General features: G+C 39.0%; 1 protein-coding gene, 1 long non-coding RNA gene and 2 pseudogenes across 5 annotated transcripts in view; 2 read left to right on the top strand and 2 right to left on the bottom strand.

Annotated features, from left to right (window-relative positions):
- The window catches only part of RAB28 (RAB28, member RAS oncogene family), a 126,962-nt gene extending 96,086 nt beyond the window's left edge, over positions 1-30,876 (top strand). The window contains exons 5-8 of one of the 3 annotated variants that reach the window (XM_017892785.1): positions 16,804-16,907; positions 21,757-21,834; positions 28,616-28,710; positions 29,941-30,876. In XM_017892785.1, coding sequence (XP_017748274.1) covers positions 16,804-16,907; positions 21,757-21,834; positions 28,616-28,705 — 272 coding nt within the window. In that variant the 3' untranslated portion in view covers positions 28,706-28,710; positions 29,941-30,876. The other 2 variants (XM_017892784.1, XM_017892786.1) reach the window with 2 other exon arrangements.
- LOC108542690 (proteasome subunit alpha type-1 pseudogene) lies at positions 7,831-8,720 on the bottom strand (annotated as a pseudogene). The gene has a single exon (XR_001889346.1). The product of XR_001889346.1 is annotated as a proteasome subunit alpha type-1 pseudogene (transcript).
- Positions 30,877-34,429: 3,553 nt separating the features above from the next.
- LOC108542688 (uncharacterized) lies at positions 34,430-57,510 on the top strand. The gene is made up of 2 exons (XR_001889345.1): positions 34,430-37,203; positions 56,713-57,510. It is a non-coding gene; the product is annotated as an uncharacterized LOC108542688 (long non-coding RNA).
- A 2,911-nt stretch (positions 57,511-60,421) lies between these two features.
- On the bottom strand, positions 60,422-62,586 carry LOC108542687 (heat shock protein HSP 90-beta pseudogene; annotated as a pseudogene).
- Positions 62,587-72,089: the final 9,503 nt, after the last annotated feature.

Genomic DNA, 72,089 nt, shown 5'->3' with positions numbered 1-72,089 from the left:
TTTTTCTCTATTACTTATCTTTTTCTTGCTTTTCTATTTTCATAATACGTGTGTCATGAGATAATGTTGTTTTGCCATTTAAAATTTTTATATAAATGCAGTTATTTATTCCTTTGTATGTTGCCCTCACCACCTATGTGAGATTCATTCCTATTGTGGTGTGAAACTCTAGTTCATTAATTTTTAGCCCTGTGTAGTATTCCTGTAAAATGCAGGTATACATATTATTTTAGACACCATTGATCATTTGTACTTAAGAGCCTAAAAATATTTCTCTTCACTCAACACTTTGTGAGTGGTTGTTTTATGATGTACTTTGTTAATTTGTTTGTTTTTGTTTTTAGCTGCATGTTACAAAACAACCAAATACGTGTAGGCCAAAAGTAGCAACCTTATTATCTCAGAATATTTGACTTCATAAAGTCTTAATTTCTATGTCTGAAAACCCTCATGAAATATTTAGAAGGAGAATCCCAACCTAAGGTGAATGTTTGGAATGAATATGGCAGATGTCCTTAATATACAAAGTACTTACCCAAATTGATAAGGTAAACACTTAAAACCCAGTTTAGAAAGTGGGAAAAAAGAGGCATCTTATAAAGAAATATAACAACTGGTATACAGGAAAATTGTTAAACTGCATTGAGGTCTTTAAATTTATAATAGAAACAAAAGTAGTTTCTTTGATGACACCTTTTTTCTTCATCTGTTTGTGGAACATGTGGATTTTCCAGGCAGTTATATTTGTAAGAAGGTTGGTTTAAGAATCTACACAGTCAAAGTCAAATTCTGCTAATTTTTTATTTTCTTGCATTAGCAGTTCTTCTAATACGGCATGATTTACTGTGTCATCATAGAAAGACAGCATTAGAGAGTGTACATGGCAGGGTAAAATTAAACACATGCTCACAATCAAATTAATGTATTTCATCTGTCTTCAACTAATAACAATCTGTCATGTTATCTATCTGAGTAGGGGCATAAACAGTTTATTTTGTGTTTGGAGTAACTTCCTGGAGGTAGTTAATGTGACAAGTAGTTTGTTTGAATTGAGTATAACCAGATCAACACTCAAGATGTTTCCTTGATAACCTAAAAATTACTGTGAAATCTGTACAAGTGCTATATTTATATTTTGCTTTTACTTCTTTTAGGTTAGACAGTGACATTTTTTACAATCATTTCACTGAGAATACTCTGTTCCTGCCATATGTATGGACTGAAGAACAAAAATAGTTTATAATTTTAATGTTTTTTCCATTGACAGCAAGTAGACATTAGTAATATAATTAATTGATAATATATTCCCTCTTTAAAATACATGGAATGACATTCTGGTTTGAATGAAAAAGTCTTGTTCATTATAGAACATGTTCTTACAGCATGTTGAAAAATAAATACTTGGGAAACTAGGAACATTGTAAAAGCCTCAGGCCAGTGTAATATAGATACTCTTATAAAGTGCTTCAGAATTTTAAAATTGTACTTAAAACTTTACAACATTTAGTCTGATCAGTAGCTCTGATCTGTGAAATGTACAGAGCTGATACAAATCTATCAGTAGCTCTGATACATTTGATATGTCTAGTTTTAAAATATTTATTACATTTAATACTGTATCTTTTAAGACTGTTCTCTCCCTTGTTACCAGTAATCGTATAGGTGGATGCAGTGGAGATCCTGAGTAAGGAATCTTGAATGCCAGTAAACAAATAGTACCTAAAAAGAAAAGTAATTGTATATTTGGCTATTTGTATTAGCTTGTATGTTTTAGAAGTCAAAGTGTATACATAATTTTAACCACATGTGAATCAAATTGAATACATTATTAAGGGAATTTTGCTTGTTATGTTTGGGCTAATCATGGATCATTTTTAAACTTTATGTAATTTCATGTAAAGTTTCACAACTTGTATGCACAGCTGCAAGTTCTTTGTAATTAACTATATAATCAAGTGATAAGGCAAAGTATATCTTATGTTCTGTGATGCTTAAGGGGTGGTTTTTGTGATTTGTTACTAATTAATACTTTTAATGTATTAACAAATATAAAACCAGCCATATCGTAGTGCGTATTTTTAAAGTAGTGATTATTTGAAGTTTGTCTTTGTTATTTTAATTAAAAATCTAAATAAAATGTAGACTGTTAAGTGATTGTTAATTCATCCCTAAAGTTGATGTTCAAGAAGAAACTTTGAGAACCTCCAGCCGGATTTGAATTAGATAGCATAGTTGTAATTCTGGTGCTACTGATGACTAGATTTGAGACTTTGGTTCAGTCATTCTGAACCTCAGTTTTTGTGTCTGTGTGAAATTAGAATAATGCTTACCTGTTCCCCAAGTTTGTTATGAGGCCCCAAAGGGTTTTGTAAATTTTTAAACAGGGTTAGGTTGTTTCTGAAGTCTCTTAAAGTGGTTTCTCTGCTTGTTTTTTTGTCCTCAGGCATCCTTTCTCCTCATGGTAGCTAGAGTAATTTTTTCAAAATCCAAAATCATATTGTGCTGTTGGTTGCAATCTTACAATGGTTTTCCGTTACTGTATTTGAGTAATATCCTCATTATGCTGTAGGTACCACTCTTGCTTATTATGCTTCTTTGTTTTCCTCAATTGTACTCCATCTTTTTCCTCTTCCAGGTTTTCATCCCTGTCCCAATGACTAAAACAGTGTTTTCCTCCAACTACCTCTTAATTTGTTTGGTTTATTCTTACCCTTTAGATCAGGGGTTCCCAACCCTTAGGCCATGGACTGCTACTGTTCAATGGCCTGTTAGGAACCCAGCCACACAGCAGGAGGTGAGCAGTGTGCGGTGAGCATTACTGCCTGAGCTCCGCCTCCTGTCAGATCAGCAGCAGCATTAGATTCTCATAGGAGCATGAACCCTATTATGAACAGCACATGCGAGGGATCTAGGTTATGTGTTCCTTATGAGAATCTAATACCTGATGATCTGAGATGAAACAGTTTTATCCCAAAATTATGCCCTCCTACTACCCCCATCTGTGGAAAAATTGTCTTCCATGAAACTAGTCCCTTGTGCCAAAAAGGTGGGGTCCACTGCTTTAGATCTCAGATCAAAGAGATCTTCCATGGCTATCCTATGTAAAATTGTCATTGCTATCCTGATTCCTACTCCTGTCTTTGACTCTCGTATTCTCTCGTCTGGTCACCTCCTCCACTTTCAGATTATGATACTTGTAGTAATTGACTCATTTATTTACATGCTTCCTCACTTATTATTCTTTCTACCTCATTAGTGTTAGGATAAAGATAATGTCTATATTGCTCGCTAATTTATCCCTTGTGCTTACTAGCATAGTACTTGACATGTAATAGGTGATCATATTTATTTAATACATTTGAAGTATTGTTTTACCTCTTTTAAAGAAGTGCATGTACTTTTTTTTTTGTAGCCTGTGATTTTATAGCTCTACAGTTAATCTGAATAAACTTTAGGTCGATTTATGTGCAGAACTGTAGTGACTTTCAGGAGGAAAAATAATCAGCTGCATGTATATAATATAAAACCATCTTCTGATTTTAAAGTTATGATATAGTTAATTATGCGTACAGGATGGGTAAACAGAAGAAAATGTCTAATCAGAAAACCTATAGGAGGGTAACATTTTTTATCATTTAAAATTTTCTTTTGAATAGATTCTAAATTTAGAATAAAGAGTTTTCAGTCCATGTAGTCAATGAAAGTAATTTAAATCCAACAAGGGAAAATGTAAGGTTTGCTGATATATGTCACCTGCAAGAATTCCCTTTCTGTGCTTATATATATATTTTTCTTGGGTAGGCTGGAGTATGTGAGTAACTGTGTAGATGATCACCTATTCACACATAAACTTTTTAACACATACAAAACCCTTAGGCCTAGGCCCTGCTGATTTCACTAGCTCTTGGAAGCCAGGTTCTTTCACACGCTTTTGTAAATATTCCTTTTGAAAAGGAGATTTTGGGCTGGGATGATGGGGTTTTCTAAATATACAGTCATGTTATCTACAAACAGGGACAATTTGACTTCCTCTTTTCCAAATTGAATACCCTTTATTTCTTTCTCCTGCTCTGGGTATATACCCAACGGATTATAAATCATGCTGCTATAAAGATACATGCACACGTATGTTTATTGCGGCACTATTCACAATAGCAAAGACTTGGAACCAACCCAAATGTCCATCAGTGATAGACTGGATTAAGAAAATGTGGCATATATACACCATAGAATACTATGCAGCCATAAAAAAGGATGAGTTCATGTCCTTTGTAGGGACACGGATGCAGCTGGAAGCCATCATTCTCAGCAAACTATCTCAAGAACAGAAAAGCAAACACCGCATGTTCTCACTCGTAGGTGGGAATTGAACAATGAGATCACTTGGACTTGGGAAGGGGAACATCACACACTGGGGCCTGTCGTGGGGAGGGGGAACGGGGAGGGACAGCATTAGGAGATATACCTAATGTAAATGATGAGTTAATGGGTGCAGCACACCAACATGGCACATGTATACATATGTAACAAACCTGCACATGATGCACATGTACCCTAGAACTTAAAGTATAATAATAAAAATAAATAAATAAATAAAAGTAAAGAATGTACATCCTCTCTATCCTTAAGGCTATCTGACNTTAAAGTATAATAATAAAAATAAATAAATAAATAAAAGTAAAGAATGTACATCCTCTCTATCCTTAAGGCTATCTGACTATTTTTTTCTCCTCCTTCAGTATGTAACTGAAGCATCACTTTCTCTGTGACATGGCTCCTGTCATCCCTAAGCAGTTGTAGAAGTTTCCTATCTCTGTATTCCTATTATAGATTGTCTTATACAGATCTTTATTAGTCTCATGATTTCAGAATTTCATTATATAGCATCTTTTTATTTGTGTCCTTCTTAGCCTTCCCAGCATTTAGCACTACATAAGTAGTTGGTGAGTAAATGAATGCCTGGAAAAACCACAGTGACACTAGCTAATACTTATTGAGTATATGCCAGTCACATACAAAATGTCTTGCTATATGCTAGTCATTGCTTTTGTGTATTTATTCATCTTATCCATTGTAGCAACCTTAGGAGATAGGTACTATTATTATTCTCATTTTATAGATGAGGAAACTTACTATATTTATTGTTTACAACATTATGTTTTTAACTATGTATACATTGTATAATGGCTAAATCAAGCTAATTAACATATGTATTACCTCACATACTTACCATTTTTTTGTGGTGAGAACACTTAAAATCTATTCTCTTAGCAACTTTCAAGAATACAATACCTTATTATTAACAAGAGATTGCAAATGCTGGCCAGGATGTGGAGGAAAGGGAACCCTTGCACACTGTTGGAGAGTGCGTTCTTTATCACTATACACTACTTTCTTTCCAGATGAATCTGTAAATAACTGAAGAACTATAACTGTATTCAGCCCAAATTTCTTCTGTATTTACCTTAATGCAAAGTCGAGAAAAGTTATTTCTTGTGTAGGACAAGTTCTTGTATATAATCTGTCATCTCTGGATAACAGAGATCATCTCTTGGGATATGAAAATATTTTACTGTTAGGACATTTTCTTTATAAAGATATTTGATATGATGTAATTTTAATCAGAATTGTTTACTATTTAATATAATAAACTTTCTGTTACTCATCAAAATCTGTCTCTATATCCTAATATACAGGCCATTTTATCCTGGAAGTTCTCCAAGTGAATAAATTCTGAACCATCGCATACATTTAGAGAGTTAGTGTTCCACTAGAATCAGCAGGGACAAATGAAGGATAAAAGTGACAGCTTTAGATTCAGAATTTTTTAAAAAATTATACTTTAAGTTCTAGGGTACATGTGCACAACGTGTAGGTTTGTTACATAGGTATACATGTGCCAGGTTGGTTTGCTGAACCCATCTCATCGTTTACGTTAGGAATTTCTCCTAATGCTCTCCCTCCCCCAGGCTCCCACCCCTTGACAGGCCCCGGTGTGTGATGTTCCCCACCCTGTGTCCAAGTGTTCTCATTGTTCAGTTCCCACCTATGAGTGAGAACGTGCGCTGTTTCGTTTTCTGTCCTTGTGATACTTTGCTGAGAATGATGGTGTCCGTGTCCCTGCAAAGGACAAGAACTCATCCTTTTATATGGCTGCATAGTGTTCCATGTTGTATATGTGCCACATTTTCTTAATCTGATCTATCATTGATGAACATTTGGGTTGGTTCCAAGTCTTTGCTATTGTGAATAGTGCCACAGTAAACATATGTGTGCCTATGTCTTTATAGCGGCATGATTATAATCCTTCGGGTATATACCCAGTAATGGGATGGCTGGGTCAAATGGTAATTCTAGTTCTAGATCCTTGAGGAATTGCCACACTGTCTTCCACAATGATTGAACTAATTTACATTCCCACCAACAGCGTAAAAGTGTTCCTATTTCTCCACATCGTTTCCAGCATCTGTTGTTTCCTGACTTTTTAATGATCACCATTCTAACTGACGTGAGATGGTATCTCATTGTGGTTTTGATTTGCATTTCTCTGATGACCAGTGATGATGAGCATTTTTTCATGTGTCTGTTGGCTGCATAAATGTCTTCTTTTGAGAGGTGTCTGTTCATATCCTTTCCCCACTTTTTGATGGGGTTGTTTTTTTCTCGTAAATTTGTTTAAGTTCTTTGCAGATTCTGGATATTAGCCCTTTGTCAAATGGGTAGGTTGCAAAAATTTTCTCCCATTCTGTAGGTTGCCTGTTCACTCTGATGATAGTTTCTTTTGCTGTGCAGAAGCTCTTTAATTAGATCCCATTTGTCCATTTTGGCTTTTGTTGCTACTGCTTTTGGTGTTTTAGTCACGAAGTCCTTGCCCATGCCTATGTCCTGAATGGTGTTGCATAGGTTTTCTTCTAGGGTTTTATGGTTTTAGGTCTAATATTTAAGTCTTTAATCTATCTTGAATTAATTTTTGTATAAAGTGTAAGGGAGGTATCCAATTTCAGCTTTCTACATATGGCTAGCCAGTTTTCCGAGCACCATTTTATTAAATAGGGGATCCTTTCCCCATTTCTTGTTTTCGTCAGATATGTCAAAGATCAGATGGTTTTGATTTCATATGAACTTTAAAGTAGTGTTTTCCAATTCTGTGAAGAAAGTCCTTGGTAGCTTGATGGTGAGGGCATTGAATCTATAAATTACCTTGGGCAGTATGGCCATTTTTCACGATATTGATTCTTCCTATCCATGAGCATGGAATGTTCTTCCATTTGTTTGTGTCCTCTTTTATTTTGTTGAGCAGTGGTTTGTAGTTCTCCTTGAAGAGGTCCTTCACATCCCTTGTAAGTTGGATTCCTAGGCATTTTATTCTTTGTATCAATTGTGAATGGGAGTTCACTCATGATTTGGCACTCTATTTGTCTGTTACTGGTGTATAGGAATGCTTGTGATTTTTGCACACTGATTTTTGTATACTGAGACTTTGCTGAAGTTGCTTATCAGCTTAAGCAGATTTTGGGCTGAGATGATGGGGTTTTGTAGATATACAATCATGTCATCTGCAAACAGGGGCAATTTGACTTCCTCTTTTCCTAATTGAATACCCTTTATTTCTTTCTCTTGTCTGATTGCTCTGGCCAGAACTTCCAACACTATTTTGAATAGAAGTGGTGAGAGAGGGCATCCTTGTCTTGTGCTAGTTTTCAAAGGGAATGCTTCCAGTTTTTGCCCATTCAGTATGATATTGGCTGTGGGTTTGTCATAAATAGCTCTTATTATTTCGAGATACGTTCCATCAATACCTAGTTTAGTGAGAGTTTTTTTTTTTTTTTAACCAGGCAGTGAAACAATTTTATTTCGCAGTTGTCTTTAAAACCTCAAAGACACCTATTTTCTCCATATAAAAACATTAGTATAGATACCCATACTTTCTAGAAAATGATTATACAGACCCTCTCAAAGAAAAATGTATTCCATTATATAGGTTTCAGTGAGGTTGCTTGGAAAAAACTCACATCTGGACTGATTCCTAAAACATAGCATTCCACCACTCTGCAACTTTTGTTCAAAGTATAGATTATTGTCATCAGTATGTGGTGCCTGTATTCTTACATATTTGATAATACATATATAGACTGGCTTATCACTTAATGTTCCATTGGTTCATCATTCTTTTCTGCAGGTTCATCAGCAGGTTGAGCAGGCTGTACCTTTCTCTGTGGCCTTTCTTCAAGACCTTCGAGGAATAGAGACACATTATCATCATCATCATAGATTGTAAACTCCAAGTCTTTACCAATAATTCCAATGGAAACATTCTTTGTAGTTAGGTCCTGCTCTGCAGGAAGTGTCGCTCTTAAGGCACACAGACCGTGTTTAACTAGTTCATTTAAATTGCAGTCCATAAATTCAGACATATGTCTCTCCAAGTAAGTATGAGCTGATTGGGAACGGGCTCCAATGGACATGGCTCTGCAGTCAAAATAGTGAGCAGATGGACAGGTTTGGAAAATGTGAGGGCCCATATCATCATAACCGGCAATAAGCAACCCAACACCATATGGTCTCCGGCCATATCGTTGTGTTTGTATCTGGGTCTTGTTTCCAATTAGAGATACAAGACGAGACACAGGCAGTGGTCTATCAAATACAAATCTGGAATCCAAACACTCCTGACGCATAAAATTACGTAACAGTCTAACATCAGCAGTAAGCCCCGCAATTGAGGTTTACAGCTTTTTTTTTTTTTTTTTTTTTTTTTTAGAGCATGAAGGGCTGTTGAATTTTGTCAAAGGCCTTTTCTGCATCTGTTGAGATAATCATGTGGTTTTTGTCTTTGGATCTGTTTATGTGAAGGTAGGTTCAGAATTTTAATTTGTTGCTTCTGAATCAAAGCTGTAAACCTCAATGAAATAAAAACAGAATGTGGTACTAAAATAGCTATGCGTGTAGTGATATATGTGTTCAGTTTCCCTTCAAATCTGAGAGTGGTGGTATGGATGAAATGGATTGGTCATGACTTGACAGTTGTTGAGGCTAAGTGATGGGTACTTCAAGAGTCATTATACTATTTACTTTTTTATAAATTTGAAATTTTCCATTAAAGTATTTCAGAGTAGTGGATTGTCAATAACTGTAGCTTTGGAAAGCTATATTTTTTAAAGTGTGGTTTAAAAAACCCACAAAATTTACCATCTTAACCATTTTAAGTGTACAATTCAGTAGTGTTAATGTGGTCATATTGTTGTGAAACAAATCTTCAAAACTTTTTCATCTGCAAATCTGGAGTTCTATAGCCATTAAACAATAACTTCCCTTTTTCCTCTCCCTACATCCCCTGGTAACCACCATTCTACTTTCTGTCTCTGAATCTGACTACTTTAGTTACCTCATAAGAGTGGAATCATATGATATTTGCATTTGGTGACTTGCTTATTTCACTTAATGTATTGCGCTCAAGGTTCATCCATGTTGTAGCATGTGACAAGATTTCCTTTCTTTTTAAGGCTGAATAATATTCCATTGTATATATACACTGCATCTTGTTTATCTAGTCATTCATCAATGAACATGTGGATTACTTCCACCTCTTAGCTATTATGACTAGTGCTGTTGTAAACTTGGGTGTGCAAATATCTCTTCAAGACCCTGCATTCAATTCTTTGGGATATATACCCAGAAGTTGGATTACTGGATCATACAATAGTTCTATGTCTAACTTTCTCAGAAACCCCATACAGTTTTCTGTAGCAGTTGCACCACTTTGCAGTCCTACCAACAAACAGTAGTGTTCCAATTTCTCCACATCTTTTTCATCCTTGTTTTTTTTAAATTTAGCCACTTTAATGGTGCAGTGATATTTCTTTTTGGTTTTGATTTGCATTTCTCTGATGATGTATTAGCTTTGAAGAAATATCTATTCAAGCCTTTTGCTTGTTTGTAAATTGTGTTTTTTGTTGTTGTTGAGTTGTAGGTGTTCTCTATATATTCTACATATTAACCTTTTGTCAAATACATGGTTTGCAAATGTCTTCTCCCATTTTGTAGGTTGTCTCTTCACTCTGTTGATTATGTGCTTTGATACAGGAAGTTTTTAAGTTTGATGTGGCCCTGTTAGTCTGTTTTTTCTTTTGTTTCTCTGCATTTGGTGTCATGTCCAAGAAATCACCACCAAGTTCAATGACCTGAAGCTTTTTCCCTGTGTTTTCTTCCAGGAGTTTTACAGTTTTTGTTTTTTATGTTAAGGTCTTTAATTCATTTTGAGTTAATTTTTATGTGTGGTGTAAGATAAAGGTCCAACTTCATTCTTTTACATGTGAAAATCCAGTTTTCTCAACATAATTTGTTGAAGAGATTGTCCTTTTCCCCACTGAGTTATCTTGGCCTCCTTATAGAAGATCATTTGGCCGTGTAATAGAGGTGTATTTCTGGGCTTTCTATTCTATTTGGAAGACTACATTTTTAACCAATAAAATGTTGCTCTTAATTAGCATTTCTTTTATGGTGTATCCAACTCTCCAAGTAAATCTTGCTGTCTGAAAGCAGAGATGTTAGAATAACACCACATTTATTAAAAGATCTTACAAAATACTGAATGATAGTGATGGGTGAAAATTGACACTGGGAGTTCTTGGGTTATCAAGTTTATAATTTGACATGGGGAAAGTCAGGGAGGAAAAACGAGCAGATCCCACAACAAGTTTTGCATTGAGTAAACAGTGTCTTTAGAAGCACATATGCTTTCTGGCATTCAGAAGTGGTGGTGCTATCTTTTCAGAATTGTATTTTCATTCCAGTCAAAAGTGTCCACTCCATGCAAATGCTTTTTTTTTAAAATTGAAGAAGCAATCATGTTGAAAACATACATTTTTTTTCTTTGATTCTTCACAGACAACTATTTTCTTCAGATTTCATTGTTGAAGAAGAATCTAGCAAATACCAAAAGATGACATGTTCAAGCCATCTGTACTTTTACCTAAATGTGTAGCAAACCTCCACACTGTATAATTACTTCTCATACTTCAGCATTGCTTTCCTTGTATCTTCCAACAAAACGTGTTAACAATGAGGTATCTTTTTTTGTTTTTGTACTATTTTCTATGTATCACTTGAGCCATTAAATGGCAACAGAAATAACATTTCCCCAATGATACAAGTTTTGTTAATATTTTCCCTAATAAGTAAAAGTAAAATAGGCTCACAATTTATAATTAAATTTAATGTAATTTTATGACTATTTGATTACATGTGAGATGACCAGAATAATAGAGACAATTATGATGCTTAGATTTTCATTGTCTTGCTAATCATGATAACTTCCTGTATTTTCTTTTAACTTTTAAGTTCATGGATACATATGCGGGTTTGTTACATAGTTACACTTGTGTCATGAGAGTTTGTAGTACAGATTTTTTCATCATCCAGGTATTACAACTAGTACCTATTAGTTCTTTTTCCTGATCCTCTGTCCCCTCCCACCCTCCATCCTCTTGTAGGCCACAGTGTCTATTGTTCCCCTCTATGTGTCCATGTGTTCTCATCATTTTTCTCCTACTTATCAGTGAGAACATGTCATATTTGGTTTTCTGTACTTGCTTTAGTTTGCTAAGGATAATGGTCTCCAGCTCCATCCATGTTCCCACAAAGGACATGATCTCCTTCTTTTTTATGGCTGTATAGTATTTTGTGGTGGATATCTACTGTATTTTCTTTATACAGTCTATCAATGACAGGCATTTAGGTTGACTCCATGTCTTTGCTATTTTAAATAATGCTGCAAGGAACATATACTTGCAAGTGTCTTTAAGATAGAATGATTTATATTCCTTTGGGCATATACCCAGTAATGGGGTTGCTGTGTTGAATGGTAGTTCTGTTTGAAGTATTCGAGGAATCACCACACTATTTTCAACAATGGTTGAACTAATTTATACTTCCACCAACAGTATGTAAGCATTCCCTTTTGTCTGCAATCTTGCCAGCACCTATTATTTTTTGGGTTTTTCCATTCTGACTAGTGTGTGATGTTATCTCATCGTGGTATTGATTTGCATTTCTCTAATGATCAGTGATGTTGAGCTTTTTTTCATGTTAGTTGGGTGCATGTATGTCTCCTTTTGAGAAGTGTCTGTTCAGGTCCTTTACCCACTTTTTAATTGAGTTAGTTTTTTTTCTTGTAAATTTATTTAAATACCTTACAGATGTTTGATATTAGATCTTTGTCAGATGCATGGTTTGCAAACTTTTCTCCCATTTTGTAGGTTGTCTGTTTACTCTGTTGATAGTTTCTTTTGCTATGGTGAAGTTCTTTAGTTTAATTAGATCCCATTTGTAAATTTTTGCTTTTGTTGCAGTTGCTTTTGGCATCCTCATCCTGAAATATCTGCCTATTCCTATGTCCAGAATGGTTTTGCCTAGGTTGTCTTGCAGGGTTTTTTGAGTTCTTTGTGTATTCTTGATATTAATATTTTGTGATAGTTTGTAAATATTTTCTCCCATTCTGCAGGTTATTTCTTCACTCTGTTGATTGTTTCTTTTGCTGTGTAGAAGGTTTTTGTTTGATGTAATTCTATTTGTCTACTTTTTGGATTTGTTGTCTGTGCTTTTGAGGTCTCAGCCATAAAAATCTTTGCCCAGACCAATGTCTGTAAGCATTTCTCCTGTTTTCTTCCAGGAGTTTCACAGTTTCTGGTCTTAAATTTAAGCCTTTACTCCATTTTGAGTTGATTTTTGCTTATGGTGAAAGATAAGAGTCTGTTTGTATTCTTTCACGTGTGGATGTCATCATGAGGTTAGCTGGTTATTATGCACTTTTTTGTGTGGTTGCTTTATAGTATCACTGGTCTGTGTACTTAAGTGTGTTTTTGTAGTGGTTGGTAGTGGTCTTTCCTTTCCATATTCACTGCCTCCTTTAAGAGCTCTTGTAAACCAGGTCTGCTAAGAATTCCCTGAGCATTTGCTTGTCTGAAAAGGATCTTATTTCTTTTTTGCTTAGTTTGGCCAGATATGAAATTCTGGATTGGAATTTCTTTTCTTTAAGAACATTGAATATTAACCCCCAATCTCTTCTGGCCTTTAGGGTTTCTGGTAAGAGGCCTGTTAGTCTTATGGGCTTCCCTTTGTATGTGACCTGACCTTTCTCTCTAGCTGCCTTTAACATTTTTCCTTTTATTTCAACCTTGGAGGATCTGATGATTATGTGTCTTGGGGATGGTCTTCTTGTGAAGTATCTTACTGGGGTTCTCTGCATTTCCTGAATTTGAATGTTGGCCTCTCTAGCTAGGTTGGGGAGATTCTCATGGATGATATCTTGAAATATGTGTTCCAGGTTGCTGCCAGTCTCCCCATCTGTTTCAGGGACACCAATGAGTAATGGATTTGTTCTCTTTACTTAATCTCATATTTCTCAGAGATTTTGTTCATTCCTTTTCATTCTTTTTCCTTTATTCTTGTCTGACTTACTTCAGAAAGCCAGTCTCCAAGCTCTGGGATTCTTTCCCAAGCTTGATCTATTCTGCTATTAATAGTTGCAATTGCATTATGAAATTATTGTAGTGTGTTTTCAGCTCTGTCAGGTCGGCTGCATTCTTTTCTGTACTGGCTATTTTGTCTTTCAGCTCCTGTATCATTTGGATCTTCCTTGGATTAGGTTTCAACATACTCCTGCATCTCAATGACCTTTGTTTCTATCCATATTCTCAATTCTATTTCTTTAATTTCAGCCATCTCAGTCCAGTTCAGAACCCTTGCAGGAGAAGTAGTGCTGTCATTTTGAGGAAAGAAGGTACTCTGGCTTTTTGAGTTGTTAGAGTTCTTGTGCTTATTCTTTCTCATCTTTGTGGGCTTATGTTCCTTCAATCTTTGATATTGCTGATCTTTGGATTTTTTTTCTTTTATCCTATTTGTTGACATTGAGAGTTTGATTGTGGTATAAGGTGGGTTCAGTCAACTGGCTTCATTTCTGGAAGATTTTAGGGGGCCAAACCTCAGCTCCCAACTACTGGACTTCATGCTGTAAATCTGGGGGACTAGTATCTGGCCCCAACTTTGTTCTCTGACTCCTCGAAGGTAGGAACCTACTGTGCTGGTGCAACCTACATATTCCTGGACCACTGGTCATTACACTTCAGTGGGTGGTACTAGCCAAAGTGTTTCATAAGGCAGCAGCAGTGGGATTTGTCCTTGTTTGCATGTGTTAGCAGCAGCAGCAGCAGCAGCAGCACGGTGGGGTACACACTCATCAACTGCAAGAGGGTGCTAGCAGGTGCTTGCCTCCCTGCAGGCATTCACAGCGGCAGCAGAGGCATTACTGCTTTGAGGGACACAGGGCTCCTGCTGCTGGCGACTGTGTCCACGGTAATGCTGGTGGTGGTGTTAGCATGGGGGTCTGGTGCTGGCGGGTGCAGGTCTGTGTCTGGCCTCTGTGCATGATCACTCAGGTGGGAGCGGCTTCTCAGGGTAGGAGAGGTTCATTGTTCTCCCTTCCTAGTTTTACTCTTGCAGCAGTGTTGGTGCAGGGATGGGGCTCTGGAGCTGGTGGGGCTGGCGGGGTTCAGTGGGGCGAGGGAGCAGACAGGCTGGTGCGTGGCTGTGAGCACTACTTTCCACCCTGAAATCTCATGAGAACTTATTTACTATCATGAGAACAGCACAGGAAAAGCCGTCCCCATGAGTCAGTTACCTCCCACCAGATCCCTCCCATGACCTGTGAGGATTATGGGAGCTACATTTCCAGATGAGATTTGGATGGAGACACAGCCACCCAAGATGAGATTTGGGTGGGGACACAGCCAAACCATATCACTACCTACCACAATACCTGGCATATGATAGATGCTCAATAAATGTTTGTTGAATAAATCCTTTTTTTTAAATTAAATTGACCAATGGTAGTACTAGTCTTTCCATGGTTATATTTGTTAGGAAAAAAACTTTTGTTTGAGTAGTAAATGATAGATGGAGATTTGGAAGGAAGGAGAGAGAAAGAGAAAGAAAAAACAATAAACCATTAGAAAAAACAAATGTACACACACATTTAAGTGACACAACTTTTATATTATTTATTTATTTATTTATTTATTTTATTTATTTATTTAATGGATGGTGATTGTCCAATGGATGGTGACTTTCAATGGGAAACTTTTCCTGGCGACAAGATTTGCTCTTAACTCCGTTGAATTAGAAAAGGTTTTTAGTTTCAATATTATGATAAATTGGATATATAAATGCATTGCTAATAGCTTAGTAGTTTTAGCTGCACAAAATTGAGCCTTGGGTATCTGGACATTCTTGGCCTGTTCTTGAAATAAAGATAGTGATGTTTAAGGAAATAGCACTGTGGCCAGAAAACAAAAACAAACAAACAAGACAAACAAAAAACCAAAAACCAGGCCGGGGGTGTCTCATGCCTGTAATTCTAGCGCCTTTGGAGGCCGAGGTGGGGCCAGATCATTTGAGGTCAGGATCGAAGCCAGCCGTGGCCAACACAGGGTGAAACCCCATCTCTACTAAAAATACAAAAATTAGCGGGCGTGGTGGTCCGGCGCCTGTAATCCCCAGCTACTCGGGAAGGGCAAGGCAAAGAATTGCTTTGAACCTGGGAGGCAGAGGTTGCAGTGAGCCAGAGATCATGCCATTGCACTCCAGCCAGGATGACAGTGCAAGACTCCGTCTCAAAAAAAAAAAAAAAAAAAAAAAAAAAAAAAAATTCCACATTTTCCAAGGTAAACAATATAAATGGGGCTCAGGAATACCCCATTAGATTAAAAAAAAAAATCTCCTAGAGAGAGAACCCTTGAGCCTACAAACTAAAGACTTTCAATATAATTTTAAATAAAGTCTTTTATGTAGTATGAGTGCATTTTTTAGTTGATAATCAATTGGCACTATTATGTAGGCTTACTAGATTTGCAAATTTACAAGTTTTTACAAGTCAGTTGGGTCCCTTCCTCAGGAAATCAGTTTAAGTTTTTTTTTCCTATATTGACTCAAAGAGCCTAGTTGTCCTTAAATCCTGTGAATATATTTGCCTTATAATTTGACGGCATTGAATAAACACCCTTATAGGGTCTGTAGTGTTGTAAAAAGAGAAACTGTTAAATAAAGGATCACATTTGGAAAAATAGACTGTGCTGGATAAAACCAGTATTGCATATGAGTGCTGTGCTTTGCTTTAAAGCACCTACAACTATTCAAGGAAATATATCCTTACCCCTTACTCTCAAAATGGATACTCTAGATGGAAAACAACTGAACTACGTCTTTGTGAAATTAAACTATGGCTATAAATTAATGTAAACACCCAATGTAATATTGATCTCTTAAGCAGAAAGTTATATATTTGTGCTAACATTCAAACTTACAGAGATTACAGAGCTAATTATTAATTATTAAAGTAATTAAACTGTTTCAAGCCAAATATGCTTGGGTAGGTACAACTTGCCTTCAACTAATCACCATGTTTAAATGTACTCTATTAAGTGGATCTTTGTTGCGCGTCATCAGTGTGCCTGAACTTATACAGATGATAATAATAATGATAGCTCACATTTGTGTTAGCACTTATTTGCTGGTCATTGTGCATTATACATAGATTAATTATCAAATAACTCTATACAAAATAGGTATATTTATTATTCCCAGTTTACAGATGTGAAAACTCAGTCATAAAGAGGTTTAATAAATTGTCCAAGGTTACACAGCTAGTGTCTAAACTGGAATATAATATTGGAAACCAAGTCAAACATGTTAAAAATGTATTGATAGACTCTAATATTGAATTGTTTTCTCTCTTTAACACCTTTCTAGTTGATTTGGAACATATGAGAACAATAAAACCTGAAAAACACTTACGGTTTTGCCAGGAAAATGGTTTTAGTAGCCACTTTGTCTCAGCCAAGACAGGAGACTCTGTAAGTAAAATAATGAATACTGTATATTATAAGTGATGTTTTACTTTTATTTACTAACATTCCTAGGAAGTATACTTCCATTATTTAACCTTTGGAGCAAATTAATTCCTATTGAAAACATGAAATTCCTTAGATTAGGTATAACATGTTTATTCTGGTTATATTACTTTTATAATTTATTTAACATAATTGTATGGTTATTTTCCAAAAGGGAATTAAAATGAATATAAACCACCCATAATGTCAGTATCTAGAGGTAACCACTCATAACCTCGTATGATTCCATCTAGTCTCTTTTCCTGATGCTCACACTAGTACTGTTGCCTGTGGCTAGTAGATGGCATTCATTGAGTGCTTACTTTGTTATAGATATTGTACTACTCTGGTTATCTCCATTTTATAGAGGAGTCTTAGAGAAATTATGTAATGGGGTCCAGATTACACAGCTAATAAGTGGAGGAGAGAGGATTTGTAAAGGCAAATAGTGACACTCTGGGACTCACAGTCTTGACCACAAGCCTGTATTTATTTTTAAAAATTAAGATTATAATATAGAAATAATTTTATATTTTACTTTTACTTAATATTTTTATTGTTTCCATGTCATTTAATAATAGATTGAATAATTCATTTAATAAATGTTCAAAAATTTATTCAGTCTTATTGTGGAACATACAGGTTGTTAAGTTTTGAACATAATGTTCTAATGTAAAATTTTGTCCATAAGTTTTTGATGTTTTGGTTATTTTCTTCAGTTAGATTCCTTGAGAGAGGATTGAAACATTGCCAAATCACCACCAGAAAGACTAAATTCATACTATCACCGGCATTGTATGATTGCCATAACTACATCCTTTTAACATTCAGGATTTATTTATGTATTTATTTTAAAATCTTTGTCAAATTGGTAGGTCCCCCCAAAAGAAAAAAGATACTTCACTATTTAAATTTGAATTTCTTTGATTATAATTGAGGTTGAAATTTTAAAAGTTTTATTAGTTATTCACTTTCTGCTTTTTACTTGTTATAATTTTCTATTGCATTAGAAATTTTCTATGACCATTTTTATGTTAGTGCTAGTAGTCATGTGTCACAATTTTTTCAGATAATCCTCACTGACCCCATTTGACTATTTTCCAGTTGACATTTTCAACTAAAAGAAGTTTGAAATTTTCTGTGGTTTAATATTTTGATGTTTTCTCTGTAATATCCTTTATAGTTTTATACCTAAAATAAATATTAAATAATATGACTGGGGTTTAATCTTTCTTTTGATAAGACTCATTAAAAAATTTGGACTCCTGGAATCCTTTCCCCTCAGACAATGTGAACATGGGCACATATGCACCCATCTATGCCTTTGAAAAAAATGTCAGTAATTGTAGATAAATTCATCCATGGATTCACTGGGCTTCTGCCCTCACTTAATCTTCCCAGGGGTCTTTTTGCCATTTCAGAATTATTTTAACTTGTAGTATTTTAACTTGTTTTGAACCACTTAGTATTTTTTTTGCCACTTAGTGTTTTTTGTGTGCTTATATTGAACCACTATTAAAAAACTTCATTTTTTTTTTAAGTGATACTTTGAAATGGTTTGTTCTTGTGAAATTACTTTAAGACTTGTAATCATCTCTAGCTCCAGGTAACTTCCTCTCGTTGTTTGAGGAGTTGAGCTCCTGGCTTACTATTCTTTCTCTGATATTACCTATGTCATAATTCTTAGTGATTTCAGTATCCTTGTTTCTTCCTGACTCCACCTTAGTCACTCTCGCATACCACATATCACGTCATTACAAATTACTGTGGCTCTTTTATTACCTCAGTATCAGGCATCCAAATCGCTAACCACCAACCATCTTCTGTTTCACATCCTTGAATGTCCTAATACAACCATTCTCAACCCTAGCAAGACCTACAAGACATTGATCCTAACACCTTTGCAAAATCTTAACCTCCTTTCATGTCTTCATTTTTCTCTCTTCTGAACTTAAATCTCATGGCCAGTCCAAATCATTGCCATGCACATACTCTCAGTTCCCTTTTTCCGCTTTCGCTTTGTCAGACCCACTTGGCTAAACCTTAATTCTGGTTTAAACCAAGCCTCTGCTTTTTCATGGGTGTGCTCATGAACATGACCAGAGAAAAACACAGAGGTATGCTGGAGGTTTCACTTTAAGTTCACAATCCCTAATCTCAAGTGGGCCCTTAATGCTGCTCAGTAATTATGCCCTATATCCCTAGTCTACCACCTCTTCCCTCAGCTAGGTGACTTTTTTTTTTTTTTTTTTTTGAGACAGAATATCACTCTGTCGTCTGGGCTGGAGTGCAGTGGCGCAATCTCAGCTAACTGCAGCCTCTGCCTCCTGGGTTCAACCAATTCTCTGCCTCAGCCTCCCAAGTAGCTGGGATTACAGGTGCCCACCACCACACCTGGCTAATTTTTGGTATTTTTAGTAGAAATGGGGTTTCACCATCCTGGCCAGGCTGATCTTATAACTCCTGACCTCGTGATCCACCTGCCTCAGCTTCCCAAAGTGTTGGGATTACAGGCGTGAGCCACTGTGCCCAATGACTATTTCATAGCTTCTCTTCTCTCTTCAAATGTTCAAACTGTCCTCCTCTATTCTATCAGCTGACGACCTTGTTTCCTATTTTGTAAGAAATTTGAAACAAATAGAAGACAACTTCTACATACTGATGCTACCAGGTCTAACCCCATCCTACGTACCCCATCTGTTCTCATATCTTCTGTCTTCTCTGTGGTTACTATGGGATCTGTTCTAGCTAGGGCCAACTTCTCCATTGTGTACTAGTCCCATTTATCTTTGCTGAATCAAGGAGTTGCTTTAGCAGTTCTGTTTCATATGTTTTATTTTTTTTCCATCTACTGGATTATTCTCTCAGCATACAAAATATTATGACTTATCTTAAAAACAAGAAAGCTCTTGATGCCACATTTTTTCCTCTAGCTGTTGCCTCATTTCCTTCCTTCACTTTCCAGTATATGTTTTGAAAAAGTTGTCTCTAGTTCTTCTTTTCCCAATTTTTCTTCCAGTTCCAGCAGACTTTTGCCCTCAGTATTTTACCCAAACTGCTATTATCCAGGTCATCAATGGCCTCCTTTTTGCTGAATCCAATGATCAGTACTCAGCCCTCATCTTACTTGACTAAGTAGCAACATAAATAATTGCTGATCACTCTCTCCTCTTTGAAATACTCTCTGCACTTAGCTTCCAGGATACAATGCCTCCTGTTTTTTGTTTATTTTTTTTCTACTTCACTAACTACTCTGTCAGTCCCCTTGACTGATTTTCTTACCTCTCCAACCAACTAAGGTTCAGTTCTTTGATATCTCTTTTTCTACACGTATTCCCATAATGGCTTTATTTAGTCTTGTGGCTTTGCTCATACTTTTCCCCTGAACTCTAGACTCTTATATCCAACTGCCTGTGCAGCATCTCCACTTAGATAATAGACTGTCCAATTTAACATGTTTAGAACTGAGCTCTTGATATTCCCTCCTCAAATCTCTCACAGTCTTCCTCACTTTAATAAATAGCAGATCTACCAGTTGCTCAGGCCAAAAAAATTTTGGAGCCTTTCTTGACTCCTCTTTTTCTCTCATACCCCACATCTGTCACCAAATCCCATTGGCTGTACTTTGAAAATATATCCAGAACCTGGTGGCTGTTTCTTACTGTGTCCACTCCTACCACTTTGGTTCAGCCTCCATAATCTTTTACATTAGTTTCTTTGCTGATTCTCTTTTTGTACACTTGGTCTCCTATAGTGAATGTTAATACAAACAACCAGACTAATGCTGTTAAAATAAAAGTCACATTGGGCCACCCTCCCACGCCTTCCATTTCATTTGGAATAAACGTCAAAGTCCTTCCAGTAGCCTACCAGATTCTACATGCTTTGCAGGCCCTTCACCTCTTTGCTCATCTTCTTTTAGAACCACTCTTTCTCTCCACTCCACCACAGTACTTTTCCTATTGTTCCTTGAACATTGACTATCAATGAACTAAAATATATTGTGCTTCTTAGGGTACAAACGGCATAAGGCTATCAGAAATATGTGTCCATTTTTTGTTAGAAATAAAAATTAACAAAGTTTTGATAAATATTCTGTAAGCATGTGATGAGTAGGGATAAGAATATGGTAGGACATTTATGAAGAAAAGATAGTTATACTACACTAAATGTCAGTATTGGAACTCTAGTAATTATAGTGGACCTGACATAAGCTAACTATGTGTGGAAAGGCTATTTATAGAAAAATATTTGTCTGTTTTTGTTTAATCGTAATGGCATATATTTTTCCTTTGAACTGATAAAATATGGTAAATAGTACCAAGTTACTTTACTCAAGATACATGGAGAATTTGTTGGAATGATGTGAAAGGCACAGAGAGTATTAAAGTGTTTGAAAGTAAGACCTTTTAAGATAGGCCACAGGCGGCTAAAAGGACCAAGATAAAATTGGCAGTGAAAAGTGGGGTGGTAAAGTATAGATTATTTTTATTCAGTAATTATGGGAGTTTTTATACTAGTAAGATTGTTTTGTTGTTGTTTTTTAAAGTGGTAGCTGTAATCATCATGTTAAATCTTTAATGTGTGTGTTTAGAGAAAATTCATTGAATTGCATGGAGTTTTAAATTATGGCTTAATAATTTAAAATTATTATATTTAAAATGTTGCTACATTTGACAAAGGTATTTTGGAATCACCTGCTATATCACATTTTGCAATTATTGCTGTTTATCATTTTAAGAAAATTCTGTTTATTTGAAGATAACTTAAGCATGACTCTTTTATATCATTTAAACCCATTTTTGTTATGTAGGTCTTCCTGTGCTTTCAGAAAGTTGCTGCTGAAATCCTTGGGATCAAATTAAACAAAGCGGAAATAGAACAGTCACAGGTGATTACCTTGAACTTTATATTTAAAAAATTAATGAATTTCTTACAAGGCATTAATTTTCACCCATAAGTTCTTACACATTTATGCCTTCTGTGTACCTGTCTCTAAAAGCTTTGGGAATAGATTGTATGTATGAATCAGTGTTTATTGCAGAAGATGGAGAATGTTAACTTTTTGCCAAATTATGATACCCTTGAAACCTCATTTTGTCTTTTTTGTTGGGAAAAAGATACTGGTATAAAAAAAAATTTATTAGTGGTTAACTAATGAATTTAGGTGCTGACCACATTGTTTGGTACTTCTTTATTTAAATCCTTTTGGAGCGTCTATTCAATTTTAAAACATCCTTGACTGTAATGATACTAGTTTTTGATGTTATTTTGTTGTCAGTTTAGTAGTGTTATTAATTAGTAAGGATTTCTAAGTTTTTTCACTATTCCTAGATAGTTCTGTTAGACTAAGAAAAAAACATGCATATCAGTAGCCAAGAACTTTAAAGTACCACTATAATTTCCCACTAATTCATATGTCTGATAGAATGAAAATCAGAGCAAGAGCCTAAAAGGTACGCTTCAGAAGTGGTTTGGTTAGAAGTAACAAACTAGTTACATTTTTCCTCAATTTCTTCCACCCCATTCGCACCCTGTGCAACTAAAAAAGTCTAATTATCTTTTCCCATCCTTAACTTTTTCTTTAATTCTTTTAGAGTTAGTTCTGTATCTTTTTCTCATGATCTCTCTCTCTCTCTCTCTCTCTCTGTGTGTGTGTGTGTGTGTGTGTGTGTGTTTTAAAATGATTGAAGCAAATATTTGAAATTGTTATACTGATGTGGCTGCTTCTAGGACTTGATTAAAATATTTGAAACGCTAAACATTTGCTAATTTTAATTCCCATCATTCAAAGACATTTGTTTTATTTAGCACTTGGTATGGCCAGATACAGTGCTAAGATACTTTGTGATGTTTAAGTAGCTCCCAGACACATAAAAAGTGGTTACTTGGTTTGGATCTAGGAGAATATAAGAAAGAGAAGTCATCATGATTTGCTTGATCACACAGACCTTGGATCCCAGAGGTCAAGTAATTCCTTTGCTTTTTAGCTTCTCTGTCTAAATAATGTTTGTCTCTGCTTAATTAGACAGTCTGTGATTATCATAAGTGATTTATTCATCATATGTTGTATACTCAGTATAGTGGTGGGTGTAAAAAAGAATTAAAAGACTTTAAAATGTCCCTGCTTTCAGTAAAGAAAATTAATAGGTTATGTGCCAGGGGGACTGTGTTATCTCAGTTAATCCTCATAACTCCCTGGATCAGGTAAAATTTTATCATTTTATGATCAGGAAGCTGAGACTATGGAGAGATTCAGTGACTTGATCACTAACCCTTAGTTGGGCAGTGGTGGAGCCAGAATTTGCACCCAGGTCTCTCTGACACCAGTGCCCTTGGTGTTTCCACTCTGCCATACTGGGGGAAGGTGTACTGGGCAGTTTGGAGTGGGAAGGGAGAAAATGGCTGAAAGAGGAACTAGTATCAATATACCTGGGTAGAAAAGCTTAGGTTGTACTTTAGAAACAGAAGAGCAGTTTGGTTAAAATAAATGACCATTTGTGTCAGAGTATAAAGAGTTTGAGAACAGATTTTGGGGATTTATGAATGCCAAGTTGATTAATTTTATTTGACCTATAATCATTTTGAGGTAGGGCAGTAAATGAAAGCAGTTTTTAGATAGAATTAATCTAATGGGATATTTTTGTATGTCATTGGATAGGAGGGAGATTGAAGTAAGGAGACTGAGTTACTGCTACCATGTGAAAATGGCCAAAGTCAAGGTAGAAGGGAAAGAGGGAACTGATAGGACTTGTGAAATTATTGGATAAGAGAGAATAGAAGTCCAAGATAATAACCCTGAGGTTTCTTGCTTGGAGGAATGAAGACAAGGGAAACCGATGATTGTGGTCTTTCTGAAAGAGGGAATGGTGGGCTGGTGCTTCACAGGTGAGAGGGCCGCACTGAGGAAGAATTCCTTGTACTGCCTGAGCTGTGCAGCAGTGATCAGATACAAGGAGACCTCTGGAGAGATGAAACAACTGGAGGCAAAATTTGGGGAAAGCTTTATTAACATTAGCTCCCTCGTGTTGCAAGATCAACAGAGTTACTCTTTTGACTTTGGATATGGGCTTAATATCCTGGCATATTTTAAATAAAGAGATATTAGATGTGTTAATTACATAATTCTCTACCCTCCCTGCACATCCACCTTGTTTATTATGCTTTGAGATTTAATTCTATCTTCAGTTTGTTGGTGGCATTTACTCTTAATGCATTCATTTGAAGGGGAATTCAAGTTACTGCAGCACTCTTCTATATGTTTGTCAAAATTCTTTGTATATAGCAAGAAGCCTCATTAGTCTTTCTTGATCCTGATGAATTTGGTGTTTTTGCCAATTAAATTGTTGATTTTACAATTCATATTTCTCAGTGGAAACATTTTTGCAAGTTCATCTAAAAGACTAGGAAGTGCAGATTATATATACACACACACACATATATACACACATATATACACACACATACATACATACATGTACACACACATACACACTGCATGTGGTTTTTGTGACATTTGAAAGATTACTGGGGGGATTCAAGGGAATGTTTGAAAGTACTTTATATTATTCTATAGAGAAGGAGTTAAATGGCAGACTCACCAGTCACATTGATTTTTTTTTTTTTTTGAGACGGAGTCTTGCTCTGTCGCCCAGGCTGGAGTGCAGTGGCCGGATCTCAGCTCACTGCAAGCTCCGCCTCCCGGGTTTACGCCATTCTCCTGCCTCAGCCTCCCAAGTAGCTGGGACTACAAGCGCCCGCCACCTCGCCCGGCTAGTTTTTTGTATTTTTTAGTAGAGACGGGGTTTCGCCGTGTTAGCCAGGATGGTCTCGATCTCCTGACCTTGTGATCCGCCCGTCTCGGCCTCCCAAAGTGCTGGGATTACAGGTTTGAGCCACCGCGCCCGGCCAGTCACATTGATATTGATGCTCTACTATAATAATTTACTTTGCGACATCAGTATTTACAATGAGATTTTAGTCCTAGTTCCATTCACTGATTATTTAAAGAGATTCTGCTAGTTTATTTCTAACCTAGATTGCTCTTATTTGGGAGTTATATAAAATGAGTTAACACACTTTGTAAGCTTTGCAAGGAAGAGGAAGAGAGAGAAAAGAAAATGGATGCAATTTATTAACACAGTAAACATATTTTGAGGGTCTGTGTAATGCCAGGGACCACAGTAGAATCTGGGGATACAGAAATGAATAAGAGAAAGTCCCTATCCTCAAGGAGCTCCCAGAATAAGTGCGGCAGCCAAACATTTAAACAACACTATAGATCCCTTTTTCACAATTCCCAATTTGGTTAATAGTTTCATTTGCATCATTTATGTAGTCTTCCCCTTTCTCCCCGACCAACCATTATCCTCTAAGATATTGTAAGAATTGATACTGTTGTTAACAAGTGTTATAGTTTCCCAGGTTGTTCAGATTTTTTATTTGCAAACTGCGTAGACCTTTAGGAGAAAAAATAAATTTACAATTGCTGTTGTTTAGGAAATCCAGCCATCAGCTCTTTAAGAATGCATTAGATAATTGATAAAGAAAAAGCATAGTCCTTTTAGTCCTGTCTTATGTCCTTCAGACTGAATTGCAAGGAAGTTTTGCCATATCTACTTGGTGTTAAGAGTTCTTAATATGTTTTTAAGCCTCAACATTTTTACTTGCCAATTAATAAACTATGAATTTCTGCTTGATTTGAACTAGGTATGTATTAGTTTTAAAATACCAAAAATTTTCTATCATATCTGAGATATTCATTAAACTTGCTAAAAATATATATTCCTTATTGTCCCCTCAAACTATTTTCAGACTGTATCTGAAAGTATCTCACGTAGGGCTTGGCATGTAATAGACATGCTCAAGATTTTAATTATCTTAATTGGCAGATTATTGTACAGTACCCCTTTAACCATTGGTCCTTTCTGCTTTTTAGCTTTACCTGAGTATTGATCGTCCTCAGATTCTTCTTACCCATGTGTTAATTTTTTATGATTATTTTCTCCAGTATGTTTATGAAGACTATCCTGGGATTTCTTTCTTATCCTAAAGACCACTTGTTTTCTTGAGGAGCACATTTTCTCACTTTGTACATACTACTCTAACCCTCAGATATTGAACGTTGCTTAATGGATTTTCATATCACATACTATTTTTTCTCTTTCCTGTTCACCTTTTATATTAATTTTTTAAGTAAAATTTCAAAACCAGATGGGACTTTAGAGATCATGTAGGTATGCTTTTTAACATGTTGTATCCTATATCCATGCTTTAAATTGTATTCTGTAATCTCATTACACTTTGAATGTATACCAGTCAGAATATTCTGTAATAGTTTAAAATTTGTTTTATATGCTAGACTCTTATTATCTCAAGAAACAGAGATTGTGCATTATTTACCTAAATGTCTGCAATATCTGGGATAGTGGTTGGCTTTGAATGAATGATAGTGACAAATGTTTTAGCCCTCAGGGTGTATTTACTCCATATCCTGGGCATGACAAACTATGGCCTTTGCAGTGGTAAATACGTTCCTATTATCTGGAGTATGGTGCAATTGCACAGTTGACCAAATTTATCTTTAGTATCTCTCCGAGAGTCCATCTATACTCCTTACACCTTGTGCCCCAACCCATAGGTTGCTTTCTTGCTTATGCCCTCCATTGCTACTGCTTCCATTTCCAGTATCCACTTGGCAAATGCTCTTTGAAAATATCAGGGTTAAGCTTGTGTTCACTCATATAACTCTTTTCCTCTTAGGGCCACTTCATTATTTTCATTTCATCAACTAATAGCAGAGAATAATTGAATGTACTTTGTGGCTCTAAAAATAAAGGTTGGTATTTTGTAGGTAACATTTTCTCTAAAAACACCAATAAATGGGTTTTAAATAAGCTGACTACAGTGAAACCACCTACCGTGAAGTTTATGACATGGAAATTATGTTTTTCTAATCATAGAAAGTGAAATTTGGAATCTGCAGAGCCTTGGTTATGGGTTACAGTTCGGAAACACTTTACAAAGCTTTATGTCAAAGAGTCAAAGCCCCTGAGAGTGATGCTGTCTTGTTAATTCTTCATTAATTTGATGAAAATTAATAATGAAATCCAAGTCATTTACGTTAGTCAGTTCTTGGACCAAAATGTCTCGAGCACAGGACAGTAACCTGGTTGTGTTTCTAGGATAAGACTTAAACCAACATTTTGTTGGATTAACGAGTTGCTTACTGATTATGAAAATCCCATCTCTTCATTGTAACCCATAGTTTGGCATGAAACAATTAGGTTTGGGGAGGTTAGATAATGGTATACAATATTTCACTGATGTACCCCCCACTCATACCTCATTTGGCAGTTGGTAATGCTTGTGTTGATAGCATCAGGTGGAGTGCCTAGTAAATCATGAGTCTTGTCCAAAAGTTAATGCTGCTTATTGCTAGAGAACTTAAGCAGAAGCCACCCAAGGCTAATATGTTCGTATGCCTCAGCATCCTATTCATTTACTCTCAATTGTTTGTAGAATCTTTATTTATAAATGTAATCACAGATAGCAGCTCATATTAAGATGCCTTTCTGTCTATCTTAGTAAATTAATAGATGCTATTATGAAGGATGAGTGTCCTGAAATAAGATATTTGTAATCACATGGATAGCGAGGATAGTTTTAAATCTAAAATATTTGGGTAGCATGTTATCTCTGTCATACATATTTGTCACATGTGGTCTTTTTATCCTAAGGGTAATAGCAGTTACGAATATAACAAGGTAAAAACAAATCGTTTCTTATTTAGTAAAACTCTTAGATATTTGAAAGCAGCAGTTGTTGTACTTAAATATTGTACCTTGTGAATTTTTTTTACGTGACCTACAACTGCATTTTGAATTTGTTTGTTTCTGTATGGAATTTGGAAGTATGGAGGTTAGGATTGGGAGGAATGGGGGAGTGAGCATCACAAGGAAGTCTTGGACAAGTAATAAATAGTATTACATATAAAAATTGTAAATGGCATATGGCTTCAGCTCTGATGTCTTCATTCCTCTCCTCACATTCAAAGATAATTAATTACTCCTTCCTCTGTGTTCCCACAGCATGTTATAAGTCCACTAGTTAAGTGTTTAACTTGTATGGCAATTAGTTGTATATGTGTTTCTCTTTCCATTGGGTCCTCAGCAACTTGTGAATAGATTCTGTGTAAGTCGCCCATACATTCGCAGTATAGAGTGACTGGCACATAGTATATCTTCAGTAAATCTTGTTAATGGAAATTGAATTAATCCTTTTATTGCACTTTAACATAGAAAAACCTCATAATTCTTCATAGTCGTCTGAAATTCTGGGCATTATATATGTTATATATGATTGTGTTATCAAAAATGGAACTTACAGTTTGGGAAGTTCAGTGGTCATATCTATTTCAGTAATCAAATAGAATTACAAAGAATAATGTTTCTTGGGCCTTTGTTCCTTTCCTTTTCTTTCCTTTTGTATGTGTACATTCTGCTGTTTGTGTGTGTGTGTGTGTGTGACATGTTTACATTTATATGTTAATTTTATGTTTCTGCTTTGGTGTTTCTTTCTATATTCAGTCATTGAACATACTATGCATTTTGTCTTTTTTTTTTTTTTAATTATTTATTCTTTGTCTCATTTATGTTGTATGGAATTGACAGCATATTGTCAGGGCAGAAATAGTGAAGTACCCGGAAGAAGATAATCAACATACCAGCTCTGCTCAGAGTAGAATCTGTTCAGTACAGTAGTGCAGGTATTAAGGGATAAATTATTACAGTTTGGGGAGGTGGGAAGGGAAAAACAGTGAATGCTATCTTGTTCTTTATTCCTTATGAATAGGGAAGTTCAGATGATTATTGTACATTATTGGAAATTAATATCACGTCCAAGTCTTGATTTAGAACTAAAAAATTGGTCCTCTGCCAGGCGACATGAATTAAGAAATTGGGAACAAATTAAAATAACATTTCAGTTACTTTTAAACATATTTGTCTTTATGGTTGTGTTTATTACATGTGCAGTGAAGTGGAGAATTGAGGCAGTTATTTCATTATTCATTCCTTACCATTTTTCCTGAAATAGCTTGGTAAGTGAAAGAGTATTTTTAAAATTTGCCTTGAATTGCCCTTCTTTGTCTGCTTGTGTGTGCAGACTTTGTAGAGTTGAAAACAGTAAAGGATTTGTTTTAAAGTATTAGAGATGAATATTAAGCATATTGCTAAATGTATCATTTTAGATATTCCTTGAAGTGTGTGTTAGAGGGAAGGAGGGAAGAGTTAAAAGTATCTTTTGGTTTAAATTATTTTACAAACGAATATGAAGTAATTTTCTAAATTTTTAATTATACTGTATTTTGTTATTGTATTCATAACCATAGTCGTAGCCCATATTGGAAATAAATTAGGGATTTTGGAGAAAGTTTATAATTGGAAAAGATTTAAAAATGGGTTGCTCAGAATATTTCTGCCTTTATATAACTGAATCCTCGTTTAACATTAAATGTCTTCTTAAAACTCAAAACTTGTAAACATCTCAATGAAAAACGGTTATCGCTAAATATAATTGGCTTATGGAAATATTAATCAATAATGTTATTTTTTACTTTGAAATGATGAGTTCTTTTCTATGATTTAAAATATATGTGAATGATTCATTTAAATTATTTTGCTCTAAATTATTATCAGGGTTTAATTTTCCTTATTGATTTGTCAACTTTTCATTAGACTTATGATAGCCTCAAGTTAAATGTCATAAAACCAGGGACAACTCCATAGCTGAGTTGCCATTCTCTTCTTGAAAACAAAAAAAACAAAAAACACTTTAATTGGTTTGTCTGGCTTATTCTTTTAATATCAACTCCTGCTTCATTTGTGGTGTCCATCATCAGAAGCTCAGCAGAGTTCAGAAAATAAAAATATACTTTAAGGAGCTCTTTCTAAATGTTCTGATGTCCTGATAATAACTCTGTTTTCTTTTATGACAGAGGGTGGTGAAGGCAGATATTGTAAACTACAACCAGGAACCTATGTCAAGAACTGTTAACCCTCCTAGAAGCTCTATGTGTGCAGTTCAGTGAGCGCATTTTTCTTTTGTGTTGATAGTTCTGGCTGCCCTTCTCCTCTGGGTGGGCCTGAGGACTTCTAGGAACTTGTTTTATCAGTGACCATCTCGGTAGTTCAGTTAACACTTTCCTCCCAACTTGCTTCATCATTGCTGTTGCCTCACAGTGGCAGGCAGCTCCTTGGATTTGCAAGAATTCAACTTTGGGACCACACACTTTGAATTCAAAATGGAAAACCCATTCCCTGGAATTAGACTGCTTCGTTGCAAAAGAATGATGTTGCTTCTTTGTATGTCCTTGCTTCTTTTTTCAGTGATGTAAAATTTTTTAACTTAATATGAAAAGTATCCAAGTCTTGATCATCAGCCAGGATTTTGCCACAGCAATTTCATTCTCTTATCGGAACCTGTATGTGTCAAAGTATACTTCAGAGTGCAAACATTAAGCAAGTAATATATTTTACCTCCAGATACTTATGAAGACATTCTTTAGCTATCTATTGTGACTAAAAGTATATAAAGCTGTATCTAACTGAAAATGCTTGAAATAAGGCTGTAATAGAAATATTTTTTCAGTTTTTAAAAAAGGGCCTAAATTGTTTATATTGTAGTTTGTAACTCACAAAGTAGTGAGTATTTGATATTGTATTTTTATTACTGTATCATTGTCATTATGTATTGTGTAATACTCAGGTTTGAAGGCTTTCTGAATTTTGATAAATGTTCAGCTGATGCTACACATGGAATTTCTCTTGCAAACTGCATAAGAGTACTCCCGCAAATGAGTTATGACATTGTGGATCAGACTGTACCTGATGTTCAGATGTTTTTCTTTCACGAATAAATTTATTTAAATTACTTCTTTTGGCAATTTTCTTTCAAACGTCTTCCTTTTTGTTACAGAAAGGCAGTGTGTATTTGGATACAAAATTAGTGATTCTGCGAAGTTTAATGTATAGTCAGTCACTTAGAATTGTTAGGTTATTTTGTTGGACCAATTAAAATCCATACTCCATAGCCTGGCATTTCAGGGACTTCACATCAGCTGCCTCCCACCTTTCTACCTTTTCTCATGCCACTCCACTGTACCATCATCACTCGTCTGCAAACACAGCTATGGACTCATTCCTATTTGCTTTGTGATGCTCTGCTTTCCTGTTTTTGCTCCACAGGTCCCTCTGCTGGGAATTCCTCCCCCTTCTCCAAATGTCTACCTCCTGCCAGCCAACCTTTAGGCACTGTGAGAGCAGGACTCTGTTTGTCTTGGTCATAGTTGTGTGGGGTTTTTTTGTGTGTGCTAAGGTACAGTGCCTGGCATGACTGGTGCTCCATATTTGCTACATTGAAGCATGAACAAAAGCCACCTCCACAAAGCCAGTCCTTGTCTCCACAGCTCACAGTTCCACATCAATACCTCTCTGATAGCCACTGCCCCTTTCTGCCTTGAATCGCTGCTATTTGTGCCCCTGTTTTTAATTGTTTAATAATCCATGAGCTCATTGAAGGGCAGCTCTGGTCTCTTCTCTCTCATGTCTCTTACAGTGCTTGGCAGCATGCCTTTGTCATGGATGTGCCACAAGTGTGTGTAGAAATTTGGATACCTAATTTTAGAGGTGTAAGGGATTTTGGAAAACTTTGTTCACTTCCTTATGTGGCTAAGGAAACTGAAGTGTGGACAGAAAAAGTAACTTGCCAGAGATCATGAAATCATAGAGCTAGACTTGATAGATCTGTCTCTAGGCTGAGAAATTTTGAAAAAATTAATTAAGAAAAGATTTTGAAAACTCTACTTGTTAGTGGGTCCAACCTCTTTCTACTTTGATTTTTATATTTTTCATTTTATAATTTGGCAGACTTTTAGACCCTTCAAGTGATAAACCCTTCAAGCTATTGCAGCGTATCTTCCTGATATGTGCGGGCCAGTTGACTAGGGATGTTAATAGAATATAAAGTTGAACAAATGAGCTCTCAACCCTCAGGACTTTACAGTCTAGTGGGAGGGATGTTTGTTGTTGTTGCTGCTATTTTAAAAGCTGTGATTGATTGAAGCCTTCTATTAAACTAAACTTGCCCAAGGCTTTACATTTAGTAAAAGGTGAGGCCATGATCCGTTTGGTCATTTTGTGTTGATTTTACCTCCATCTATGTGAAAACTGAAGGATTTTTAAAAAAAATTTTTCCTTCCAATACAATTACTGCAGTAAGATGAAGTATGACTTAACACATGTGTATGAATTTCAATTTGCAATTTCAGAGAGCAATTGCAAAAGGTCTATGAGACCACATTTTTTTAGTGGTGTGTTTATAAACTTGGAGCACTGCGTGGGACTGAGCAGGGGCCAGGGAAGAAAATGATGTTAGTAGGCGTTCTTTGGCCTGGACATTTCTAGGCATTTGTTACATGGACTGTTTTATTTTCACACCCATCTGTGAGAGGGGAATTATTGCCTCCTCTCATAGAGGAAACTTAAGCTAAGTGATTATACGAAAGGCCTTCCTTCAGTAAGGGGTAGAGCGGGGTGCTACACAAAATGTTTCTGTGACAGAATGGACTATGCTGGTACTGGTTTTAGGCTGCCTTCCATTTGTGAAGGTCACATAACTCATGTGCTTCCTGAGAGTTAAATAGGTCTTAGTTTAAACTGTTCTTTTGAGAAGTGGCGATGGGCCTGTGTGGTCCATCTGCCCTTGCACAGTGACTACCTTGACCAGTAGCATGTGTCCACAGGGGCTAGTGGTGGGAAGTTTGCCCTCTGATCACTCAGATGAAACAGCAGTTTCCCCTCTGTACCCTCTTGCCCGCCTTCAGTCTCATTGGCATTATGTCTCTCCCAGCTGAGCATGACTGGTCCTTGAGAGCCTTTTGCCTCAAGGAAAGCAGATGCAGTACAGCATATGGCCATAGCGGATTTCTGAATTCCATATTACAATTTTCCCCATACCTCGGGTTTTATTTTTGAAACAGAAATGTAGGATTCATGCTTATTTTACTTTGTTACCTCTCCTGTCTATAGTTTTTAATTTAAAAAATTACAAGTCTTTCCATCTAGTTTTAGGTACTTTGTCTCCTGAAGACGCATGCTATAGAGTTTCAAACACATTGTGGTCACTTCTGCTGCTTATTGGGCTTTTGAAAAACACAAAAGTCTTCAACCAAAACTGGTCATTGGATGCTGCCTTTCAAGTGCACCCTCTATTATGTGTGGCGAACCACTTTGGAGTGGTTTTTGGAGTGGCCCACAGCACTCCTGTGACTCCTCTATTATTGCAGGAGGAGGTAAGCCAGGGCCCTTTAAAGTTGATCACTGAAACAATGTGATGGCGCAGAAGAGTTTGTGTGTCATTTAAAAATAGAAGAGTTTTCTGGCCATAACCTGTGCTAGTGGTTGCTGTAATCTTGGGTATCCTGAACAACAGTTGCAAGATTTAAAAGAAACTGAAATGCAGACCTGTTGAACATTATGGTAGAATCCATGGGTCACCTCCCCAGCACACATGTCACCCCTCCAAACAGTTTCCTAATTTCCTGATAGAGCACTCCCCTCAATTTTCAACTGCTTCTAGCTCCTCATGAGTGGGTCCTCACTGAAATAAACCCACTAGGATATTAAACCCCCTCGCCCCAGTAGTCGGCTCTGAAATGAACTGATAACTCCATCATCGCTAATGAAATTGGAGGAGACATTTGCTAAGGTGTCTGAAAAAGGAAAGAATAAAGAAATATTTACCCCCATAAGTTTTCAGAAGACTCTTTGCCAGCTGGACTAGAATGAGAAAGGCTGTGGCTCTGAGTGACACTGGCAGCCATCTTGAGGCCACAAGGGAGAGCTGGAGCAAGGATGGTGCTGATGCCAAGAAAGCAGAGGTGGAAAGCGGCGATGATCCAAGTCCCTGTCACCATCTTTGAGCCCTGGATCCAGCCATGCCTTGAACTGTTCAGCAGAGAGTTATTATTATTTTTTTAAATCATTTAGACCAGTGTTATTTTATTTTTTTGTTACTTCTTATATTGGCACCTATTGTGTACTAGGGCCTTTGCTTGGTACCCAAAATAGAGATGAATATGATCTGTGTTTTGCCCACAAATTCATAGTCTAAGCATGTGGGTAACTCATTAAAATGTAATCTGATTGTCACATGCTGCAATCAAACTAATACAAGATGTAACTTAGCAGTAAGTGTGGGAAAAAAACAGGAATTTCAAATAACAGGAAACAGGGATGACAGTGTAACACAGTTGCTCTCACAAGCTAGCATAATCTTAGCCTGCATTAATTAGGTGTGTGCATGTGAATCACCTGTGGATCTTGATTCAGTAGGTGTGGGGTGGGTCTGAGGTTGTGCATTTGTAACAGGCTCCCAAGTGATGCAAATGCTACTGGCTTTTGGATTACACTTTGAATTGCAAGGGATTAGACCATGCCTGTATGGATGCCCCTCTTTAAAAAGGGGATAATAAGTCACATTCGGATTATAGTGAAGGGATTCAATGTCAGGAAATAGTTGAAGGAAGACAGTATGTTTAATATGGAAAAGAGAAAGCCTCACACAGACTCTGCTGATAGTCTTCAAATAAGTAAGAGAGTGTGCTTTAGAAAAAGATTATGTTTGTACTATAGGACCTAGAGTACCCCAGAAATAAGAGGGGTAGACAGAGGCTATGGGAAGATTTCCATTCAGCTTAATAAAGAACCTTGAAAACATTTGCTTCCCAAAGGTGGAAGGGATTGCTTTATGAGGTTTCATATCATGTTGCAGGGTTGCAAATGTATAAGCCTTCTGGGGCTAGGTGGTAAATAAATATAACAGAGGTTAAGAGTATCAGAGCATAGGGAGTGGTGAGGATTGACAAACTGGAGACCATGTCCCTGCCTAAAGTCATTTTGATTCACTTTTTAAAGTTATATTGACCAGCTAAAAACTATATATGGATAGGGCCATGACTAGCCTATACAGAGCTTTTGTGCCAGTTAGAAAAAAATGTGTTTCTTTCTTATTTTATTTCCTTCTTTTAGAAAATCGTCTTACTATTTCTTTTTAAAAACAAGGCACTTTACTGTCCTGGAAATGGGTGATAAATCTACAACACTGGTGGCCCTATGGTTGGCAGGGTCCTATGGTTTGTAGGACCCTATGGATGGACTGGATTCATAGCCCTATGGATGGATTGGATTCAGCCCTCTGGAGCCCAGGTTACAACCCTTGTGACTGTAAACCTGTTTCTGAATGTAAAACTGATGAAATTAGGAGAGAAAAGTATTTGTCTAATATTATCAGACAGCAAAATCATAGTGTTCAGGCTAGGAAGACCCTAGGAACATGGGAGGCACAGCATCTACCCTCAGGGAGGTTTGGGGCTGGAGGAGGAAGCAGGTGAGTTAGCAGAGCATCGTGGCACTCGAGGTGTCAGGAGAGAATTCATCTGTGGTATGTGTATTCAGGGCAGACAGCAGGTCAGTTCTACCTAAAGAGGAGTGGGGGGACAGATTTAATAGAGGAGGTGAGGCTTGGAGAGAAAACCTTGAGTGTGACAACCTTCACATCGTGGCATCCTCTCTCCTGGGAAGTGAGACTGTCAGTAGAGGAGGGCCCTTTGGGCTGAGCTCAGAACCACATACATTCCATTTTGCCTAGCCCTTTGTAGCATCAGTTTTTCATGCTGGAGAGCTGGAAACAAGAGGAAAGGCAGACTATTTGTTTTAAAGCCCGTCTTCCAAGTCATATTGAATGTTCTTAGGCCTCCCACATGGTAGATTGAGGCTGACTCAGGGCCATAGACTGGGCAGAGATCACTGGCACAGCCTGTACACCAGCTCTTTAGCTGCCCTCACCTAAACCTCTTGACTTGGTCCCTTAATCCTTAATTAATCTGGAATCCACAGGTTGCACAGGGATATGATTCCTAGATACTGTGACTCTCGAGTCCCTTCTCCTTTCCCACTACTGCTGCTTGTGTCCCCAGATGCCTGGACTTCTCCAACGGCCTTTCTCTTTAGAGACGTCCACAATCTGCTGAATACATAGTTGTGTTTAGGTCACTTTTGCATTCAAAAACCCCTCAATGGCTCCCTATTGCCTTTCCCATCAAAGGAAGACAAATTCCTCAGCCTGAAATTCAGAATCCTCTTAACAGCTTCGCTACCCTTCTTTCTAAAACATCTGTTCATCTTCAACTCTGGTGAGCGCTTTGTTCTAGCAAGTGGTTCCTCATCTGCATCTTTGCGGAGATTTTCTCTAGGGGAAGAAAGACCTTGGATAGGGCAAGGTAGAAAACCTGCTTTTTTTCCTAGCTCAAAAACCAACTCCATGTATGACTAGTCAAACCACTTAACCTCTCTGGGCTCAGTTTCCTCCTCTGAAGAAAACAGGACTTTGGACAAGAGCAGGGATCTGGGACCTATTTGTTGAATTCAGTTATATGCACTCTTTCTCATCACTATGGCTTATCTATTATGGGTGCACTACAGGTGCACTGAGCTCTTTGTAAGCATTTTCTCATTTCACATGAGTGGTAGTCAGCCTTCAAGATGGTTCCAATGATGCTTGCCTCCTGGTATTCATCTTTGTGAATCCCCTCTCACATTAAATCAGAGCTAACCTGCCATCTGTAGAATACTTACAGATGCGGTGTGTGATTTTTGAGGCGAGGTCATAAAAGGCATTGTCAACTTCCTCCTTGGTCCCTTGAATTGCCCCTTCTGGGGGAAGCCAGACACCGTGCTGTGAGGACACTCAAGCAGCAATGTGGAGATGGCTATGGAGAGAAGACCTCCCACCAACAGCCACCACTGACTTGCCAGTCCTTTGTTAACAGCCAGCTTGGAAGCAGATCTTCCAGCCCCGGTTAGGCCTTCATGTGACTGCAGCCTCGCCGAAGACCCAGAGCTAGAAACATCTAGCTGAACTGCCCCCAGATTTCTGATCCAAAGAAACTATGAGATAATAAATGATCAGTGTTGTTGTAAGCCCCTAAGTCTTTGAGTAATTTGCTTCATAGCAATAGATCACTAATACTATTTGTATTATCTCTGACAGATGAGGAAAATGAGGTTCAGAGCAGTTTAATAGCCCATCTGAGGTTGCGAACTGGTGAGTGACAGGACAGGGATGCAAATCCAGGTCTGCCTGACTTCTTACCCATCACGTTATACGCCTCATGCCTCAGTGTCCCTCTGCCAGGTTCAGAGTAGGTGCTTATTACATAGTTCCAAGTGAACAAACAAACTGTTTTCATGACTGAATATGTAAATCAATTGCACAAGTATATATTTAGAAAAGGAGCCCATAAAGAATGAAAATTTTCAATCTCATTAAATCAGGTTGGAGTTTCCTATTGCTTAGGACTAATCTCTTCAAAAATTTTAGTATCCTAAAATGAAAACTTTATGCTCAAGAATAAAATAAACAACAAAAAAATTTTAGTCTCCAATGAAAGTAATCCTATTATTTGTTCTGATTATATAAATATTGTAAAATAATACACAGAAAAATAAATTAGAATCACCCCCTCTCCTGCTCAACATTATTGACGTTTTGGTTAAAAGCCATCTTCCGGCCGGGCGCGGTGGCTCAAGCCTGTAATCCCAGCACTTTGGGAGGCCGAGACGGGCAGATCACGAGGTCAGGAGATCGAGACCATCCTGGCTAACACGGTGAAACCCCGTCTCTACTAAAAAAATACAAAACACTAGCCGGGCGAGGTGGCAGGTGCCTGTAGTCCCAGCTACTCGGGAGGCTGAGGCAGAAGAATGGCGTGAACCCGGGAGGCGGAGCTTGCCGTGAGCTGAGATCCAGCCACTGCACTCCAGCCTGGGCAACAGAGCGACTCGGTCTCAAAAAAAAAAAAAGCCATCTTCCAGGTTTCTCTCTAGATACAAATACACATATCTAGAAGCTATATACTTACACATGAGTTGCATTATGTTAAATAACTAATTTGAAATTTGCTTTTTTCACTGAGTGATACAAGCATTTTTCCACATCCCTAAGTATACATATCCATCATTATTATTGACTTAATGGTTTTCAAGTATATAGTTTTATGATAATTTAGTTCATTATTCTTCTATATATGGACGTTTCCCTTTTCCCCAAGTTTTTACTATTATTAGAAACTATGTTTTGTTGAACACCCTATGTATATCTTTCTATATTTTCTTTTATATAATTACCCTCAGGATAAATTCCTAGAAGTAGAATGGCTGGTTCAAAGAGTATTTTGAAAGTATCTTATATCTTCATAAATTTTGCCAAACTGTCCTTCAGAAATGTTGTCCTAACTTATATTGCTAATTGCACATGAAAGTGTCCACTTCCCTGTGACCTTGGCAACAGTAGAAACAGTAAATTCTGCATGTTAACTTTAGTGGGTGCGCTGACCTGTCCGGTCTCCTACACGGCACTGATGAGAACTGACTTTTGTCAATAATCGTGAGCAGAGGCAGATATGATCTCTGCATGGTAGTGAAGATCCATGCCTAGAGGGACGTCTTCCTGGTGCCTCTATTTTGGTCTGAACATATTTTAGTAATGTCAGATTGTTTCTTTTACACCCAGTAAATATCCTTAGAAACCTTTCATTCAAAATCGTTTATTCTAACTTGAGTTGTATAAAGTCACAGCACACTAGTGGCTTATTAAAACAAAGGTAACCGACCTTCCATATAAGGAGCCTTTGTTTTCCTGATGTTTTTCTCCCTTCCTCTGAAGCCTGCTGGTCAGAAGTTACCCCTCTTACACCCCCTCGCTTGTATATCATACCTCCTTCTCTGGTAGTACCACTATGCCATCCTGCAGCCATGAGGCTACTTGTCCCATTTTCTTTTAGACCATGAACTTTCTAAGGCCAAGAATCTGGCACCTGGCACCTGGCACCAAAGATGTCCCCAGTAAAAGTTTATTGAATGAATACAACCTATATTGTAGGTTGTCATGAGTAACTAAACAGCCTATGGAGTGAGCTGGCAAGAGCTCTGTCATGGAGACAGTAAGCTGAAGGATTAAACTTGTCTCAGCCACTCATTTGAGTGACCTTGGGCAGATTCCTCCACCTCTGTCAGGCTGTTTCTTTCTGCAGTGAGTTTGTTGAGTGATATCAATGGTCCCCAAAACTGGTTGATCATCAGAATCACCTGGAATCCTCACCAGATACAGGGCTCTGGGTTCTTTTAAGAACCACTGGACAAACTCATCTTTATATCTACCTTCCCATTATTTGACCAAGAACATATTGCCAGCAGTGAGCTTCAGTTTGCAAATCTATAAAATGGGGATGATAACCATGGTGGCTGCCCTAACAACTTCATGGGGCTGAGGAGAAGTTCTAATTATAGGGGGAAGGAACTCAAAACACAACAGTTCTAAACAAGTATGTGAACTGCTGGTCTTTTCTGTCTGCTTTTTTCAATGGGACTTGGAGTACAGTTTTGACTAACCAATCCTAATTGAGAACTCGTGGCTCCCCTTTGGTTATGGATAGGAAATCCTTTGCTGAGGCCCTGTCTTTTGTTTCTCTCACTAGCAATCCAGATTCCATTGAAATATTCCCTCCCTTGTGGAAATCTGCTCTAACCTGGGTGTGGAAGATTATCTCTCTCCAGCTTCCCAGAGACGCTTGTCTCTTGAGCCAACTTAACTATTTCTTCTCACTCCACTCTACCCCTTCTTCTGTCCCTTACTCTGATCCTCTGACTTTTTCTCAAATTTGTCTTCCAATTGGCAGGTGACCCACTAGCAGACTGGCTAGCTTCCCTATGTAGGGTCAGGGTGTAGGAATGATGCTGTAGTAAGCTGCCAGAATGCGGAGCAAACCAAGATGTGGACGCTGTCTCATTACTCCTTTCACAACCAAGTACAGAAGGACCTCATCCTGTTTGGTTTTGCTTCTGTCTTTGGAGGCCCACCCCTGAAGACAGTTGAAGATGAGGAACAGAAAAGGGAAGATAGAGGGAAGGGCTGAAAGATTTATCAAGTAGCTGCTACGCACCAGGTTCCATGCTGGACCCTTTGTATATATTTTAAGAACAGCCAACCTTGATAGCACTCCTGGTTTGCCAGGCAACTTATACAGAGTGTCTGATTTAATCCCCATCCAGGCCTGAAGTGAGAGTTGTCATTCTCATCTTACAGATCAGGAAGCTGAGACTTGGAGGAGTGAAATGTCATGTCCGAGGTCACACGGTCAGCAAGAGCCAGAACCAGATTTTGAACCCTGACCTTACTGACTCGAGTCTGTCCTGCCTGACAGAAATGGCATTTTTTCAGGCTCCATATTTAGCATTCGAATTTCCAGAGAAAGACCTGTACTTAGAATGAGATTTCTTTTCACTTTTTGGAGCCAAAATTATTTTAATTTTATGGCTAGGAAAATGTAAACTTACATTTTCAGCAGACCAGAGATGATAAAGTATGCATTTGTCAAATAAAATTCTTTGCTGTGATAAAGTAAATCATTCTTTGGCCTGTAAAAAAGTAGGCCTCACTTGAACTGTTTTCACTTCTGCCTTTGCTAATATTTCTGTTATCTCCAGTAAGGATTACAATGATGAATGCTTTTTATTCGCATAGTTAAGCACTTCAGTGAATGTGTGAACACACAGAGCTTCATAAGTCATAGGGAAATGAAACGACATGATCACCACAAGAAATATCTTGAGAGTCTGACAGATTGGGGTTGGCATCCTGTCTCTGCCACTCATGCGCTATACGACCTTGGCCAAATTCCTTAGCTTTTCTGGTTCTCAGTTTCCTAATGTGTAAAATGTGAATAATAATACATATCTCCCTGGGTAATTTTAAGGATGGAATGAGATGACTTACTTATAGCACTTTGCATTGTACAATACCTGGCATGAAGTGAATGCATAATAAATGTCACAGTTATTATTGGAATAATTCTCAAGGCACTGGTTAATGGCAGTGCCCAGGGCTCACTGAACTTAAAGTTTTTTGGCCATCAAGACTGAGTCTAGGTCATCTTGTTCTGTGGGCCTCAGCTGCTGATGTACTTATGCTGCTCTTAGAAATAGTGCAGGCAGTAAGCAGGTGAAATTCATTAGTAGCTGTATCTGTTGAGATTATTTTGGCTGCAAATAATAATATCCAGCTTAACATGTCTTAAGAATATTAATTGGCTGGGCACAGTGGCTCACGCCTGTAATCCCAGCACTTTGGGAGGCTGAGGCTGGTGGATCATTTGAGGTCAGGAGTTCGAGACCAGCCTGTTCAACATGGTGAAACCCCCATCTCTACTAAAAATACAAAAATTAGGGGGCATAGTGGTGCACACCTGTAATCCCAGCTACTTGGGAGGCTGAGGCAGGAGAATTGCTTGAACTTGGGAGATGGAAGTTGCAGTGAGCCAAGATTGTGCCACTACACTCCAGCTGGGTGACAGAGTGAGACTCTGTCTCAAAAAAAAAAATATATATATATATATATATATGTATATATGTGTGTATATGTATATGTGTGTATATATATATAAATCACTTCTCATAAAACATATGCTCAGGGTAAGGTGATTGCAGAGTAGTTTAATTAACTTGCCCCAAGTTGCCACCAAGTTCCCATTTCTTTCTTTGCTGCCATCCTTAGCCTGTGGCTATTAGGTTGGCTCCTTCATGATCCCAAGACGGCTGCAATAACTCCAGGCATCACACATTTACATCACAAAATGCAAAGTCAGAAAGAGGAAAGATGGCTCATTCTATCCTCACATCTCTTTCAAAGACAGGAAATGAATTTCCCCAAAGCACCACCTCCCAGAAGACCTCTCATCAGTTTTTTGGGCCAGAATTTTATCAAATGTTTATCCCAGACCAGTGGTAAGGGAAAGAGGCAGGGCCAGTGATTCTCAACTCTAGCTGAGAACAAATTGGACACCTTTTAAAATAATTACAGACGTCTAGGTTCTGCCCTTAGAGGTTGATTTAATTGGGTGTATGTGGGGTCTTCTACACACGTGTGTGTGTGTGTGTGTGAACATGTGTACACTTCAGGGAGCTCTGTTGTGCATCTAAGATTGAGAACCATTGGTTTAGACCATCCAAGTTTCACCTTCTGAGAGAAAGAGCGTTTAAGCCTTCACTGAAGCACATGAACCAGATTGCAGTTCTAGAAAGAGGACCATGACTACTGGGTGAACATCCAAAAGAATCTGAAAGAAGCAATGGGATAGAAATGGATAACCCCTCCCACTGAGACCCTGCAGTCCTGGAGTGAATGATACCCCCTAAAGGTGTGAAATGCTTTCCAGTCAACCAGCACTAGAATCAGTGAAGCTGCTCATTGTTGAAAATACAGATCCCTGGGCTAAACTACAAATCCACAGTCTCTAAATCTCTGGGAGTTTGCACTTTCCACAAGATCCCTAATTGATTTTTATGCTCACTGACGATTAAAAATTGAGCTGGAGTTCACTGCCAGCCCAATCACCACAAGGGTTCTGGAAACAACAAACATCTCCTCCTAGAAAATTTAGGATATCTGGATTAGGCCATGTGGTACTGTGAAAAGAACACGTGTTCAAATCTGACTGATCCAAGTCTGAATTCCAGTTCTGCTACCTGTACATTGCATCATTTTGGTAAATTTCATCTCTTTGAGCCTCCATTTTCTTATCCACACAATCAAGAGAGTAATACCTACTTTTTAGAGTAATGTTGAGATTAAATGAGATCAAGGAAATGAGAGCAGCTGACACAGATTAGGGCACAATGGATGTCAGTTAGAATTTGGGTCTTCTAACTTTGAGGCCCACACTGCCTCCCAAAATAGTTTACTGAGGTTCTTCCAAAAGTTATAGAAAGGGAGCGCTATGCTCTAGGTTGCAAAGAGCCAAAGCACTGAAGTTGAGACACTTCCCCAAAGTGAAATTGCTTGGTGTTTCAGCCTTAAGGAAAAAGTCTTCCTGGGAAAGCAAAGCTAACAAACTAAAGCTTCCTGGAGGGCTGATTGTTTTAGTCCAGATCAGAAAATATAATGGGCCTGCCCTGGAGTCTCTTTGGCTTGTCTGACATGATTGTGACCTGAATACATGATCAAAGCAACAACAGTAATGTTCCTCTGGGTTGTTAGGCAGGAACCTTGGCATGAATTGTTCAGAAAGGGTCATAGGCAAGGTTGGGTGGAAGGTTTTCTATCACTATTTAGGAAAGAGTGAAGTGTGAGGTCTGGCTGTATTCAAGGCTATGCCAGACTCCAAAGAGCCCATGCTTAACTGCTTAATGGAAGCTCTGGGCTTGGCCAGCCTCCTCCCTGTCAACCCGGTGGCCTCTCTATCTGCCTACTGTGCAGGGAAAGAGTCAAGTGTAAACTAACACTTCATGTAAATGGGCTGTCAGGTCACTGAACCAATATGTTACAGTTAATCTGTTAAAAACAGCAAGGTCCCCCATTTGTAAACATCCCCTTGATAAGCTCTTCATAGCATATACAACCTAGGAAAATGAATGGCATCCCACCAGCTGCCCTGGAGTCAATATCCCTCTGTGCTTGTCCGGATGACCTCTCAATTCAGCTCAGCCCAGACTATCCCAGCCCAATTCATGTGGACCCACCTGAGCTGAGCTCTGTACTACTCCTGGGGTGGGGGTCAGGGATTCCCAAGGAAGAGCCCAAGAGAACCTCCAGCTTTAATGACTTAGATAATGGGGGATATGGTAACTTTGGAATACTGCCTGGGGTAAAGGCTGGAATTGTGGACTGAAAAGTTACGCACCCCTGGCCTTGGATCCTACTTCCCAAGCTCAATGCTGCATGGCTTTGCCAAGTTAATGAGTCACATCTCATATATTTTTAACTCCTGTGGATTTAACTCCATGCACATAGTAAAAGAGAGTGAGGAGAGAGACTGCTATAAGTAGTGTGGATGATTTTGACTTCCAGTCTATTCAGTGAACAATATAACCTGGAATGAGAGGTGGGAGATGTGGAACTCAGTTGTCTGAGTCAATTTTGGTCCCTGCTTGTCACTCATGCCATGAATATCTTGTGTTGGGTGTGATTCAAGTATTTTGGGCATACATAGTTGGCTGTAGGACTCTTTTTGCCTGGCTTGCTAACTTCAGAATCCAAGCCCTGTGTAAGATTGGTTTTCGTGCTTCTATCCATCGTAGTGGTGGCACTTGTCAGGCCATACTATGTCATTTTCCCTTTTAAAGTGGGAGACACTTTGAGGGAAGAATCTGGTTCTTCAATGTTTTGGTTCTCTTGCTTCTCTTCTCTCCCAGAACCTAGCACAGAGCCCTGTACTTAATAAATAGTAAAATTAGCACTTGGTGCCTACAGTGGTCCTCTCTGCCCCTACCTCATCCTTAAATGGAAGCAAAAGCAGGAGTACTCCAGTGTGACTTACCCTTTCTAGCCAAGGTGGTCAGCTCAGGGCTGAATCCATCTCTAGGATTACAGAACTTAAGAATAACACAGTGGCTTAGAAATGAATGATGGAGATAGAGCTTTTGATGGCATTCAAATCCCTGGTTCCACTGTGTCCTGGAGTTCAAACATATATCTATGCTTAAGTTCTGTGAGACCCAGCATCCATGTGAAAAGCTTATAGGCTTACCTAAGCTAGTTCAGGGCAGGTTTCCATCACTGCAACTAAAATAGTCCTAAGCAACACAATAATTTAGATTATTAAATGGTCCTGTGTCACTTGGATCAAGAGTTCAAGATAGACTCATTAGCAGGGATTCTCACAAACAGTCCTGCCTTAAGAATAAACCCTGTATTCTTAAGTGGCCACAGAGCTGAAAGAATTAGTTGATATTCATAGGCCCAGGCCATCACTTGTTTGAACCAAACCTTATGCAAGTATACTCTAGAAATGAAAATTCCTCAGGGCAACCATTGCGATGCACTGGTTACCTGTCTTCAAACGTAACTAAAGGATGAAGTGTAGAGACTGTTAGCTTTGATTTCCCAGAAAGACTTTTTCCTTAAGGCTGAGACACCAAGCAATTGCACTTTGGGGAAATGGCTCAATGAACCAGTGTTTTGGTTCATTACAACCTAGGGCATGGCACTCCCATTCTATTGCTTTTGGAAAAACTTCAACAAACTATTTTGGGAGACAGTGTGGGCCTGAAAGTTAGAAGACCCAAATTCTAGTTTGCTATATGATTATGAACAATTTGCTTCGTCTCTCAGGCCCTCCATTTACTGGTTTGTAAAATGAGGGCATTTGATTAGGAATGAAACATAAGTTTTGTCTGGCCATCTGCCTCCACACTTGCCAGCTAACTCCACTTCTACCTTCCCACCCAAATTACCATGTAATATTCAGTGCACAAACTCACAAACTAAGGAATGAAGGAAATATTCTCTTATTTTTCTACAATAAACTTAATTTTTGTCTGAAGCCCTTCTTGTACCTGTGTGGTCTGTCTCATTTATTTTCCCAGGGTCACGAACAAGTTCTGGAAGCTTTATAAACAGGCAGGTCCATTTGGTCTTCACAGGCATCCATCTTCACCAGCATCCACAGAGACACCCCCATTATGCTGTTTCATCCTCAGTCACTGGTCTGAACAGGTTGCCTTGGAGAGGTCTCATTGGCCTGAGTAAGCTTCCTTCAAGCCAGCAGTTCTGTCCTCTACCCCTGGGCCACTCTTGGACACATGTGTATCATCCTGATGCTACCAAGGCAGTCGGACTTGAAAAAATCAGTGAGTTGTCTCGGTCTGATTGCTGAGACATCTCCACAACTATGTCTATATTCAGACCTTGCTGCTACCCTGGGTTCTGATCCAGGTGAAGAGGAATAAATCTCCCTTTCTTTCAGATCCAGCAAAGTGTCTTTGGGACTCATTCCAAGAATCAAACCCAGAGCCTTTTTCAGAGACACTGCACTTCTCTGCACTCCTCACTTTCCTTCTGACTCACTACAATTTCTTAAATTGGAGTATCTTTATCATGCAGGTATGTACTTCTGTGTAGTTCCTTTTGCCCATTTTGCTTTCTCCTCAGTCTGTTATCTGTGCTGAATCTTACCAATTTCTTTCACAACCTAGGATCTTAACACTGAAAACCTAAAAAGACACTTTTTTGGCCTTTTTTTTCCATATGACTTCCCTGAAATAATGGACACTGCCTGATGCTACTTTTGATGAAATATGAAGAAGGAAGGCACACATGTAAATAAGAGTATGAGAATAAAACCCAGTTCATTTTCTAAATATTATCCCAAAACACAACACAGTGAAGTGTGAGCTGTGCTCCAGTGGAAGCACTCTCTTTTTGCATCAGTTGGCATCTCAGTTGCAAACAACAGAATCCACTGTGTTTTAAACAGAGAAGGCATTAATTGGTTGCCTTCAGAGTCTTTGGGAGGGCCAGAGAGCCGTGCTCAGGGATAATGCAAGCAGGAACACTCACGTCACACCCCTCCATGGTTCACAGCTGCAATCTGATGGTAGTGAGGCCCAGATACCACAATTGGCACCACACATGAATGCGGGGCACTATTTCCAAGATCTCTGCCCCTCTGCTGAACTGCCTCTGCCACATGCTGCTATTCTCACCCTGAAGTTGATTCTGCATGGTACCTCCTTACTCACATCGTTCCCTCCGGATAGAAGGAATATGTCTGATGGACAGAGCTGAGGTCATGTGCTGACCTCCTAACTGCAAGGAAGCCTGGGAAGAGAAGCTTTCTGGCTTAGAACTTGAAGAGATGGGACTCGTAATGTAGGAAATTACCATAGAGTAGGAAAGATATTCAAAAGATGATGAGTGCCATTGATAAAAAGTGTCACAGTGCTCTTCTTTGCAGCCAAACTCAAATATTTGACCTGCTCTAGGGAGATTTCCCTGCATAAGTCTCTATCATATGCTTCCTCTCTCCAATTTGTCATAGCCTTTATAGTCTGACACTATAGGGTTTTATTCTCACTGCTGGCTGTTAAGGTCTCTAACACTTCCACAAGCTGTCATAGTCAGTTTAGTTTAGTCAGTGTTAGTCAGTGTTCTGACTCTAAAATAGAAGACAACTTGAGAACAACCTTGTAATGCCTGCTAACTCTGGAGACTAAATCTATGTTCCTGATTGTAATTGTACTGCTTTTGTAAAAAGACATAGTATTACTCTTTTTTTTTTTTTAAAATTTTTTTTTTTTTTTTTTTTTTTTTTTTTTTTTTTTTACTTCTTCCATGTGCTAGACACTTTTATAATAATAAAAGCCATTTAGGCTAGGTGCAGTGGCTCACGCCTGTAATCCCAGCACTTTGGGAGGTGGGGGCAGGCAGATCACCTGAGGCCGGTAGTTCAAGACCAGCCTGGCCAACATGGTGAAACCCTGTCTCTACTAAAAATTTAAAAATTAGCCAGGCATGGCGACATGCACCTGTAATCCCAGCTACTTGGGAGGCTGAGGCAGGAGAAACACTTGAACCCAGGAGGTGGAGGTTGTGATGAGCACTCCAGCCTGGAGTGTTGCCTGGGTGACAGAGCAAGACTTCATCTCAAAAAAAAAATAAAATAAAAGCCATTTATTAAACAAAGTGTCAAATGGAACATAGGCTAACTTCAGGGCTGACTGGCACCTGGGCCACCTGCCCTGTGGTGAGAACAGGTTTCCTGTGGGTTGGCCACAGGTCTCTGGACGCACTGACTAAAAGCTTGTATTCATGCCAGGGCAGCCTTCACGTTCTCCAGGGGAAGGACTGTGAAGGAAAAGGTGAGGAGAAACTTACGAGGCGAAAGAGATTTCATCATGTGTTAACTTGAAGAATGGGAGAAAGATTTCCAGAGAAATCTTTAGAGGGAAGTGCTGCCTGAAGCTCTGATTCTTGGATAAATTCATGTAAAAGAATGAGACTATTACAGATGGACAATTTGACTATCGAGTCAGTCCAATTGTAACTGGTTTTTAGAATTTTCAGAATAAATTTAAGAAAATTGTAGAAAATAAAAATGCACTAGAAGCACCCACAAAACCACTATACCTTCACGGTTATACCTCACAGTTGCTATTAATATTTTTATTCTAGAACTTGTATTTATAATCTTCCGTCCTTTTCACTTCATATCAGTTTATAATGCCTTTTTAAATATGGCCAAATAGTTTCATAATTATTATTTTTAATGAGTTAAAATGTTTCTTTGAGTAAATATGTCATAATTATACAACTTTTCTCCTATTTTTGGAGATAGAAGGTTTCCTCAACTTTTTAGATATGGTAAATGATGCAGCTTCCATCCTCTACACTCAAATGAGTCTTCATGCCCAGCCTGTATTTGCTCAGTCTCAGGCAAAGCTGCATCACTCATTCTGTCTCAGGCCATTACCTCCACGTGTGTTGCCAGTCTCCTGCCTGTATGAGGTCTTATAGAGTATTTAACCCTTTTTCTTTCCTGTATTTTCAACTCTTAAACACTTACAGTCAGGTGTGAGGTTTTCCTGTCTTAAAACATTACCCGCTTGGCCTTGGGTCTCCCTCTTACCCCCAGAACCGCCCCCCCCACTCACCCCTGGGTTGCATCTCAGGGTCTCCCGGCTCCTGTCCCCTTCAGTCAATGGGAACTGCCCTTGCAAATGCCCCCCAGAGGGCTTATACTGACCTTTCTCAGGCTATATCCTAAGACTTGACTTCTTCATCTTATGATATCCCTGCATCCTTGGCTTCTGTTCCTTTCCAATGGCTCTGTGTCTTCAGTCTCTATCTCCTTGCACATGTCTGCCTTTACTTACATATTGTTTCTCCCAAGGATCCCATTCTTGGTTTACTTCTCATCCAAAAGATGTTCTCTCTTTCTCTGGAGTTTTATTCATTCTCAGTTTCAACTACTCTCAGTGTCTGAGGAGTCTCCAGAGATACAGAGCCAATTAGACAGATAGATAGATGACAGATAATCTAGGAGATTTATTATGGGAACTGGCTCATATGATAATGGAGGCTGAGACATACCAAGGTACTACTGTCTTCAAGTAGGAGAATCAGGAAAGTCAGTGGTGTAATTTGGTCTAAGGCTTGAGAAACTGGGAGGTGGCTGATATAAGTCCTGGAGTCCAAAGTCCTGAGAACCAGTATCTCCAAGGGCAGGAGAAGATGGATGACCCAGCTCAAGGAGAGAGAGTAAATTCACTCTTCTCTGCCTCTGTGTTCTATCTGGGCCCTCAGTGGATTGTGTGATACCCACCCACATTGGCAAGGGCAGATGTTCTTTACTCAGTTTACTTACTTAAATGCTGCTCTCTCTGGAAGCATTCTCACAGACACACCCCCATAATGTCTACCAGCTATCTAGGTGTCTTTATCCTTCTCAAGTTGATACATACAATTAACCAGCAACTCAGTGAGTTGCTAACTCTAAATACCTCTATTTCTAACTCTAACCCTTCTCCTACCTCATCCTTCTCCTATAATCAGGCTTCCATCCTTCCATTTTACAAATATTTGTCAAGAGCCTTTTGTGTACCAATGTTTTTTTCTAGATTGCATTCAAAGACAAATCAAGAAGAATCCTCCATGAAAACTCATACATCTATTTGCAGTTGGACGTCTCCAATTGAATGCCATACACACAACTTACACTGAACTCATCCTATAACTCCTCTCCCACACAGATCAGCTCCTTCACCTGTGCTTAATTAATAGCACCACCATCCAGCTAGTTGCCCATTCCAGAAACGCAGGAGTTATTCTGGGCTAGCTCTAACCTCAATCCCTATGTCTTCATGATTCAGTCAACAAATATTCCTGAATCTCTATGCCAGCCCTCTCCCCTCCCACCACAGCTATGCCCTTTGTCTGCATCCATTGCTTATTGTTTTGCAATGACCTCTTAATGGATCTCAAGGCCTCTAGGATGATTCCTAAACACTAACATGGCTATGCCACTCCCTAATTAAAATTTCCAGTGGCTTCCCATTGCATGTGGGATAAAGTCCAGTTATCCTAGTATGATGTCCAGGTTCTCACCTGGCTTACTCCTCTAGCCATCTTTCTGCCTTCTGTGTCTTACACTTGACGGGTTGTGACACTGAACTACTTGTAGTTTGACCAGTTTATTCCTTATTAGATGCATTTCCTCTTTTTCTATAATCACCTTTTCTACTTTCTCACCATCCAGCTCCATTTTTTTTTTTTCTATAAGCCCAACCTCTGGCATCTTCTGCAGAAAGTTTTTCCTGATCTCTCCTTTCTCACCTCCCTGGGCTTAGTCAGCTCCAGGTTCTGGGTGATTCTAGTAGCCTGTACATCTCTTTGTAACTACACACATCATGTGTATCTGTTTACGTGTCTGTCTTCCTTAGGAATTCAAATAAATGTTGAATAAATTCATTTTAAAATCCTATGAGTGTGCCTAGCAATTCTATGTTAGTTACTCAACACTCTTGTTCAGAATAATTTGGTGGGTTTCTCATCATAAAACCAGGGGAGAAACATGTCTGCAGGATTGTCAGAGATTTCCCAAATGGACAGAGAATTGCTACTTCACCTTTGACCTCTCGACCTCTCATCCCAGTCACTGACTTTGAGACCACAGCAAAGCTCCCAGAATTTCAAGCACTGGACAGAGTCTCTGACCAACAGATTAATTTTAGAGTCATTGAAATTCCGCCAACTCTGGGGGGAATGATTGGGAGCCAGGCTGACAACCAGCAAAGGAGGAAATTACTCTCTGTCTCTTTCAAGATGAGAGAGCTGTAACCACGGTGCCTCCCCCAGTGATGCTGTTCAAAAAACATAAATTTAATACTTTTATGAAACTCAATCTTCTAACCATAAGCGTTTCAGGGATCTCTTTGATGTTCAGGAAAAGCAGCCTGGTGCCAATGTCTTTTGCACATATGGTGAGGACCCCGCCTTGCACATGAGCTGAGCATTTTGGGTTCCTCAACACTCTGGAAGAGTTATCTTTTGTTTAAATGACTCAACAAACATTTGTTTAGCCCCTACCGTGTTCAAAACACATATTTTTCTTTCCCCTAGAGAATGAGCACAGATTTCTGAATCAGGCAAAAGCAAGTTCAAATCCTCTCTTCGCCCCTAACTGGCCACAGATTATTAGCATACCCCTGGATGACTGAGTACTGGTTTTCTCATCTGTGAAATGTGGTTATAATATTTACCTTTCAGGAAAATATCAAGGATTATGTGAGGCAGAATAAGAAAGAGGATGCCTTGCCCTGTGCCTGGTACCTAAATGTTTATTTAAAAGAGAAACTAGGAAAATCCAACTTTGTATAAATATTATTTGCATTAACAAATTGTGGCTATGTTACTACAAGAAGCACATTTAGTAAGACTTTAAAAACCATTATGGATGCATCATTTAGGAATGTAGTTGGCTGCAGAAACAATAAGCCAGTGGTAGGCCAGTAAATGTTTAATAATGGACTCTCTGGGGGAAAAATAAAGTTCTGATTTGTAGCGTTCACTGATTTCTGTAAAGTAAATACTCCCACCAAGGCTGATTTCAAGCTATCAATGTGGTGTCACTGAATACAGAGTTGGGAAGATACATAGTATCTAGTATATGGTATATAGCAATGAAGACATATGATATCTCCACCATTCATACACAATAGATGCACATAAACCCAAGAGCAGAGATAACAGACTAGAGCACAGTTATAGATAATAGTACATTTTGTGAAACATTTAGGAAGCAATGAGTTTTGAGTATTTACAACCTTCATTTTAAATATAATTTAATTGTAAGATTCCACAACTTAATTTTTAATAATGTCTGTGTTTAACAATTGACTATAAAGTTCTGAAAAATTTAACAATTACCTTTCACAAGTTGATGAGAGTCAGCTCTGACACACCACTACATAAAATCCTACTATAGTGACTTAAACACAACACATTTCCTTTGTTTTGTGTAGCAGGAAGTTCAGGGATGAGCATCTGAGGGCTGGTGGCTCATCAGGAACCAAGACTCTTTTTTTTCTGCTCTGATGTCCCAAGCACAAAGGCTTCATCCTCGTTCAAATGGCTTCAAGATTGCGAGGTGGCTTCCATCCACTCCATGTCTGCATGCAACTGAGCAACAAGGGAGAAGGAAAAGGGTGAAGTGTGTTTATTTGGTGAAAGACATTGTATTCATTTCCTATTGCTGCTGTAATGAATTATCATAAAACTTAACACAAAACAACAGTGGCTAAAAGCAATACACATTTGTTAACTTATTGTTAACACATTTGTTCTGGATACAGGAGGTCCTTTGTTAGGAGGGCTGGCCTGCTTCTGGAGGCCTTAGGGGAGAATCTAGTTCCTTGCCTTTCCCAGCTCTAGAAGCCACCCTCATTTGTTGGCTTGTGGGACTTTTTTGTCTTGAAAGCCATCAATGGATGGTTGAGTCTTTCTCACATCACAGCACTCTGACTCTGCTTTTGTTGCCACTTCTCTTCCTCTGACTCTTCTGCCTCCCTTTTCCACATGAAGAGCATTGTGATTACATTGGACCCACCTGGATAATCCAGGAGACTCCCCCTGTATTAGTCCATTTGCATTGCTAAAAAGGATTCCCAGAGGCTGGTTAATTTATAAAGAAAAGAGGTTTATTTGGCTCATGGTTCTGCAGGATGTACAAGTATGGCACCAGCATCTACTTGGCTTCTGGTGAGGCCTCAGGAAGTTTCCAATCATGGCAGAAGGCAAAGGGGGTGCTACTGTGTCACATGGTGACAGAGGGAGCAAGAGAGAAAGGGAGGAGGTGCCACACTCTTTTAAACAACCAGATCCCATGTGAACTCATAGAAAACTCACTCATTACTGTAAGGACAGCACCAAGCCATTCATGAGGGATCCATTCCCATGACCCAGACACCTCCTACTGGGCCCCACCTCCAACATTAGAGGTTGCATTTCAAGATAAGATTTGAAGGAAACAAAACATCCAAACCGTATCACTCACCGTTGAAATATCCTTACCTTAATTCCAGCTGCAAAGTCCCTTTTGCCAAGGAAGGTAACATATTCACATGTTCTAGGGATTAGAATGTGAACAACATTGCGAGTCATTATTCTGCGTACCACAGACACTCTCCCCAGGGACTATTTTCTATATCTCACTGTCTGGAGGTGTGCTGTCACAAGGCCACCCCTAGTTGCATGGCAGGCTGGGGGATCAAATTTTAGCTTTTAGAGCAATTTTGAAAATGCAGGTAAGACATTTAGGGCTGGAAATAACATTTGGGTCACCCAACCAATATTGGCCGCCACAGTAGGAAATAATACATAGCCAAATGGGTCTACACCTCAGAGCCTGCTGCTTGACTCAGTGAAATTGTGTTTTAAAAATAGACTATTATCCCAAAGTAATAATTGTTGGGTTGACTATACCAAAGGTCATTGCTCACACATGCTTCCTTTCTTCCCCTCCACCTCTTACCTCTCTTCCCTTTCCCTCCCCTCCTTTCTCCTCTCTTCTGCCTCTGTGGGCCTGCAAGTTTCACAGCCTGTCTTTTGGCTTGTAGTAGACCAAGGAGATGAGTTTCTATGTTCACTTTTGTGTCTGACACAGTATGGTGGGATGTTGTTCACTATCCCTTCAAATCATGGAACAGGGAATCAAATGCAGCATTTTGACCAGTTGTCCTCATCAATCCACAATTACTCATGTTGGAAAACTTATACTACATAACTCTTCTGCCTGTTTTTCAATTGTTAGACATTGTAATGGGAGAGGGCATTGGGTAAAGGATTAGGCAGCCACAGACATCTGATGGTGAGGTATGTTGACTTAAACAGTAGAGTTACCTACGGGGAGGAAGAACTTTATGGTTCAGACTGATAAAATAGTTCCTCACTGACTTTGCTATGGTACCTGAATTTTTCAATATGATAGGAAATATGGCATGTTGTTTCTACATGACAGGAAATATGATACATTATTATTATTGAAAGATCTTTTGATTTCCAACTTGGCCACTGTAAAGAGGATAGAATCTAAAAGAAAATGGTCTGGTGGTGTCACTTAGGTATGTCTCCAATAGGAAAGCAGTGGATATTGGAAAAGAACCAGATAAAATTTTTCGTATTCCATAGAAGTGTGGACAATATCGACTATGCCATTGAATATTCCTTTTATAAAAAGGTGAGACATTTTAGAATTTACTACCCATAAAAGCTTTGCTTCACCTCCAGAAACATAAGCTTATGTATTGAAAACAGGAGGTGTTTTGGTTACACGCTTGGCATCTCTATATAGTGCTAAGGTTGGAGGAGGCCTGGAAAGAATTTTCAAGGAAGACATATTATAGACTTCCTTCCCTTTCGAGCCTCTCTAAACAAGGGCTTCATAAACATATGGAGTGATGTGAGGAGTTTTTGCTGTTGCTTCTCTTTCTTGTAAACCACATGTGCTGCATATATGAAGCCAGCATCTATGAGAGAGAACTGAACAGGATAAGAAGTTTGTTGACAAAATACCTGGCCCTTGGAGTCGGCTCCAAGCCTCTAATGGTGCCTCCAGCCACTCAAGACAGCAGGGGCTTAACATTTTGACATTGTTGTCTAATTTTTCTTTGTCTCTTCCTGTTCTCTGCCACTTGGTGGTAGCCTAGGTTGCACAGGATCATGTGAATCCACTTAGTCACATCTGCAAATGAGAGCCTTCGAAGTGTAAACCTTATTCATCAGTGTGATTTAAGCTACATCTTGGTGACAGGGCATCCATCTCAACAAATGGCGTAGGGCCAGCAAAAGTCAAAGACTCAACCAACATGCATGATCATTGTTCAAAGACATGTCAAAAGGAAGAGAAGTACATTTTAAACATTTTGGTATATACATAACATAAAATTTACTATTTTAACCATTTTTAATTATGCAGTTCAGTGGCATTAAGTATATTCACATCCACTGTTGTTCAACCATCACCACCATTTATCTGCAGAACTTTTCCATTTTCCCAAACTGAAACTCTGTCCCCATTATACACTAGGTTTCCATTTCCTTCCCTTCAGCTTCTGGCAACCACCATTCGGCAACATCCTTTCTGTCTCTATGAATTTGACTCCTCTAAGTACCTCAAAGTAAGTAGAATTATTTAAGATTTGTCCTTTTGGGTCTGGTGTATTTCACTTAGCATAATGTTTTCAAGGTTCTTCCACATTGCAACACATGTCAGACTTCCATTCCTTTTTATGGCTGAACAATATTCCATTGTATGTACATACTGTATGCTGCTGATCTATTCATCTGCTGTGAGGCATAATCTCATTGTGGTTTTGTTTTGTGTTTACCTAATGATTAGTGATGCTGAACATCTTTTCTTGTGCTTATTGACCATTTGTATGTCTTCTCTGGAGAAATGTCCATTCTGTTCTTTGCCTATTTTTCAGCTGTTTTGTTTGTTTGTTTGTTTTTTGTTGTTGAGTTGTATAAAGTACAGATTCTCAAATTACAGACTACATAACGATGATAACCATGACTTGGAGAGTGTTAATTAACCAGCAAACTGACCTACCCACCCTTCCCTCATTTCAAGCCCAAGGGTATAAAGTATCATTTACATGGATGTGTGTCTGCAATCTCATTTCAACACCTTGACAGTCACCAGGTGTTTCTGTAAAAAGGCATCTGTACAAACTATAGCATCTGTTTAGAAGTAGCGAATCCAGAGAGGAGGGAGATTTAGAAATCTAGCAGCTGGTCTCAGTTTGAATATTTAATGTCAATTTGGACAGTGGGCCTGAAATGCTAGAACGCAAACAAAGATTTCCATGTTCTAATTATCTTCCGACCACTGTTGTGCTAAGCTCTACTTGGCTTCCCTTACTGGCACTTCAACTCTCCAGGCTGTACCATTTTGAGGGAAAACAGGGTGGCTCTCTGCATAAAATGCCACGGAATATGAAAAGTAAAGCAGCTTTGTCTGCTTTACCAGGGGAAAACTCCAGACTTTCTCAAGTACCCTTCCAAGTTTTCCAAATCGTTCTGAGAATACTGAGAAGCAGGTACATCTTGTATGTTCTAGAACCTGTCCTCTTGGAATTGTTGCCTTCAGCTTGTTCCTCAATCACTCTTGATTTCTGAAGCAGCATGTCTTCGACCCAAGCTTTCACAACAGCTGCTAATACCACCAGTGCCTGCATCAAAGCTACAGAGACTGGTCACAAACACATCATGTCCAACTGTTGCCTAGGCCTTTGGCTTCAAGGTTTCAGACACCTTGCCCTTAACTTGTCTTATTCTTTTGACTTGTATTGCTCTTTTACAGCATCTGCCTTACCACAAATCAGGCCTGAGCCCTGTGTGCAGGACCTAGGGGCTGTCTGATAACATGAGCGGCCCTTAGACCCACCCTACTGATGTGAACACATTGCTGTCTGGCCAAAGCTGTAGAAAGGAGTGCACAGTTCCTAGGATGAATGTTCCTCTACCAGGATACTCTTATTTTCTTCCATATTAAAAGACCTCCTGTTGAGTCCACACTCTTCCTCCATCATTGCCAGCTATGAATAAATCTCAGGGTGGGCATACAGACTGGGATCCTACTCCATGATTTTGACAATAAAAGTACTATATTTCAGCTACAGTTATTCATTCACTAATTTTTCTCTTGAGACGAATCTAGCACAAAGGTACTTCCATGTTTTAAATAGCAAAATCTAAATTTTATTTTTCTAGTGAGAATATTCCAACATATTCTGGCATTTCATCTTAAAATTCTTTGCTTTGCTTTTTAATAGGTTTACATATACATCTTAACACATTCATTCCCAAACGCTCCTAGGGAGATTGCTGAACTAGAAGATTGAATTGAGATTGGAGTCTTCCTGGAATAAATAAAAGAACAGTCACTAAAGGGTAATGGGATCCATTTATTATTCTGCCAGGCTCCTTTGCATACTATTCTAACAAACTCCTTGGGTGAATAAGAACCAAAGCCGGTCTTTAGAACACTGGGACTCACAGATGGAGGATGGGAAAAGTGCTGTGCTCATGGAAAAAATATTTCATTTGTTGACTTGGCTTTAAATTGTATTACAGTTGAAAATGGGAGAAGCACTTGTGGTTAATTTAACAGATCCATTAGTGAAAGGACCCTTAGAAATCTGTCGAAACTTTTTATTATATAAATAGGGAAATTTCTCAGATGGGAAAAATAACTTGCTCTAACTCAAATTACAAGAGCCACATGTCACTTGTTCATCATTTTGTGGCCAAACAACTCTATGCAGGTTGTTCTGAATCATAGTTATTATCCTTGGACTGTTTGTTAATGGTTGTTACTGACTGTTAATGGTCTGTGTTGTTTACCTTCCAAGGGTCTAACATTTTAACATGTAAAAGAACCTTGTAGCATAGGAAGAAGAAGGTTTCGATGGTAAAATCAACCCTAAGGCCACCTAGTAAACTCAATGAGCAGGGGCTCTTAACCTGAGGTCCTTAGAAGGGCTTTAACCTGCTGGGTGCAGTGGCTCTTGCCTGTAATCCCAGCACTTTGGGAGGCCGAGGCGAGCGGATCACTTGAAGTCAGGAGTTTGAGACCACGCTGGCCAATGTGGTGCAATCCCGTCTCTACTAAAAATACAAAAAAAAAAAATGACCCGGGTGTGGTGTCAGGCACCTGTAATCCCAGCTACTCAGGAGGCTGAAGCAGGAGAATCATTTGAACCCGGGAAATGGAGGTTGCAGTGAGCCTAGATCGTACCATTTGCACTCCAGCCTGGCCAAAACAAGAGCGAAACTCCATCTCAACAACAACAACAACAACAACAACAACAACAACACAAAAGGGTTTTTAGCTTTGACATTATATGCATTAAGCTCTTGGAATTATATGAATTATTTTATGCATGGGTAGTTATATGCATTTTCTTTAGGGAGGGGATCTGTCGAATTCTGGACTTTCTTGACTGGCTGGATAAGACAAACCTTGAACATAAAAGTATTTTATTGGCTTATTTTCCTGGAGCTCATATCCCACTCCCTAACAACTTCCAGGGTGGCTGAATCTAATTGCACTGTTTCTGTTTTTGTATGCCTTGCAACTCTTGCCCCTGACTTCATTCGGATTTGGGGTTCTTTTTACTTTGTGGATGAAAAAGACACAAGGATGACTCCACACATTCATACCTCCCAGCTTAGTACCACCCAGTGGTAAGAAAATGACTCTCAGTCCCTACATGGGTCATATAGATGGCCATCACCACTCACTGGGTCTAGGGTGTTGAGCCATTCTGGTTGATCAGCCTGAGTCATCTTTGCACCCTGCCCCTAAACATTGATATTGACATTCTTACAGAACACACAGAGTCAGAGAAGAGTTCTCTAAAGGCACCAGGAGAAGGGGATTGGGAAGTACATGGAGCAGATAAAGCTCTAGCAAACAGATTTTTTGGGGGTCCACCATTCCCCAGATTCTCAAGGGATCTGTTTCAGAAAGGTCAACAAAAGTTTTCTTAGGAGCAAAGGCTATGTTATGGATCTCCTAGTAGATTGCACGAAACACTCTCCTGGCCTAACTCAAGGAGGCAGAGTACTTGGTTTTCACACAGTAACATATTTTTTCATCTATACAAGTGTGCTTTGAATACTCCCTCTGCAATATAAATGTTGTTTGGCCTTTGGGTTCACTTCATCTGCATAGCCTACTAATAGGAAAGTTGTCAATTTACTTGGAACAAATAAAGACAATTCTATTTTCTGTAAAATATAAAATGCACATGATATGATTTGATCATGGCTGCCCTTCTGTGAATGTGCATTCCTGAATGACTGTCACGAATTTTATCAATCAGAACTCAGGAGAGTACTAATCCAGAGAGATGTCAAATCCACAGTTGTTTGTTCTTGGCCTCAATCTCAGTGCCTGGGAATTCTTCAGTAGCAGCACATGCACCATGGCTTAATATCTTTACAGAATTACATGAACACACAACTTTTTTGTCTTTCTTTTTAGAATTAAAATAAGTAATATTTTAGGCCATTCTAAAGTGGAGACTAATATTTCCCAGGACTGATAGAAAACTTCTCACCAGGAAAATAGAAATGAGATGATAATTTGTGCAGAGGGGGCCTTCAAAGAAAAAAGAGTAGGCTTCCATTGCTTTTAATTAGGGAGTCTATTTTAATGCTCCATTGAGGCTCTTTTTGATGGCACATTAGGGTCCATTGGGAAGGATATTAATTAAGCTCCAGGGTATTCTGTGTTGGAGGTCAAATGGGATAAGCTGGCATTATCGAGCAGCAAGGAAGAGAGGAAAAGTGGGAAAAGATCCTGAAAGCCAGGTGTATTGGTTCCAGTGCTGGCCAACCACTTTGTCTGAGGGGAGCAATGTTGTATCAATAGTCCACCAGCTGTCCAGTCCTTCAGGGAATAGAGTTCTACAACTGGGAGAATTCTACCTGCTATTTCCTCAGGACAACTGTAACATTCAGGGGACCTGTGCATACCTAGGTGATAAAAGCTATATTTCTCACCTATGGGTGGTAACTTGGCTTTTGGGCTTACCCTGAACTGTGATAATAGGGAAGGAACTTTACTTTCCATATGCAACATTTTCAATTTAAAATTGCTGGAACGGTACAATTGACTGTGAAGGAGAGTTGAATACCAATGTCAGCACCATTCCCACTCATCTGAGATAGACTCCATGCCCTTCCCTAAATCACAGGGGCTGAAGCCTGGGAATGATATTTTCCAGAATTTCTTGCAGCAAGGTTTCAGATTAGATTTAATCCATGATGGGCACTAAGGTGTGATTAGAAAGTGGGCAGATGAGATCAGATGGGTTCAGGGTGATGGGGAGAGATCTGTGAAAGGATACAATGTACAGCTAGATAGGAGGAATAAGTCCTAGTGTTCTATACCACTGTAAGATGACTATAGTAACAAAAATACATAATTTCAAATAGCTGCAAGGAAGATTTGAGATAATGAATGTGCTAATGACCCTGATTTGGTTGCTGTACATTATACATATGGAAACATTACTGTGTACCCCATGAATATGTTCAATTAAAAGTAGTTTTACAAAATAGTCCAAAAAAAGAAGAAGAAGAGCGGAAGCAAAATCAATATTATTGCTCCTCTGGCAGTTGTGGGCAGATGCATGGGTTCTGGCCTTTGCTTGTGAGCCTCTGCAGTGACCTGCAGGTGTTAACCTCGAATGATCTGTCTCTTGCTGCTGGCAGTTGTTCTATCAGTGATTGTTCTGAGACTTCTTTTGTATAAAATGGCATATTCTTTATTTTGCATACTTTAATTTCAGAACAAAATGAACAAAATAAACAAAAAACCCCAGAATACATAACATCCAATTCTGCTGTCAGAGTAGGGAGGGAATGGGAACTCGATACCCTTGTTTCCTGCCTTCAACACAAGGACAGGAGGAAAAAACGAAAACAAAAACAATAGACAGCAGGAGGAACCGAGTGGGGCTGCCATGGAATCCATGGGGATACTACACAATGGTGAATTTTCCAACTATGAACTCCTAATCTACTTCTTCCACGCGAGACTCATCCTTGTCACCCTCAAGAGGGGCGATCTCATCAGGAACCACAGCACTGTGTTCCTCTGCTGCCACTTAATCTTCATTGATACCTAGACCTAGCTTGATCATGCAGTAGATGCAGTTGGAGTGGGTCTGGGGATCCTCAAGGGAAAAGCCAGAAGAGAGCAAGGCAGTTTCTAATGGCAGCACCACCAGGTCCTTGACTGCCTTGTCATTCTTGTCTGCCTCAGCCTTTTGCTGCAGCGTCTCCACAATGGGGTGGTCAGGATTGATCTCCAGGTGCTTTTTGGCCATCATATAGCCCATGGTGGAGTTGACCCAAAGTGCCTGGGCTTTCATGATCTGCTCCATATTGGCTGTCCAGCTGTAGGTGCTGGTCACAATGCAGCAGGGTGAAGACACAAGCCTACTGGAGATTGTCACCTTCTCAACCTTCTTATCTAAGATTTCTTTCATGAGCTTGCAGAGGTTCTCAAACTTTGCCTTCCTCACTTCCATTCTCTTCTTCTCTTCATCCTCAGGTAGTTCCAGACCCTCCTTGGTAACTAAGACCAGGCTCTTCCCATCAAACTCCTTGAGTTGCTGCACACGTAGCCGTCAATGAGCTCAGTCATATATACCACCTCGAAGCCCCGCTTCCCCACTCGCTCCACAAAAGCTGAGTTGGCAACCTGCTCTTTGCTCTCACCAGTGATGTAATAGATGGACTTCTGTATCTTCTTCATGCGAGAAACATACTCTGACAAAGAAGTCATCTCATCTCCAGACCAGGAGCTGTGATAGCACAGCAGCTCAGACAGGCGACATTGGTTAATGGAATCCTTGTGGATCCCAAGCTTGAGATTTTTAGAGAATTTCTCATAGAATTTCTTGTAATTGTCCTTGTCTTCCACCAGCTCAGCGAAGAGCTCAAGGCACTTCTTAACAATGTTTCTGTGAATGACTTTCAAGATTTTGATCTGCTGGAGCATTTCTTGGGAGATGTTCAGGGGCAAATTCTCAGAGTCAACCACACCACGAATAAAATTGAGATACTCTGGTATTAACTCATCACAGCTGTCCATGATGAACACACGACGGACATAGAGTTTGATGTTGTTCTTTTCTTCTTGTTTTCAAAAGGTCAAAGGGAGCCCAATGAGGAATGAATAACAATGCCCTGAATTCCAACTGACCTTCTACAGAAAAGTGCCTGACTGCTAAGTGGTATTCTCAGTCATTGGTGAGGCTCTTGTAGAATTCTCCATACTCCTCTTGGGTGATGTCTTCAGGGTTTCTGGTCTAAACAGGCTTGGTCTTGTTTAGTTCTTCTTGATCAATGTATTTCTCTTTGATCTTCTTAGTTTTCTTCTTCTTACCCTTACCACTGTCATCCTCCTCATCTGAACCCACATCTTTGATCTTGGGCTTTTCTTCATCATCTTTATTTTCCTCTTCTTTCTCACCTTTCTCTTCCTCTGCCTTATCATCACTAATTTCTTTCTCTCGTTCCTTCTCCAGATAAAGGGTGATGTATCCCAGCCTAGCAACTGAGAGTGCTTCTTCACTACTTCTTTGACCCGCCTCTCTTCTGAGTATTCTGCCTGATCTTCTTTAAGGTGGAGGGTCACTTTGGTACCCCTGCCAATGGGTTCACCATGGTCAGCATGCACAGTGAAGGAACCTCCAGCAGAAGACTCCCAGGCATACCATCATCATTGGGCTTTGTGATCACAACCACTTTCTCTGCTACCAGGTAAGCAGAATAAAAGCCAACACCAAATTGCCCAATCATGGAGATGTCTGCACCAGCCTAAAGAGCCTCCATGAATGCTTTGGTACGAGACTTCCCAAATTATTTGTGAGATCAGTTTTGGTCGTGTCAATGCCTGTGTCTACCAAAGTCAGGGTACGTTCCTGAGTGTTGGGGATGATGTCAATTTTCAGCTCTTTCCCACTGTCCAACTTGGAAGAGTCTGTCAGGCTCTCATAGTGAATCTTGTCCAAGGCATCAGAAGCATAGAGATCAACTCCCGAAGGAAAATCTCCTTGTTGGAATAGAAGGTATTGATGATGAGAGACATGAGTTGGGCAATTTCTGCCTGAAAGGCAAAAGTCTCCACCTCCTCCTCTCCATGGTACACTTCCTCAGGCATATTGAAAAGAAAAGGCTTGCACATATTAGACAGTAAGGTGGGCTGACTGTCCAACACACAGGCAGCACAAACGCTGCACCAGAGTGACTCGAGAGCCATTTTGTGACTTTTTCAACTTCCGGGTCCTCCAAAAGCTGGGGAGAATCTGAGAGCTGGAGGGAGCTCTCTCTAGTTCTTTCCTCCTCATCTCTTCTAAGGATTTTGTTAGCATCTGTTTCCCTTTTTATGTGAAATACCTGGAGTATATTTTTCTGACTGATGCTGACTACCCCTAACAAGATTTTACATAAGTAAACATGTCTATGAGTGAGACAGAATGTAAAACATTAGATGTTTCAGACAGAAGCCTGAGGAGGGCTTTGGAAAAACTATAAACTGCCATAAATATTGCTTTTGATTAAGCAGCTATTTGGGGGACAGAGAGCCTATCAGCATTTCTAGGCAGTCACTGTTTCATGTGAAAGAATGTATCAACTATTAGAACGTAATTCTATATTTGGAGTGCTACAAAAACAAACAAAACAACTCAGGATACTATTTTGTTAATGGAAATTCCTGAAAACAAAGCTCAACAAAATTGTGGGAGATGGTGATACTTGAAAAACAGAAATGATTCTAGAGGATTTTAAGGAGAGAGGGCCAAGAAGGAACTTTACAATCTCCCCTGGTCTCGGGATGCTCCCCTTTTCAGGCCCGTGTGCAAATGCTATCTTGTCAGCAGGGTCCTTGCTGAACGTTGTTTGCGATAGTACTCACCTTTCCCCTACCTTCACATATGGCCCCAGCTTCCATCTCAGCTTCATGTCTCTCCATGTTATTGGTGAGTGTCTTGACTATAAGTTGTCCAGGTTCTTGGTGTTTTGAACAGAGAATTGGACAAAACGCACAGGAAAGCAAGGGGAGAATGAAGCAATGAAAGCAGAGATTTATTGAAAATGAAAGTAAACTCCACAGGGTAGGAGTGGGCTGATCGACAGCTCAAGGGCCCTGGTTACAGGATCTTCTGAGGTCCAAATATTCTCTAGAGATTGTCCATTGGCCACTTGATGTACACCCCATGCAAATGAAGTCGTGGCCTGAGATCAGTCTGATTGATTGTGGAAAGCAACCAATCAGAAGCTGAAGTGAAGTTACAAACTTATACCCATGCAAATGTCTAATTGCCAATTAGAGGCTAAATTGAAGTTACAAAGTTACATGCCTATGCAAATGAAGACTTGGCACACAATTAGTCTGACTGGTTGTGGAAAGCAACCAATCAGAGGGACTTTCAATTTTCCATCTGCCACACAGCAAAAGGGGAGGGAGGGAGTTGCAAAGGGAGTAGCCTCTGGTCCTTTTGTTACTTCGGCGTGAAAAGTTGGTGTTTTCCTTTCAATTTATTTCTAGGAAGTCAGTGTGAATCGGCCTTAGGTTCCCTGCCTCCAGACCCTATTCTCCTGCCTCAACCATGGTATATGGAACAATCTGATACCTTAACTATGTATTTTACTGTTTGTCTCTCCCCACTGAATTCCATGAAGTTAGACATGTTGGTCTGTTGTGTTCACTGCCATATCCTCAATAACTTAAATTGTACTTGGCACCTAGAAGGCACTCAATAAATACTTGTCGAACAATTGAACACCACTACCCAAGATACAACCACAGCTAATTTGTTTTCTTTCCTTCTTATATAAATGATATTTAACAGTTCTATATGGAGGGAATCTTAGATTCTTAGTTTGTTTCTATTTATATTTTTCCCCCATTCAGCCTGAAGGAGTGCCCCTCAATGGAAAAGAAAATGAAGATGCTCATTATTTTTCAAGGACTTTAGGTGTGGAGTGGATGGGTGAGTGTAGCATGGTACTTAGCACTTGTTTAGTCTTCTTGCCCTATTTCTTGCTGGGCTGTTATGCTGGTGTCTGAAAAGAGAAAGATACAATTAAAACTGAAGTAAAATTATGCGTCGCTGAAATGCCTGAAAGATGTTGCTTACTGAGACAAAGCCATACAGATAGTAGATATTTCTTCTACCTTAGGAGGCAGCAATCTGCCTTCTTCAGGCTGGGGTTAGGCACAGGGGCCTGAGTATGAGCCAGGAGATCCATCACCTGGAGCAGGAAGTGGCAGAGGGTGTCACCTGAGCGGGTCCAGCAGGGGAAGACAGCATGACAGGCTCTGTCCCACAGCCAAGAGGACTTGGTTTCCAAACAACAGCCTGTATGTTTTCAGGCACACAGGAGACACTCCGTGGAGACTTTCAGAAGGGGTTGAGAGGAATTTAGGAGGCAGGGGCTCCCACAGAGCCTGACAGTCCTGTATTCTCACTATTATTGTAGACTCTATTGTGCTGTCAGGCTCGGGTGGCTTGAGAAGCCACAGATGATACCTTTGCTGCTGCTGCTGCTCCTACTGCAGTGGTTGGAGATACTGTTACCATGTCCCTTCCCCCACCTGGTGTCACCCCCGTTCTCCCACAAATATGGTACTATGGCACCTTTTAATATGGCTGCTGAAGAGAATGTATTATGCTAATTAGATACTTGGTTCTCTTTAAGGTCTTTGTCAAAGTGGTATTATTGGGCTCTAATTTGCCAGTAAACACAAATCCTAATTGGAGGTCTGAAATCTTATGGCAACACGTGTTGTCCAAACAATCCAGATGACTGAGAACAGCCCTGTCTGATAGGACTTTCTGCACTGAGGGGTGCAGCAGCCACCAGCCACATGTGGCTATTGAGCCCTTGAATTGTGGCCAATGGGATAGAACTGGAATTTAAATTTTATTTATTAATCATTTTAAATAATATGAATTTAAAATGTTAGTATCCACATGTGGTAGTGCAAATCTAGAATATACATTTATGTTTTAAAGACTATAATCTAAATGAAAACACAAAATTTAAATGCAATTGTAATTCTTGGAGGACAGTAGTCTAGGCGACATCTGGCTTAAGACCTTCTGTACCTTTGTTCTCATGACCACTGATGATTTTGATGGCTGATCCTTGATATTTAGAAAAGGGTTGCTTTTGTCTTATCCCAGTAAAAGGATAAGCTTATTTGCAAATTAAGAAAATGACCACAAGGTAATCCCAGCACTTTGGGAGGCCAAAGTGGGCGGGTCACTTGAGGCCAGGAGTTCAAGCCCAGCCTGGGCAACATGGAGAAACCCTGTCTCTACAAAAAATACAAAAAATAGCCAGGCGTGGTGTGGTCCTATGGTCCCAGCTACTTGAGAGGCTGAAGTGGGAGGATTACTTGAGCCGGGGTGGTGGAGGTTGCAGTGAGCTGTGATTGTGCCACTGCACTCTAGCCTGGGCAACAGAGAAAGACCCTGTCTCAAAAAAAAGAGAAAGTGACCACAGGATAAAGACATTGTTATTAGTCGAGGTTCTCCAGAGAAACAACCAATGGGACACACACACACACACACACACACACACACACACACACACACAGATTTATTATGAGATTGGCTTACATGATTAGGAAGACTGAGAAGTCCCATATCTGCTATCTGCATGCCTGGGTCCAAAGGCCTGAAAACCAGAGAAGTCAATAGTGTAGGTTTTAGTCCAAGGGCAGGAGAAGACCCACATCTAAACTTAGACACACAGGAAGCAAAAGGGGCAAATTCCTCTTTTTTCTGCCTTTTTGTTATTAACACATTGGATGATACCAGCCCACATTGGGGAGGGCAATCTACTTTATTGATCCACCAATTTAAATGCCAGCCTCATTCAGAAACCCCCTCACAGGCACACCCAGAAGTAAAGTTTAATCTTGGCACCCCATGATGCAGTCAAGTTGACAGGGAATTAACTTTCATACCATTCATCCAGTGTATCAGCAAGAGATGGATTCTCTGGATGTGCTGAACCACTTTCTAAACCTCAAAGACTGATGACCAGAGCCGGGATTGTGATGCATTCCAGAAGGAGATGCTCCATGAGGGCCCACAACTGGCTGGTCACCCTCTGAAGTCACCTTGACTTCACTGCCTATAATGTTTTTAAAAAATCAGGCCGGGTGCTGTGGCTTACGCCTGTAATCCCAGCACTTTGGGAAGCCGAGGCGGTGGATCACGAGGACAGGAGATCGAGACCATCCTGGCTAACACAGTGGAACCCTATCTCTACTAAAAATACAAAAAATTAGCCGGGCATGGTGGTGGGTGCCTGTAAGTGGGGAGGCTGAGGTAGGAGAATGATGTGAACCCAGGAGGCGGAGCTGCAGTGAGCCAAGATCGCACCACTGCACTCCAACCTGGGCGACAGAGAGAGACTCCGTCTCAAAAAAAAAAAAAAAAAAATCAGTGATAATCACCGTACCTAAGAAGACAATTACTGCATATTGAATTGTCACTATAGACCAGGTGTTTCGCTATGTGTCATTTTATTTTTCATTTAATTCAAGTTTGCAGTAAGCAGTAATTTTACCCTTATTTTATACATGGATCAACTGAACCATGCTGCACTGGTCTCATAGCTAGAGTGAAGCACTTGGCCTTGAACTTGGGACTTTGGTTCCTAAAGACAAGATTCTTCTTCTGTGCCACCTAGTCACCAAAGATACCCTGAAGGTAGCTTGAGGAAGTCAGGAGATGTAGTTTTATGCACTTGCATTAAGATGAACCAGCTCTTCTAAAGCAACAAAGTATAAACTACCATAGTTCCCCTAAAGCATACACCCACTTAGGTTTTTGGCTTCCATTTTATAGAGCATATGTTTAAAATGAGATCTTCTGCAGAGTCCTCTTGTGAGCACTTTCATTGTCTTTGAGAGATTTATCAAAAGATATTCATTTCTACCAGGCTCTTCTCTACAAAGAAACTATTTGTTGTTCACAGAGGCCCTCCAGTTGCAGGACTGGGGAACAACCACAGCATTTTCTGGATAGTCTGAGTGAGCAGAAGTGAGTCCTTTGGGCACACAGGTTACATTTGGTCTTGGACTTTGCTCAAGTGTCAGAATGCCAGAGCAATGATGCTGCCTTTCGCAGCTGTACAATAAAAGAGTCACAAACCAGAAATTTTATATGACTAGAGGTAAGGTAACAGAGTGGTTGACATTTTCCCAGCAGTCCTGGCCCCAGGAATTGTGGGTGGGTTATTGACAATAAGCAGAGAATGCTGCTGAGAGGAGCCATTTCCAGAGCATCTGACGTGATGTTTTAGTTTTGAAGACATGGTCAAGTCACCTTAGTGTTCAGTCTGGGGAGAAGCCTGATATGGTTTGGCTGTGTCCCCACCCAAATCTCATCTTGAATCTCATCCATAATTCCCATGTGTTACGGGAGGGACTTGGTGGGAGATAATTGAATCATGGAGGCGGTTTCCCCCATATTGTTCTCATGGTAGTGAATAAGTCCCACGAGATCCGATGGTTTTATAAGAGGTTTCCTCTTTCACTTGGCTCTCATTTCTCTCTTTGCTGGCTGCCATGTAAGACTTGCCTTTGCTCTTCCTTCCTCTTCTGCCATGATTGTGAGGCCTCCCCAGCCATGTGGAACTGTGAGTAAATTAAACCTCTTTCCTTTATAAATTCCCACGTTTCAGGTATGTCTTTATCAGCAGTGTGAAAAAGGACTAGAATAATACAAAGCCCTTCTGAGCTGTGCCGTGTGTGATCACGTTCCTTTGAGCTTTCTCTGAACAGATTCTGGATAATGGTCTCAGAAGTGCTTCTGACTCAGATTTTACTCAGCAACCATTTGGATCTGAGAGGAGCTTTCTTTATTTTCAAAAGAGTCCTTTCTGGCAGAGTGGGTTGTGGTGGAGAGAGTGTGGATTTTGGAGTTGGGCAAATCTGGTGTCCTTCCTGTCAATATCCTTGCTTAGCCCTGTGACTTTGGGGAAGTCATTCTCCCCCCAGCTTTATTGAGGTGTAACTGACACATAAAAATTGTATATATTCAAGGTGTACAATGTAGTGACTTCATATATGTATACATTGTAAAATAATTATCAGGGTCAAGCTAATTAACACATATATCACCATTTTTTGTGTATGTTATGATAATGCTTAAGATCTACTCTTCTAGCAAATTATAAGTGTACAATACAACATTATTAAGTAGAGTCATGCTGTACATTATAGTTATGCTGTTCATTAGATCCTCAGAACTTACTCATCTTCTTTCTGCAAGTAGGAAAGTCATTTCTGAATGGACAACTGTAGTAGAGCCTTCTGGTGTTACCATATCTAGGTATTAGACCATGGGGGGAAACAAAAACTGAGAAGCCATGTGGCACCTGGGAAACTCCACTGTACCCTTGTGAGAAGATGAGAGTGAAAAAGGCAAATAACATGTCAGAAAGAGTTTTGACCCTGCAGACTCTGAAAGGATCTTCAGCACCCTGAGGAGTCCCCAGATCACACTGAGAACCACTGTTGTAATATTTCAAATCTGTATTTTAAACACAAATCTGTATTTAATTTAAATAATTTAATTTAAATACAAATCTGTATTTTAAATACAGGTGTCCTCTCTGTCTGCAACACTCTTCCTCAGACATTTTCATCTCTCACTCCCTTAGCACCTTTGCATAAGAAAGGGTCTTTGCTACCTTTCTTAGTAAAGTTTATCCTGACCACCCCATTCAAGTTGCAGTCACTGCCCCCCTACCATCACTACTCAAATTGTTCCTTATTCTGCTCTATTTTTTCCACAGCACTTATCATCTTCTAATAGTATATTGTTTATTTATTTATTTACTGTAATATTATATAATTTACTTATTTACTGTCTATTCCCGTTAGAACATGAGTTTCATGATGGATTATTTTGTTCATAGATCTATTCCCAGCAACTGTAACCATATCTGGCATGTAGTAGGTGCCCAACAAATATTTCTGGGAAGGAAAGAAGGAAGGAAGAGAAAAAATTCCATGAGATTAGATATGTTTAAAAAATATTTTACTTTTATTGATGAATAATTATATATATTTATTAAGTACAATGTGACACTGTGATATATGTATACATTGTAAAATGTTTAAATCAAGCTAATCTACATACCTATCACTTTATCTACTTACCATCTTTTTATAGTGACAACATTTAAAATCTACTCTTTTAGTAACTTTTAAGTGTGAATACATTATTATTAACTATAGTTGACATGCTGTGCAGTAGATCATGAAAACTTATTCCTCTAGGCACTTTTATTTTATTTTACTTTAAGTTCTGGGATACATGTACAGAACGTGCAGGTTTGTTACATAGGTATACATGTGCCATGGTGGTTTGCTGCACCTTTCAACCCATCATCTAGGTTTTAAGCCCCACATGCATTAGGTATTTGCCCTAATGCTCTCCCTCCCCCTGACCCCCACTCTCTGACAGGCCCCGGTGTGAGATGTACCCTCCCTGTGTCCATGTGTTCTCATTGTTTAACTCCCACTACAAGTGAGAACAAGCAGTGTTTGGTTTTCTGTTCCTGTGGTAGTTTGCTGAGAATGATGGTTTCTAGCTTCATTCTTGTCCCTCCAAAGGACACAAACTCATTCTTTTATATGGCTGCATACTATTCCACGGTAAATATGAGGCACTTTGTTTTATTTGGTGCTGTTATCTCCATTGGCTAGAACAATTCTGTGAACATATTGGTGAATGAATGAACAAAGTGAAAATCCAGTCTTTTTAGGTTGTCAGATCCCATACTTAAAACCTCTAGACCTTAGAGATGATTCAGAAAGTTTTTACTGGGCCATGTTTTACTAGTGGTGAGATGAAAAACAAGAGTTTCTGCATGCTTTTAAGTCTCATTTTACTTACTCATTTATTATCAAAGGAAGCATAAATTGAATGAGGATGAAAAACCAACAGATGCACCTGGCCTGTAGGTAGCCTGGAACCCAGCAATGTTAGTTCCCTTTCTTTTCTTAATTTTAAAATTATTCATTTTAATTTTATATTTTCTATTTTTTTGAGACAGAGTCTTGCTCTGTCACCCAGGCTGGAGTGCAGTAGCGTGATCTCAGCTCACTGCAACCTCCGCCTCCCGGGTTCAAGCGATTCTCCTTCAACCTCCCAAGTAGCTGGGACTTCAGGTGAGTATCACCATGCCCGACTAAGTTTTGTATTTTTAGTAGAGACAGAGTTTCACTGTATTGGCCAGACTGGTCTTGAACTCCTAGCCTCAAGTGATCTGCCCACCTTGGAACTTCAGGTGAGTACCACCACGCCCAGCTAATTTTGGTATTTTTAGTAGAGACAGAGTTTCACCATGTTGGCCAGGCTGGTCTTGAACTCCTGGCCTCAAGTGATCTGCCCGCCTTGGGCTCCCAAAGTGCTGGGATTACATCTGTGAGCCACCGCACCTGGCCCAGTTCCCTTTCTTTTTCTTCTCATTTTCCTATTTGTTTTTTGGTGATCTTAGTGCTAAGAGGGCCTGCATTCCAAGGTGTTCAGGCTTTCTTAGAAGTGAATGCCTTTGAAAGCTGATCAGCAGGGCAAGTTGAGTCTTGAGTATAAATCCTGTTGCTAAAAGCCCATTAAAGTTGGCCTGAGAACTGTGGCATGAGGTGCCTTAAAAGAGCAAAAGGCCTGCCACTTCCAATCAAACCTGATTTTCTCTTTGACCTCTCTCACAGTTCACTTCTCGGCACTTCCCTAGGGCATGTGTGTCAGAAGCCAGTGGCAGCCAAGCAGTGAGTGTTAGGAGTGAAGTCTTATCAGTTGTTAGCAATTGCCATGCAAATGTACAAGGTTGGCATTGTCATTTCCACATATGTTAGGTGCTAGAAACAAGGGCTCTTTGAAAAAGAGCTCTTTAAATGCCAATGTCTAAATTAGACACTAACTTTAATGGTCCTTAGACTTTTTTATGTTTATCATAAAAAAGCAAAAACTGAGGAAATTCATCGCCACTAGACCAGTCTTGCAGAAAGAAACCCTACATTCAGAGATGAAAGGGTGATAACTACCATTATGAAAATACACACAAGTATAAAACTTACTAGTAGGGAAAGTATATACATGAGAAAGAAGAAGGAATAAAATCTTATCACCATAGAAAACTACCTAACCACACAGAGAAAATATAAAAGACCAAGAAAGAAACAAGAGATATACAAACAACCAGAAGACAACTAACTAACTGAAAGGAGTAAGTCCTCACCAATTAATAATAACCTTGAAAATAAATAGATTAAATTCCTTAATTAAAGGTTATAGACTAGATGAATAGATTAAAAATACCCAACTATATACTGCCTGCAAGAAACTCACTTCACCTGTAAAGACACTGAAAGAACATACTGAAAGAGAAGGGATGATAAAAGATATTTCATGAAAATGAATACCAAAAATGAGCAGAAGTAGTTATACTTAGATGAAATATACTTTAAGACAAAATGTAAAACATACAAAAAGGTCATTATATAATGCTAAGGGGGTCAATTAAATAAGAAGATATAACAATTGTAAATATATATGCACCCAACGTAAGAGCACCTTGATATGTAAAGCAAATGTTATCAGATCTAAAGGGAGAGATAGACTCTAATATGATAATAGT

This window comes from Rhinopithecus bieti, unplaced genomic scaffold, assembly GCF_001698545.2.
Source record: "Rhinopithecus bieti isolate Rb0 unplaced genomic scaffold, ASM169854v2 scaffold_21626, whole genome shotgun sequence".
NCBI classification, from domain to species: domain Eukaryota; kingdom Metazoa; phylum Chordata; class Mammalia; order Primates; family Cercopithecidae; genus Rhinopithecus; species Rhinopithecus bieti.
The sequence above is the reverse complement of the archived record's forward strand: the minus strand, read 5'-3'. Positions and strand labels throughout refer to the sequence as shown.